Below are 72,089 nucleotides of genomic sequence, written 5' to 3'. Positions count from 1 at the left end.
CACATTGCACTGTGGATTTAAATGTAAAATGTTTTAAAATTATTTAAATTCATGCATCACATCACTTTCATGTAGTTAACGTTTCTGAATTTATCTGGCATTTTAACTTTGTGTAATTTTTGAGGATTGGTCAGCATAATATTAATAATTTGTTTAACAAATAATAATATTCTGACTGGCCAAAGGGCTGCAGACCACATTTCAAAGTGCAACGGGCCATTAAAGTAGGCTACCTTTAACAGAATTTTTTTTTTTTTTTTTTTTTTTAATTTTTCCAACAAATAAAATATTTTTACGATAATTTTTCTCTGTCTCTGTTACTAAGCTTCTTAACCTTGCACTCCTAACTTCTGACCCCAAATCAACATATAAGATGAAAAGTCAAAACCTTACTAAAGTTAAACACTTCAGAAACCAGTAAAATAATACTGAAATCACAACTAGTATTCTTTCAAGACAGATTACACACTATAAAAAAGAAAAACCCGGGATTCACAACTTATAAGGTCTCTTTCAGTCCCGTATACAAATGTAATATGAATCAGTAACACAGTCTCAGACTTAAAGTTCATTGGTGCACATTCACAATTGAGGAGTTCAGATTGATCGCTCACAATCAACAAGTCTTGAAAACGAACTCAACCAAGTCCATTCAGTGATACCGAGGCAATGTAGAAATCACTCATGCCATAACTCGCTGCGCTAAAGTCAGCAACAAAAAAAGAGTGCGAGCCTATTACGATAATTACGGTGATGTCAGGAACAGCACCGAGAGAAGGCACTTTTCATGGTTACGGAGAACCAGAGTAGGGGGCGTCATCTTACTCTCATGCCCAAGAGTGTGAGGACACGTGGGCCCTGCATCACTCGAAAAAGCCCCTGGAGCTCAGCCTTCCAGAACAGAACAGCGAGATAATATAAAACTGTGTCATGTTTCGAGATGGTTTTGTACTTCTAATTTGTTTTCCTTATTATTTATATATGCAGTGTCTTTGAAAGTGCTTTATTACTATAAATCTTTTTTTTAAGGCCACATTTTAAGTTTTATTTAAGTGACAAAATGACAAATAATGACAAAATTATTTGCAAAGAGCACATAAAATAAAGTATATTTCTCAAATAATAGGTACTCTTAAATGAATTTATTACACTTGCTACATTCTGTAAGCAATACCGGATTACTTATTCTTGCATCTAATGTCTTGCATCCCATGTTATGCATAACCTACCTAATATGAAACCAGTTCATTGCACCATTTGGGAGATTTGTGATATTTTTCAACTCCAGAAGCAAACACTAAACTTATTTCTAACGAGTAGAGAAAAAAAAAACCTAATCAGTTTTATACAGGATGTCCCACACAATACAAACAATAATATGAACCAATTTTACTGAGATATATGTCATTTTCCACTTCAGAGGCCTAAAAAATCCATGTTTCTAATAAATAGAAAAAAGAATGATCCGTTCTTGTACAGGACTTCCCATACAGTATACACAGCTCATAAAAAGACATTTTACAGCAGCATTTTGTAGATATGTCACAGTAATCGATTTCTGAGGCCTATAAGTTCAAACAATGTGAATATAAAGACCTCATTTCTAATAAGTAGAAAAAAATAATGGCCGGTTCTTATAAGGGATGGCCCATACAAAAGAACACCTTGTACTAAACCATTTTACCACAGCATCTTTAAGATATGTCACATTATTACACTTCAGAAGCATATAAATACATAGTTTTATATATATTCTTAAAGGGAACATTGTTATAAACATTTTAAGAATAATACTGTGACATACTTAAGAAAAGCTATACTAAAATGATTTCATACGAGCTATGCATATAATACGGGGCATCCCATACAAAAACTCTAAAAAACTTTTTCTACTTATTAGAAATTAAGATTTCATATGCCTCTGAAGTGGAATAATGACACATATCTTCAAAATGCTGCAGTAATACTGGTTCATATCAGGTGTGTTTACTGTATGGGATGAAATTGCAAAAAGAGGTATTGGGAAAAGATACTTTATTTTTGTAGTAAACCAGTTGAATGGTGTATAGGTGTGTTTAAGTGGGCGTGTTCAATAATTGGAGGTGTGTTCTTTGAAGTTGGTCTAAGGGCGGAGTAAATAGAATGGCTGATGTCTGAAATAGCTGTCCTGTGTGTTCTTTAAACTCATTGCAGGAACCCACGACGTAACACTTTTATGTGCTTTTTGCAAATAATTATGTTGTCAATACCCCTGAATAAAATTTTAACGTACCCTTAAAAAAAAATTCATATTAATAAAGCACTTTTAACCCTTTAAAACCGGATAATTAAAAATTTTTTATTTTTAAAAATCGTAGCTTCACCTGAATGGTATGAAACTGGGTGACTTTTATGGCACTTGGTATGTGAACAGAAAAAAAAAATTATTCGAAAAAGCTAAGTGGTCGTAAAAAAGAAAAGTGACACTCATGGTCTTCGGTCAAAAATGACCGACCATAGGAGATCAATGGGAATCGAAAATACAGAACATTTTTATGTGTACAATCTACAAATCCTCCACAATGCAGAAAAAAAATTGCACAGCAATGAAGGGGTGAAACTCTAAAACACCTAGAGTGCAAAATCAACACAACAACACACACACACACACCTATGAACTGGTGTGACTGTAACACTGCAGCTATGTAAAATAAAATCAATAATTCGACTCCAATTCAGTAAAAAAGTGGAGAGCAAGGAAGGGGTTACACTCTAAAACATCAAGAAAGACTGTTAAATGTATACATCCACTCACACACACTTCCTTACACACACTCACAGACACACACATACAGAATTATACATACTCAAATGAATTGGTATGGCTATAACCATATAGCCAAAATGAGTTAAAAGACTGAAATAAGAGGTTAAAATCAGATATAAAAAATATAAACTTTGACAAAAAGTAGTCTTTGAGAATGCCTTAATATACATTTAAATCCACAACCTAATAAAAGTAAACAATTATGTATTAAAAGAAATAGGAGATCCACAAGCCTTTCTATAGAGTCCTATACAGGAACCTAGTGGTTACACCATGAAATTACAGGGTTTTTTTTTTTTTTGCTCTCACCGGGAGGTGCTATGCTGCCTTTAAAAATTGGATTTTAAAGGCCTAGTCTTTATTTTAATCTGAAATACTGCATTAATTGAAAAATAATTTTAAAAAATTAGAATACATTTTTGAACTGTTTTCAATGGGAAAAATGTATCAATTATTGCATAAATATTAATTAGTACCATACAAAATAAAAAATATTATTGAACAAAAATATATTTTACTATAGATTTTACTGAAGAAAATAAAAGTTACATTTCAGGTGTCCTGTAACTTTTGACCGTGAAGACCATGAGTGTGACTCTCAAATGAGGATCGCAAAAGGGTTAAAGACACCACATGTATAAATAATAAGGGTAACACAGTTTTATATTATCTCACAGTTCTGGGCAGTTTGACTTGGCTTGACCGCAGTCACAACACACTGTTTCTAGTCTCGATAAATCCCTGGCACACAACAAGTCCAGTCAATCTGAGTCCAGTGATGAAACACAAGATGAGCTCAGTCCCAAACGAATTCAGCACGAGTCCACCACAAACTTCCTAAAAGCTATGACAAGCCAAAAGGTTCAGAATTACGCCTAGATTAAACGCGTTTACATACAAAACGTCAAATACGCCGTCCTGATAGCAGACGCCATAAAAAAACGCACGTAAACCGTAAAAAACGGCGTTTTAGTGTTTGTAAAAAGCGCCGCTTTTAACGCCGTCTGGCTTGCCACAGGACATCGTAAAAAACGCCGTTCTGATTGCACAAAAGCATGCGTTATTTATGGTGTTTTCCTTGTAGTATAATGAGCCACGCCTGCTGATATCCACAGCAAGTAATATTGAACTGTTCTCACCCAATCAATGATGAACAGAACCAGACCAGACTAATTTACCACCGATCGTTTAAGAGGAAGAAGTGCCTGTGAACTGATAGGAAATATTAAGTAACTTTTTTGTATATTTTTCATCTACTACAAACATTGAATCATAGGCAGATTCCACATCTTTATCCTACTTTAATGTAATTGTTAATTATTTAACAATTATAAACCCTAGTTTATATATCATTTACTACCTTTCATACCATTTATGTATATAAATAAGTGCTGGTTCAAAATATTCAATTAGCTTTGAGTAATTTAATTTCCAATACAAGAAATCATACATGATAACGGAAGTCAGAGAGTGTGTAAAAGCTGTGCAGCTACAGAAGTTGGAGGCAATGGTCCTTAGTCTTTTTTACCCCTATACACCGGTACAACCGCTGGTTCGAGCCCCGCTCCAAACTGATTCTGGTATACGGGGAGTTTATTTGCTGTTTAACAAACAAATATACGGTGAGGCATTGCTTCCACACATATTATTTTTTCTGCTCACGTGATAATAATGAGTTGTGTAGTTAAAACGACATATTTCTCGTAATAACGAGATGTTACATCGTTAAAACAATATTACCTCCTTAAAACGACGTATTTCTTTCTCAACAACATGTCATAAAACAATATGATTTTCCCGTTATAGATTACATAATGTGAGCAAGCTAAGCAATTGTCCGAGCTGCTGTCGCCGCGGTCCTGACATAAAAGAGCATCTGCACGCTGCTGAAATTATAAGAATACACTGTTTTAAAATGTATTGTAATATTTTTACTGTAAACATCATGTTTATTAGGGATTAATCTCCAATCTTACTACAATATTCTATAACTGCATTCAGACCCAGAGGATATGACATGATCAAATCAAACCAGTTATTTTTTTTAACAATACCGACTCTGGGCTAGGAATATTTCTTTATTTGAGTGACTCAGGTTTGATTTAACGACAAATCTAAATGGGAACAAAAAGAAATAAAGAGAAATGACAGTTTGATTTTATTATTATTACATCACTATTATTAATATTTCGTTCTGTCTGAAAAACGGAAAAACGAAAATTAAGCTATATTTTTCGTATTTTTTGGTTGTGGATAAATATAAATATAAATCTAATATAAAGAGCAACACTGCACTTCTCGGGTCGGCGGCGTCTGAGCTTCTTATCTGCATTGTCCTCGCCGCACACCCACGCTCAGCACAGCCTATTCCTTATAAAGCCTGGAATTTATCCCAGGCCCAAAAGAAGATTCGATGCGACGCGCGGCTCGACGCATTTGAAAGAAATATTAAAGAATAGTTTAAGCTTATTTGTTTTTACCCACGGAAAAAGATTTAACTGCAGTCCAAAATTATGAGATGCATTATTTGAATGCTTGGCTAAAGAGGTGAGTTTTTAATCTAGATTTAAACACAGGAAATGTCTGAACCCCGAACATTATCAGGAAGGCTATTCCAGAGTTTGGGTGCCAAATGTGAAAAAGCTCTACCTCCTTTAATGGACTTTGCTATCCTAGGTACTATCAAAAGTCCAGCGTTTTGTGACCTTAGGGAGCGTGATGGGTTGTAGCGTGGGTAGAAGACTAGTTAGGTACGCAGGAGCTAAGCCATTAAGGGCCTTATAAGTAAGTAATAATATCTTGTAATGATACGGAACTTAATAGTTAACCAGTGCAGAGACTGTAAAATTGTGGGTAATATGATCATTGCTCATATCTTCTTGACCTTGGTAAGGACTCTAGCCACTGCATTTTGGCACTACCTGTAGCTTGTTTCTTGAGGATGCAGGACAACCACCTAGAAGTGCATTACAATAGTCCAGTCTAGAGGTCATGAATGCATGAACTAGCTTTTCTGCATCAGAAACCGGTAACGTTTCATAGCTTGGCAATGTTTCTAAGATGGAAGAATGCTGTTTTTGTAACATGGGAAATATGATTTTCAAAAAACAAGTTACTGTCTAATATAACAACCAGATTTTTGACAGTAGAGGAAGTAACATTACAAATTGTAATCTACGAGATTCTGTGTAATGTTTTTTGGTCCAATAAGTAATATCTCTTATCTGAATTTAAAAGGAGAAAATTATTGGTCATTCAATCTTTTACATTTTTAACACACTCTGTTAGCTTAGATAATTTAGAAGTTTCACCTGGTCTTGTTGAGATATATAGTTAAGTATCATCAGCGTAACAGTGGAAACTTATCCCGTATTTTCTAATGATATTACCAAGGGGCAACATGTTTATTGAAAATAGCAGAGGACCTAGGACAGATCCTTGTGGCACTCCATATTTTACTGGTGATAAATGAGATGACTCCCCATTTAAATAAACAAAGTGGTAGCGATCGGACAGGTAGGATCTAAACCATCTTAAAGCCTGTCCTTGAATACCTGTATAGTTTTGTAATCTATTTATGAGTATGTCGTGATCTATGGTGTCAAACGCAGCACTAAGATCAAGTAAAACTAGCAATGAGATGCAGCCTTGATCTGAAGCAAGAAGCAAGTCATTTGTAATTTTAACAATTGCAGTTTCTGTGCTATGATGGGGCCTGAAACCCGACTAAAATTCTTCATAGAGATCATTTTTTTTTGCAGGTAGGAGCACAATTGAGCCGACACAACTTTTTCTAAAATTTTAGACATAAATGAACCATTTTAAGTGGGTCTGTAATTTGCCAGTTCACTAGGATCTAGTTGTGGTTTCTTAATAAGAGGTTTAATAACTGCCAGATTGAATGGTTTTGGGACGTGACCTAAGGATAACGACGAGTTAATAATATTGAGAAGCAGTTTTTCTGCTACAGGTAACAACTCTTTCAGTAATTTAGTGGGAACAGGATCTAATTAACATGTTGTTGGTTTAGATGCAGTGATAAGTTTATTTAGCTCTTCCTGTCCTATAGTTGTAAAGCACTGCAGTTTATCTTTGGGTGTGATAGATAAACCTAAAGTATTAGACGCTGTAGAATCTACATTTGTTATTGTATTTCTGATGTTATCTATTTTATCAGTGAAGAAATTCTTAAAGTCATTACTATTTAACTGTGAGGGAATATTTAGATCTGGTGGTGTCTGGTTATTTGTTAATCTAGCCACTGTGCTAAATAAAAACCTTGGATTGTTTTGGTTGTTTTCTATGAGTTTGTGGATATGCTCGGCCCGGGCAGTTTTAAGAGCCTGTCTATAGCTGGAAATACTGTTTTTCCATGCAATTCTAAAAACTTCCAAGTCAGTTTTTCTCCATTTGTGCTCAAGACTATGAGTTTCTTTCTTGAGAGGGTGGGTATAATGCAATGAGTAATGATAAATGAACGACTAGTAACTAGAAAAATCTTACGTGGGAGGCAGATCTATTAAATACCCTCTAGACATCTCTGTTAAAGTTTATAAAGCATTTATACGCTATTGCATATATTCTTCTTTCAGAACGGTCTGTAATGGAGAGATACCTTAACACTGATTTTTCCTCTGAAACACAAAAACGAAAATTTAAATAAAATCGATATTTTATGTTTTGAGAATGGCCAGCCCTTCTCTGCAGATATTGTGCTTCTGGTTTGTGAATTTTAAATCACATAAAGTCTACAAAATATATAAAAACTCTTGTGTTTTTTGTCATGTCTGTAAAAAAAGCCTATAAAACATGTTCATAAACGGATACTTTACTGATGTCTGGACTCTGTTTGGGATTTAAGAAAACTTCAATATATTGTTCATGAATAGGCTACATTTTGTGAAAATTTATATTTCACACTCTAAAAAATATTGTATGGATGCAACAAAATAAAACGGCCGACGCTCCACTCAGGGCTCGTAGTTCTGATTGGGCTCAACCCTCCCCCGCGCGTCTGAGACACGCTGCCGACCACAGTGCGGTGTTATTCTGACTGGAGCGAGGAGCTTAAAAGTCGGAGCGTCGTGGTTTTCGCTCGCTCCAGCACTGCTCCATCACGAGTACAATTCATGTCAACAGCCTTATTTAGCTATAGCTTGATACACATAATCTCGCCGATCAGAAGACTATAATGATGGCAATAGTTGAGCGTTACAGGCTAGTTCTCAAGGAGTTTGTCTGTTCCTTTTACTGATTATTTTCGGGTTAAAGCATGATTTAAACAGATACAGCACATTCACACGCAATCGCTGTCGCAATAATGCATTCAAACAAATGTAATTTTACAGTACTTCATCTGTTACTGATTTTGAAATCTGTAAGAAATGCATCGATCTGTAGATAAAATAACTGACGAAAATGTACTGTTATTTTCATCACAAACAAAATTTGCACAGCAGAAAGCAGCAATTATACCTTTAAATGCTGACAATGTTATTAGTTTGGCATTTGGTAGGAAAAAAGTTTGCACACAATAGCCTAAGCCACTTTGAAACTCTCCTGTTATTTTATTTATTTATTTTTATTGGCTACATTATGATCACAACATTTCAACTTTAGCGACGAAGTGAAGGCGGAGCGGTGTTTCTGGTATCAGTGAGCGTGAGCGGAGTGTTTGTTGAATTGTTTGTTGAATGGATGGGAGAATTGTTGATGATTTATTGTTGCTTAATTTTCAGATTGTGTGATGTTTGGGAGTTTTTTAGCAATACTGTGAAGGTGTCCGTCCGGTGTAGACACGGTTAGAGTAATTTACAAATAATTGATATAAGAAATAAAATTAAATAGATACATAACATAAAAAATAAATACATAACATAAACCAGTGGCATAACAAGATGAAAATATAGACTAGAAAATCACTAGACCAAAATAATAACAAATTCTCAATTGATCATTAATCAGTATTTTTGAGAAAATCGTAGACGTTTGTGAACGTAGATGTTTGAGGCAGGCTTTAAAACCAAGCGGAATCCTCCGTCAGCTGCTCCCGCTTCACAGCGTGCGCGAGCTCTAACTGACCCAGCTTCACCATCAGCAAGTTTTGATTTTATAAAATCAGTTTGAGGCGAACTTATTGATCATGAGCCCAACATTTAGCAAGGCGGGAAAACATTCAGTCTACCTGAAGAAAGACGTATTTCATTGAGCTAATGCTGTTAAATTGAGTAAAAAAAAAAAAACAACAACTTTTTTCTGGATAATAAAGCTGGATAAAATTATAGCTACACGAAACTTGTAAATAGTTAACAACATAGCCTAGATTAGGCCCATACTCTGTTCCTAAGTATATAATGTAATTTTGTTAACCCACAATAACACATTTTAACTGATTAATCGCCTATTTTCATTTGCTGGATTTTTTTTTAAACGCTAAAAAATAAATTAAATTTGTGAGAGTTGCATTTTATTACATTCAGAAATAATAACGGCAGGCCTAATAATGCTATAGGCTAATGTACCAACAGGACATTTTTAGTTCCCTTCACTTTACAACAAATCCTTTAAATTTAACATATTTATCAGAAAAGAACAAGAATTACAAATATATAATTCTAATGGATAAATATAATTGCATTATATAATATCTCTCTCATTTGGGACAAATCCAAACATGTTGCCCATTTGAAGCTAAACTCTTATTCATGTGGTAAAATAGGTTTTGGATTTCACACGTGTTTCAGTATCTATGCAATAAAAAAAATCATAATGAGCAAAAATATGCCAAAGTGGACCGCTGCTCGCGCGAATGGCTCGGTGAACGACTGCTGTTTCCATTGAATATGTGCGCGTGAGGCACCAGTGTGGTCTATTTTAACATAAGACAACTTTTTTGTCAGTGATAAAAATATGATTTGAAACGGTAGTATAAGAAAGTTTTGTTTGAAATAGTTTAATAGTAAATAAGACTCAGTTAGACAATATTTTAATAAAATAATAATAATAATAAGAAATATTTATTTGCAAAAACTGGTGGAGTGCTGAATGCTGCATGCCAGAGTATGAGAGCAGAGTGACGCTCCATTTCTTTGCTCCGTGTCATAAGTATTTCAGTATGTTTGAAATACCACAGTTTAACTTCTGTTCATAATGTATATTAAAAAATAAAATAGAATAACAGCAGACTTTCAGAGTGGCTTATTGGAACAGTAGTGTGCAAACTTTTTTCTTTTCACATGACAAATAACATGCTGCTTTTTGCGGTGCAAATTTAGTTTGTGATTAAACGTTTTTATCAGTTATTTTATCTACGGATTGATGTATTTCTTACAGATTTCTGTTAATTCGAAATTGGATACAGATGAATTAGCACTGTAAGATTACATTTGTTTTAATCCATTATTGAGAGAGCGAATGCGTGTTGTAGTACTTTAAATCACGCTTTCAGCTGAAAATATTCAGTATCTAGAAGGATCAAACATCCTTGAGAACTAATTTCCAGCTCATGTCCATATAGCCGCCATTGGCATTCTAGGTTTTTCTGTTTTTATTGATTTTAGTGTTTCTAGTCTATCAAGCTAGCTAAATTTGTTTAACATGTGAATTCTTGTTAAATATGCAGTTATATTACAGGCTGTTGGCATGAATTGTACTCGTGATGCAGCGGTGGTGGAGCGCTCTTGGAGCGAGTGAAAACCATGACGCTCCGACTTTTAAAAAATCCACTCCTCACTCCAGTCAAAATCACACCGCTCCGCTCACATACCTTGACAACACTGTGTGCATGCAGCAGAGTATCATTTTATCACTCATTCCCTTCGCCAAGGGAGTTCCAAATGCTTATACGAGACAGTAATGCCCTACACCCTTAAAAGAAGGGCTCTGCCCTTCGAAGGGAGTAGGGCATAGGGATGCTCACTTCTGTTTGGAATTCGCCCTTATTCTCTGCCAGCAGAAGGCACTTTTGAAACAGCAGAAATACAGCAGTTTCCCAGGTAACAGCAGAACTCAAAGCAGCGCAGCAGCTGACTTTGAAATGTGCAGTGCTCATATTCAATGAAATCAGAGGCTTTTGAAGTTTAATAATCATATTAAGCCGTATTGCTCCAAAAAAATTCTTATTAGGACATTCTTGTACCATTTAAGACTTTTAATGCCTTAAATTTAATGCAACTAAACTTAAGACTTTTTAAGGACTTTTCACTCACTGAAAGTTTTATTTGTCTCGCCGCTCTCTGCTCTTTTCACTGCACATCTGACCGTAGGAACAACCCATGGCGCTATAGGACCAGTGACAGCTCTACTGAACTGACCTTGATGTGCTTGATATACATTATATCTTGTTAGAAAATAGTGTTTGGCAGTTATTTCATTATGTCAAAAGACTTTGTGGTCCGAATAGATGCATCTCGCGGTCCAGATTTGAACCGGAGTCCGCCAATTGACGACCACTGCCACAGACTTACATTGATGGAATGTTCAATGAGACAAGACTCCAAATGTCAGTATTCATCTAAACTCCCAGAATCCCTTGAGACTCAATCAAGCCTAGAACATGCTTAATCAATCCAAAACATGCTAGCAATGTGATGTTAATACTAAAAACTGCATAGCAAGACCCTAGCAACCACCCAGTGTGCCCAAGCAACTGCCTAGCAACCACCCAGAATGTTATCAACAGCATAGCAATCACCCCAAGTACCCTAGCAACCATTCATTTAAGCTTCATTACTGCCTAATATTTTTTAAATCTGTCAAACTAAAGCATTTGTTCACTCACTGAATGTGACTCTGTGTGTGTGTTTTCTAGTGTGGATCATGGAGGAGAATCCAGGATTACAGCAGGAGTAAAGAAATGTACGTCTACACCATATACTGTATAAAAACATGGACGTAGTGTCTGTGACGTCACCCTTAGTTTTCTGAAAAGCGTTTTTGAAGCTCAAAGTGGGCGGAGCGAGCCGTTGCCATCTTGGTAGCGCGTCACCGCACATCACTCTCGGATCATCGAAAATGGGCAAAAAGGCGGGAGGTGGTTGCTGTAGCCATGCCCATCTAGCTCGATGGCAGTGTCACCAGCGGCAATCCACCCATCACTCAAGTGCCCACGCCCTTTATTATGCAGAACTTTAAGGCTTAATGTAATTTAAAGGGATAGTTCACCCAAAAATGTACTTCACCCTGTATGAGTTGCTTTGTTATGTTGAACATGAAAGAAGATACTTTGAAGATTGCTGGTCATCAAACAGTTGGTGGTTCCCATTGACTTCCATAGTATTTATTTTCCTACTATGGAAGTCATCACAAGAGAGCAACTCATACAGGTTTGGAACGACATGAGGGTGAGTAAATGATGACAAAACTTTCATTTTTGGGTGAACTATCCATTTAAATGGGTGAGTTATAAAAAAAAATTCACCCCCCTCACAGTTGTCATGAAGGGTTAAATTAGCTATATAGACCAAAATAATTTTTTTGTACCATGCTGTAAACATGTTTTTTTTCTGCTGTAAAATTGGGCGTTTTGATGGGTTGAGTTTGTTGTATTGACTTTTTTTTGTTTTAATACTGGGAGTCTATGGGTTTCAGTTTTTTTTGCTTCCGTGTTGGAGTTGATGAATTGGAGCGGGAGGTTGCCGCTTGTTCTACACACACACACACACACACACACACACACACATGCACACACTCACACACAAACAGCTGTAGTGATTGTTGTTGTTGTTCTAAATGTCTCTGTTCTTGTGTTCAGATGCCTGTTCTTTCACACTGGATCCAAACACAGCTAACACTCCACTCATTCTGTTTGAGGAGAACAGAAAGATGACATGTGAGGGAGAGATACAGCCGTATCCTAATCATCCAGACAGATTTGGTGATGAGTGTCCCCAGGTGTTGTGTAGAGAGAGTGTGTGGACGCTGTTACTGGGAGACTGAGTGGGCTTTGCTTGTTTTGTTTGCTTTGCTTACATTGCTTGTGAACATTGCAACGTAATATACGTTTACCTCAGAATAACCATTCAGTGTTCATAAGCTCACCAGGCAGCTAGAAAAATAACTATTAAGAGGTGCATTTTGCTATATTTATGCATATATTGCAAATTTATATTTTTATTTAACCTGTTGTTGTTGATTCAGTTCTTCCTATAAAATTGTATTGTAATAATTAAGAAAAACACTGAAAGTGTGACAGACATACACTCTTAAAAATAAAGGTGCTCAAAAGGTTGTTCACAGAACCATTTTTGGTTCCACAAAGAAACATTCAGTCAAAGGCTCTTTAAAGAACCATCTCTTTCTCAACTTTTTATAATCTGAAGAACCTTCTTTCACCTGAAAGAACCTTTTGTGAAACATAAAGATTCTTCAGATGTTAAAGGTTCTTTATGTTTAAATGTAAATAATAATAATAATAATAATAATAATAAAATAAAATAAAACATGTTAATTCTGTGGCACCTAAAAAAAAACAATTTGGCACAATTTTTTACTTATAGGAGCCAATGGCTCCTTACTCAATTGTTTGTTGTCTTGAACCCTAATGTGGCCAAATATAAAAATTTAATGGATTTAAACATAATTTAATCATGCTGTAAAGTGAAATGTCAACAGGCCATTGGTGCCCTCTGCAGGGATTTGATATAATACATAATGTACTTAATGTAATATGCCTAAACATAATATGAACATAACCATCTTATGTATTTTAACAGTGTTGTTCAATACAGTCATGTACTTTCTTGGTTTTTATATTTTTTTTTGAGCCAATTATTATTGCCTCATAATTAGTTTATATATAAGTAGTCATACTAAAGCCTGGTTTTCACTTAGGTCTGTTTGTGTTACTAAAAATACCAGATTACTCAGTTGTCAAAATAATCAGTAGATTACTTGATTACCAAAATAATAATTAGTTACAGCCCTAGATTAGTTAAAATATTTCTAAATACATCTGCATTGTTTTACTTTTTGTAATTAAAAGACAAATATTGTAACGTTCTAGTGAACCAAGTATCTGTATTTTTTCTGACATTAAAAAATATGACATTAAACATAGCATGTAATAAAATATATTTAATGTAACTACAGTAAAGCTGTTGTTTTTCTGAGTTTAAAAATTAACAATTTAATGCCAGTATAAGGACAAAAAAATCTTATTTTATAAAAAAAAAAAATTATTTACTAAATCATGTACAAATGTGTTAAGAGTACCTATCATTCCAGTCAGTAAAAGAAATTAAACTGCAAAAAAAGTATTGAGAAAGTTACTTTATTTTTGTAATAAACCAGTTGAATGGTATACTGTATGTGTGTTTAATTAAGAGGGCGTGTTCAATAATTGGAGGGGTATTCTTTGAAGTTGGTCTAATGGCAGAGTAAATGCATGGCTGATGTCTGAAATAGCTCTACTGTGTGTTCTTTAACTCATTACATGAACTCATGACATAACATGGTGTCAGAAGATGCGGGTTGCTTCGTTTTGTGAGAAAAGGTGGAAAGATATTTGCAGCCAGAGCGAGAAATCGGCAGTTGAAGAAGACTAACTCTGTGGCACAATGAGTAATAGGAGACCTTTCAAATTCAGTGCGTCAGGCAAATCTTTGGTGTATCCCGGCTTGACCGGCTCCGAAATAAAACTGTATGTCAACAATGTGGCAACCATTCCACAAATGAAGAGGTGATACGGAAAAGACGCTTACAGTGGTTTGGGCAGGTGTGTCTAAAGGACATTGCTCGACTGCCATACAAACTACTTTGGCGCCAACAACCACCAACAAGGAAAGTACACTGCCATGTGCCAAAGAAAAAACCTGGGTGAAACAAGTAGAAGACAGCCTTAAGAATCGTCATCTCACACTCGTAGATGCCAAGACCCTATCCACAGATCAATTAGCATGGGGTCAACTTGTGGAAGTCGCTGGGAGGCTGTCAGCACCTACAGCAGCATATGAGCTAAGAAGTTGTATTCGGAACAGCGCCAGGTGAGGAAAAAGAGAAGAGAGAGATAAGTGAACAACAGCTAAACATAGCACAAAATAAAAAACAGAGCGGACAAAATGGAGCATTTCAAACCTCCATCATCTCTTTTGCTGATGGGCAATATGAGTGAGAACTGGCACAGGTGTAAACAGTGATTCAATTTGTACATAACGGCAACTGGATCAGATGACAAAGAGGAGAATGTCAAAAGTTGCTATCCTCCTACATAAGGTTGGTGAGGAAGCCTTGGAGGTGTATAATACACTACAGATAACATTTAGAGATCCAGAAAACCTGACAATGGCAGAGATTATTATAGCACTCAGAGAGTAATGTACCCCTATGATAAATGTTGTTTTTGAGCGCTATCAATTCTGGACACATGGCATGTCAGAATCAGTTTGAATTAACAAATTTGTGACAGAAATGTGCCAGAAATGTAAGCATTGTGAATTTGGACTAACTGAAAATGACGTGATCAGAGACAGAATTGTTTTCAGCATACCAGATCCTAGAATGAAAGCGCGGCTACTGAGGGAAACGGATCTGACACTAGATAAAGCCATCGAATTTGGCAAGTCTCACCCAACATGGGGTCCTATCCATCCTACAGCAGGTAATGGAGAGGGGAAAGAGAGTCAAGTCCCCATGGCCAAGGGAAGGCTATGCTGTTACGCAAGCACAACAGTCAAACACATCAATGTTTACACAAAAAAAACAATGGAAAAGCAGCACAATCGAATAAAAAACCTGTAAAGAACTACTATTGTATGTCTGATATTTCATGTTTGCAACATGGTGACAGGCTGAAAGCTGCTGTTGTTTTTAAAGAACATTTATAATTAATAAAAGTCTACTGGTGTTATACTGTCATTTTTTATTTGAATTACCTTGACTTAGATTTTCTAAAATAAGTTTCCTCATAATTTCTGAACACAATATGTATAAGGCAAATTTGTACAATATGTAGTTGTAGTTTTTGCATCTTTTCTGCAAAGATATTTCGTGATTATTTAAGTGATTTGTTTAACATCATGTTGACAACTTCATGTGTGCTGCACTTGAATAAAATTTTCTTTAACTAGAGGGTTAATAAAGAAAAAGTTACTTGAATCATATTGAAGTTATATTTTCAAGTTCACTAGTTAAAAATCATTAAAAATAAAACGATATTCGGTCAAACATTCTGGAAAAATACAGATTTTGATTTTTTTTGCAAAATCGCCCAGCCCTAGACTTCAAAGATTGCTGGGGATGACAAGGTACCTGGCTCAATACATACCTGATGAGGAGACACTGACAGCACCTCTACATATGCTTCTGGATATGGATATGGTCTGGCAGTGGCACCATGAACAAGACAGCTTCTTCAGGGGCTAAAAGAAGCTATCACACATTCACTGGCACTCAAATTTTATGATCATGCTAAGCCTCTTACAATACAGGCTGATGCATCGAAAGATGGTCTGGGTGCCTGTCTGATGCAGGAGGGAGCTCCATTGTTCTATGCATCCAGAGCACTGTCTGGTTCTGAGAGTAACTATGCTCAAATTGAGATAGAGCTGCTGGCAGTGGTGTTTGCAACATCGAAGTTCAGTCAGTATATTTATGGAAAGACTGTAATAGTTCAATCTGACCATAAGCCTTTGGAGACCATATTTACCAAGCCTCTTTGCAAGTCACCAGCAAGACTGCAAAAGGTGCTTGTGCATGCATAATGCATAAGTTGATGTTCTTGGACTCTAGTTTCTGCTTTGCTTTTCACTGTTTTTTGGAGCTCTGCTTCCTTTGTTTTGTTGCTGTTTTCTTCAGTAAAGTTTGCCTTTTGCTGTAGATCGACTTCTTGTTTTTTGCTACCTCTGCTCTTAGATTCTTTAATTGGGGAGTTAGCTCAATCAGTAAACTCAGAGACTTTGAATGTCAGAGACCTGGGTTCGATCCCCACCTAGAGCAAACCATTAGAGGTTTAGACAGTGTATGTAAAGTATCTCCCATCCAACTTCTTTTTGCAAAAGTTGCTGAACTCGCCGTCACTGCTGCTCCATCGTACACTTGACTCAGAATCTTAGAAGTATTTAAGCCTGCCTTGGTCACCTCTGACAGTATTATATTTGTGATGGTTGGTGCATAACCGAATTCGTGGTGGTCATCACCAGCACTCGTTCTATGATGTCCATAGTTTTTCACTGAAGTAGCAAATTACAATTGAAATGTTATTCATTCCAGTAGGGTCCCTGGTTCCGTCTACTTTTACTGTAAACCACGAATCACTGTTTTTCTTACTATTGCGTCAGTCACAATGCTACTCATAACAGCAATGAGTTTATTTTGAATTTCATGGGTTGTGTAAGTGGCTTTTATGGATTTTGTTTTTTTTTCATTTTTTTTTTTTTTTACAATTTGAGCCAGCTGGGGGTGCTTCCTAATGCTGAATTCCAGTAATGACATAAAGTCCACTCCCACCATCATCCATATTATCAGAGGCCTCAATTTTACCCCTCAGAGGTAACTAATTGGTAAAGGTGCTCTTTGAACATTTCATGTCTCAGTAAAGATCTTTGCACACAGAGTTCACTGAAATTGGTGGTTCTTCTTAATATAGTGCTTATTTTTAATACATGGTTCTAGTATCGCAAGCAAAGCATCAAACTGAGCCACTGACAGACACTGAAGTAAACTTTGAATCCGCCGTAATAATTACGCTGCTCCTTAATAAGGAGCGGGAACTCTCTTTCCTCTCTATATCTCAGGATTGGATGGACCCAATATTTTCTTTCTTTTTAAGAAGCCAGAGGACAACAAAGTCATCCTTACTGCTTGAAGACTCCATTTAGTACTGTTTTGTGATTTGTTTCACAAAGGATTAATTAATAAGCATCAGACTCAGTGTGCAAGGTTTCTGTGCATGACACATTTTAAGCAGTACGAATATGAAAAAATGGCAATGAAAATTTCGGACTCAGTGTGCAAGGACCTTAAAAATGATTGATTTCTTGTGCCAAATAGGCACGTGCGATACATACTTAATTTGCATACTTAAGGCTCTGTCACAGCTGTGCTAGTGCTCGTTTTCGCTATCAGAGTGGTAGTGAACCATTTATTAAATGATAATCAAGTTAAACATATTAATTTACAATTAATTTATCTTTTTAAAAATATTCAGTTAATTATTATGTTTCAAGAAGGCTGCAATCATGTTCTGGAGATGGGGTAGTGTGTTTACCAGAAGTGAGGGAGCACAGGCTGTTACGTCCAAGGATGTATTTGTTTTGCTTTCTCCCTGTTTCTTTCTCTACCTCTTTACTTCCCATTAGCAGGAGGTAATGGCTGCCACCTGATTCCAATGATTGGTGATCTGATGAGATTGCAGGAGGGGGGTAAGCCGTGAGGATTTAAGCAGCACCATTGCACAGCGCAAGCTGTGTGTGGAGGGTCTGTCATGAGGATTTTGTTCTCAGCCCAAAAAGCTTTGGTTGATACGTTGTTGTTTAATTCCTTTATGATGTTATTGTGTTAACACTCTTGTGGTAACTAGAGCCTATGATAAGGTATTTGGTTTGTTTTGGAAGTTATTATCTGTTTGTCCGTACTTATGTTATTCTTTGTTACCTATTAAGCTTATATTGTTAATTTTATTGGGAATATGTTAGGTGGGTGCCATTTTCTTTTATCATGTTTTTTTTTTCTCCTGTTTATGCTAGTTAGGGAGTTAGTTTATTTTTATTGTTTATTTTTTTTTATTATTCTTTTCTTTGTAAGCTTGGTTGGTTTCTCCCAAATAGTTAGAGGGATTTTTTTTTTTTTGTTTATGTTGGCCTTTGCCCTCTTCAAGTTTTGACATCCTCCCATATCTGTAAAATAAGAGAACTTGTTTTTAATATTGAGTTGATTGTCGGCCTTCGTTAAAGCTCTGGGGTTGGGAATTGAACCTTGCTGCCTCCACACATATTTTTTTCTTTTTCTTTCTATTTTTTTTTTATTCTGTTACCTGTTCCTATAACCCTAGACTAACTGGGAGCGTAACACAGGCACAGTGACCTAGGTGGCCAGACCACACCCGGGGCCATCTGCTGTCAGAGAGTGAATTTGCGTTCTCATTCAGCCTGTTTAGTGATCCACCAATTCACCAGATACAAGCTCATGGAGGTGAACCATCATGCCAATCTCCTTACACAAAAAGTCCATTCTTCCATGAGGGACTGCAGATTTGTTCTACTGTTTATTGCTTAATGTTGGGAGATTTAGGTGCACTTCATGAGAGACTTTACGTCATCTGAACTGAAGGTTGCCTCTTCACTGAACACCTTTATTTAGTCTTGTTCTTCTGTTGACTTTCCATTTCATGCTCCACTTTATGCTGCCATATGTGTCCTGAATAGCTGCCTTTTGTTCAGCTGGTATTTCATCTGACCCCTGTTTGTGCTTCAATATCCTCGGTACTGAAGATCGTTTTACATTTTCAATTCGGGCTTGTAACTGCTTGACCAAATGAGTCATATCCTGGTCCCACCTTCTATGACATCTTGCAGTGAGTGAGACAAGGAACTGTCCTTTCTTGTACGATGTTCCTTCATACAGTATTTCTACTGCAAACTTTGTGTTAGTCTCAGCAAAGCCATATTATCTGCCTACATCCTGAATAGCTTTAATGCAGTGCGTAGTAAAATGAAGTACCACATGTAGCTTGCAAGACTGAGTTAAATTTCATCGGACTGTGCCATCTAGAGTTTCGTGGCAGAACTTTGAATTCCTTATCTGCATTCTTCCGAAGGTAGATCTGCACTTGCGGTGTTGAATGCTTTGTTGTTAGACCATTAAATGTTTATTACACAATTAAAATGTTTAGAATACTGTCTCTGGAAAAAATAAACAGTGTTTGATTAGCCTATATTTCTTTCATTTATTGTAGACGTTTTTGATGTTATCAAAGTGAAGCAAAATTTGCTGAAATATCCACAAGATACAGTAGCCTAAGAGCACACAGTTTATCTGTCAATCAGATGCACCTCAAAGGGGACATAAAACACTTAACGTGGCTTAATGCTTTAAGAGAGTGTTTTTAAAAGACCAAACTCAGTTAACACATAATTAATGAATCATGTACAGACAAACAGATGAGTACAGGCTGCAAATAATTTTTTTTCCCCTTATAACTGTTTTCTGTGGGTAAAACGCTTAACGTGTTGAACACACTGCATTTTTATTATGGGCTCATCTACTTGTCTAAACATAGTATGATTTAATAATTATGTGTATAATGAGTTTGGTCTTTTAGAAACACTTGCGATTAACGCATTAAGCCACGTTAAGCATTTTAGAATGTCCAGGTCAAAGTTGCGTTCGTTACTTTAGAAACAGTAGACTCACGATGCATTGTATTTTAAAAATCAAATGAACATTGTTAAAAAATGCTTTTGTTATGTTGACCACGAACAAACAGGGGGGTATTCCAAAAAGCAGGTTATGTGACATACCCGTATGTTTAAAAGTGCAGTATGTACGTTTTCGACTCTACTAAAGCATAAAAATACCATAATATGTTTGTAGATATTTAAGAAACATGCTAAGTTAACATACTTGTTTATCTGTAAAACAATGCTACAGTCAGTTATTATCCTTTGAATATGTGTATTCCCGCCGGAATGCCGGTCTTTGTTTTGGTTTGTGAAACTCACCCTCTGCCAGTTTACCCGATTGTATTTCAGCACCCCGGGCTGCCAGTTGTTGTCAAGTGAGCTCGTTCCTGTTGGTGTCATCAATCTGGCAACCGTCAATTCAGAGGAGGAGGGGCCAGGTGAAAAAACCCCTCTCCAATATTTTGAATTTGTACTGCAATACCTAGTTCAACCACTCGGTGTCAATCTTACATACAGCACCTTTAAGGGCAAGTAAGCAAATAAACTTAGCTTTCGGTTCCAAAAATGGTGGTAACTTTCAGGGTATGCAAGTGCCCATAGCAACTTATTCTCTGAACTTTACCTGTTCTGGAGTAGGTTTTGTTTCAGGGTTAATTCAGTTCAGCGCTTAACAGTGCATGCGTTACCTACTGACGAGACTCCAGTAGGTGTGACAGATTGCGCACAATATTATACAGTATATTATAACAATAGTACTATATAAGGTAATATTATATTATACTATACTAACATGTTATTATATTTATTCTATTGTCATATGTAATAGTTAATAATATATTGTAATCGTAAAATACTATTATAACAAGGTAATGTTTATTTTATTGTAATATACTTATTTTATTGTCATGGACCTGCATTTTCTATAATATATTTCTATAATAAAATAAAATACATGTGATATTTCTAATTATATAATTAGCATCAAATTAATAGCATAGTTCTTATTCTCTGTGATTAAAAGATTAAATGGAAAAAATGGCAAATGATTGCACAACCATCAATTAGGGGGCAATATGCACAAAGCATGTAAATGACCATCGAACAAAAGAAGAAGAAATAAGCAGCATTGCACGCTTTTTCTTCGTGTAAGTTTCCATAGTGACTCGTCGATTTGTTGCTCTGTTGAGAATGTCTTGTGTGTTATCCAGGAACATCTGGAACTCAGGGTTGGAACTCAGGATGAACTTACTCCGGATGTGTTTTTGGAACCAGCATACCTCAAATAAACAAGGTTTGGGTTAATCAACTGAGAGTTCAGGGTTTAGCAGATGGTAAGTTAAGCCTGCTTTCTGGAATACCCCCAGGGCCCAGTTAGGGTAATCAGTCTTACTTTTCCAATACAAATAAGACCAATCTACCTTTTCATAACTGAATTTAAAAAGCTATGATTAGATGACTAACTTTTAAAGACTTTTTAAAACGGGCCCCAGATCTGTGGTAAACGCCTAATTTCTTTCTGGGACTTTTTCTCTCTGTAGGACTGAGGTCCTCTATAACCAAACTTGCTCACCCCTGGTCTAAGTGGACATCCATGAATTTTTGCACCACTCTTGTTCAGCCTGTATATGCTTCAATATGCACAGAGCACCTCCCAGTGGTCACAACATAAAATACAAGGAAAAACATACACTAACACTATTAAGACGCTACTTAATAATTCAACAGCTTTTAACAGAAGAGAGAGAGAGAGAGAGAGAGAGGGAGAGAAAACCCACCAAAATGAAACTAACAAAATAACCCCCCTCCCCCCATAAAAACACCTTGGGCATAGACAAGTCCAACAGAAAAACATTATGGTAGGAGTGTTTTCCAACAAGAAGCCCATCACTGTACAGACACCCCCCCCCCCCCGCCCCCCCCGGTATCTGTACAGTGATTGGGGAGTGATATGAAAGAAGAAAAGGTAATATATCAGTATTATCAATAAATGGAATGAAAGCCGGTGATCCAGTATAAGCAGATAATCGATCCAAGAATCAGATTCATGGCAAGCTGTGAAGAACATGTAGTCTTTAACAGCCTCATTCCTCAACTGCCAAATTTCACACACACTGACCTGTTTTATAAAGTCATTACATAACTTTGAAAAGGTGTAGTTTAGAGTGAGATATTTGATATGATTATCAAGTCGGGGATTATGCACAGCATTGAAGTCACCTCCTATGACAAATTGGTAGTCATTTAAACGTAATATCATGCAGATGAGCTGTTGGTAGAACACACATTAATATTCATGAGGAGCGTAAACAGAAACAAAAGTGCATTTAATATTCCATAATACCACATCTGGAGCATTGTATGGAAAAAGGAAGGAGCCAGGCCATCAATATCAAAACCCCTATAGATTAGGGGAACAGCAGCTACGCTAATGATGTCTCGATTTGTTTCTCTGTTTTGCCACAGGATTTACATCCCGTGGTAACTAGGATTTACACAAGCTCCAGTCTGGATCCAGAACACCTGAGAAGAGATGATGCCAACCCCTCAGAGGACCTCAGATGATGCTAACCCAGAGACAACATACAGAACTACCACATTTTGCTATAAGTTTGATTGCATCTGTCACAGATCGGAGCGGACCACAGATGTCGTGAGTCTCGCCCCTCCCTAGTTTCCACCTCGAGGAGGTCCCAAGAACACCCCAATGACCAGACACACGAGAGAGAGGGAGTGTAATTAAAACAGACTTTATTTAAATTATTTAAAAGGTGTGCAGAGAAGGGAAAAGGGAATCTAAAATCCACTCTCGGGGCCAGAGAGTATAGGTCCGAGTTGCTTCTGACTCTGTCACGGGGACTCTCAGGTAAACCTGTAGGTAATTTGCGTCCTTTCCTTCACGTGACTCAACAGGGTTTTTCTCAGTAGTGCCTTTGTGTTTCTCCTGCAGGAGAACCGTCGGTGGGGCCCTTCCAGTCCCTGCACGCAGAGTAAAGAAGGTAAGTAATTCTGATGAATTGGGTGAGGTGCGTACCTGACGCCGTTTGCCACGAGATTCTGGGTCCACGGTTGGAAACGCCTAAAAGGTCGACAGGTAAGTATGCAGGTGAATATATGCAAGGGCGATGCACTGGTATTTCACTCGGGGCGTACAGGTAAGTATGCAGAAGGACAACTGGGTCTTTACTTTGGACGTACAGGTGAGTATACAAGGGCAACTAGAGCTTGACTCTGAGCATACAGGTAAGTATACAAGGGCAATACGCTAGCTCTTAGCTTGAGGCGTACAGAGGGGTATACAGGGGCAACTGGAGCTTGACTTTGGGCATACAGGTAAGTATACAAGGGCAATACGCTGGCTCTTAGCTTTAGGCGTACAGAGGGGTATACAGGGACAACTAGAGCTTGACTTTGGGCATACAGGTAAGTATACAAGAGCAATACGCTGGCTCTTAGCTTGAGGCGTACAGAGGGGTATACAGGGGCAACTGGAGCTTGACTTTGGGCATACAGGTGGATATACAATGACAATACTGAATGGATACAACTCACAGACCCTCGAAGAGGTGGATGTCAGGCTTTAGCCCTTTTCAGCTCGGGAGTCTAGAGAAGGTGTATATGTCACGACAACTGTGGTCTTCTTCACCGGGGCAGACTTCCCAGACCTACACTCAACACGGTCACCTCCAACCGTGGAAACACTCCCACGACGACTCAGAGCCTCAAGCTCAGACCTGTAGGACTGGTAACAGACAGACAGAGTTCCTTCACAAATTTACTTAGCTTCAGTGAATATATGGAGAAAGACACACCACCTCTCAAATTTGACCAAGAGTGGATAGAAGTACAGATTGAAGTTGCTGCACGTTGGGCCTTCCACGGCCTCAGCTGGTGCCACCACGCTGGGTGACTTCAGGTAGGTTTGTGCCACCGGGTATGTACCTCAGGAATGACTCGAATGCTTCCCTCTCCTCTCTTCCAAACAACGGACCAGAGATCTAGCCAGGGGCGAACCTCTGAAAGTACTCCACAAGCAGGTATTCATACACAAGGGCTACACAGCTGGATGTTCATATAGCAGCCAACACTTCTCTCAGTCGTCGTCCCCCACAATATGCACACTGTTCCTTACTTGCTATTGTTGACACGTCGCCACTCGGCGGAGTAGGGGTCCAAAGCCGCGAGCGGGCATGTATATAAAAGACGGTCGTCTCACAACACCGGTGCACGTTCTTCTACACAGGGTTTTCTCCCCCAGCCTAGAGGGTGATTACTGACAACATGACACAGCACGACACTGCAGACTTCAAGTATACACACAGCAAAGAAAAGGACTCGCCCACTGCACTCCACACACTCACAGTGAATTAGGGTCAAAACCACATAGGACCAGGGATTAGTTCCTGGACGTTGGGGGCACCGATGCAGCAGACGGCCAGAGGGAACGTCACAGCCACGACAAGGCACCAGACTCCTTTTTCGCTGGTTCCGGCTCACCCACCAATCCTATTACGGTGGGGCCACTCACACTGGTCACAACTCACAAGGGATATATGGATATTCCACACTTGCAAAATAACTGTTGACTCGATGAATATTTCAGTGTACTCACACTTTCATTAACACTGGATCTCTCCACTTCTCTTCCAGATCCCATCCGACACAACTGGCAGCACGATCTCCTTCCTGCAATCCTAGCAGATCTTCAATGTGTGTTAACTTCACATCACACAATGCATCTGAACACAATGCTCCAATAAAGATATTCGTATACTCAGCCCTGTATGTGTATCTCTCTTTGCCCAAGCTCCGCAGTACACCATACACTCTCTCTCCAACTCTCTCCTCCGCTCCGTTGCACCCACAGTAACTACTGGGAATCACCAGGCACTTCCTGTGTTTCTGATGCCCTATTTATGTGTCTCCTCTTCACCAAATTGCCCAATCAGTGATCGCCACGCTCAACAAGACACCCGTTCCCAATAACACGCCGATTTGTGTTCGCCGGCGTTCCCGGAAGTGGCGGTGTTTGCGATATATGGTCCGGGCGGAACTAATCTTCCTCATTTTTGGTTCCGCCCCATCACAGTCACTCCGCCACACATAATTGTTGTTAATACTGTTAATCGTCTGTTTGTTTACGTCTTTTATTTATTTTTCCGAACATTTCTGCCGTATGCACATAAACTGACAGTCATCACTGATAATTTACTACTAAATATTGTAGAAACTTAATTGGCAGTAAAGTTGCTTTGCAGTGATTTGTATCATAAAAAGTGCTATACAAATAAACTTGATTTGCCTATATGAATGGAATTGAATACGTGGCCAACATAACAGAAGATACACCAGGATCCAGTCCGTATCCAGCCCAGATGGTGGATCAGGACCTAGAGAGGACCTCAACAGTTCTGAACGTCAGTGGAGACCAGTACAACTAGATGAGCCACAGAGACAGATCCCCAGTGAAGACCTTGTCTTCTAGACGGCAGGGGCATGTCTACGTGGTGGCCAGGGTTGCCCCCCCCCCCTGCATCTGGCAGTGGCTGATCCTGGCATGTGCAGCTGCCTAGGTCCACTTTCTTCTCCTCTTTATACTTAATTTTAGTGATATATGACAAATATCCAGTGCGCATAATGTTACGTGATCCATGTAATGCGCAAGCACGATTCTCTCCACTCGCAAGCGGATTTCCTTCACCCACACAAAACTGGATGTCTGCTTTTAAATATACATTGTTCTTTTATTAATTGTCTCTGTTCTCACTCAAGATATTGCGTGTACACACTCACACTGAAAAATCTGTCATTAATTACTCACCCTCGTGTCATTTCAAACCTGTAAGACCTTTGCTCATCTTAGGAACACAGATAAAGATTTTTTTGATGGAATCTGGAGCTGTCTGACCCTGCATAGACAGCAATGCAACTGAAATGTTCCCAAGTCCAGAAACATAGCGAGGAGATCGTTAAAATAATCCATGTGACATCAGTGGTTCATCCGCAACTATACAAAGCTACGAAAATACTTTTTGTGCGCAAAAAAATAAAAAATGACTTTATTCAACAATTTGTCTCCTCCGCATCACCCTGGTGCCATTTTGGAGAATATCTCAGTTGCGTCATGCCGATATGCTGTTTCTGTTCAGATCAAATCATAATAACATAGGAAACAGATTTTTTATTGACACCGAGTCGGAAAGCTTCAGACTAAATTGACCATACGTATATGCATAATAAAAAAAATATTTTAGTAAAATAATTCACTCACTAGAACTAAGTTAGGAATGTTGGCCTCTGTGTTTTTCATGTCTCTTCTCTTTATCCAGCTCATACTGAATGTGCTTACCACAGTCCTAGGACATGTGCTGTGTGATCCTTTTTACTTGCTATGGCCTTTGTGAGATTATGGCCAAAGCAATTTAACCACGGCCAGGCCAGTTTGCCCACTGCAGCCACAACATTAGCACCATTATCAGTGGTTATGCAGGATTTTTTTTTCTCATCTAATGCTCAATCTGATAAAATGCACTTACTTAAGAGTTTCTTAAAGTGTATCAGCAGTAGGGTTTTCCAGGCAAATCATACTGCTTGTAAAAATTTTTGGAGCATTTCTTATAAATGCTGCATTTCTTTAGCGATGTGTAAAACTGTCGTGTTTATATTTTGTTATTCATCTGAAAGCCTGCGCTATTGTCACATGTGCCCTTTTAGTTTGCATTTTACCTTGTTTTGTTTCTGTTTAATGTGATTTTGAGTCCCTTTGTTAAAATGTATTTCACTGCATACTACAAAATACATGCTTGAAGAAATACCCATACTGTATGTGACATACAAAATACGGCAATTATTACCTGATTAAGTGGTTTCTTTCTTAGCTGTCATGTTCTTTTTTTAATAGAAAAAAAAAACAATTAGAGATAATGGATGTTGGGAAACCAAATGTATCACACAAAAGCATCACACACACAGTGGCAGGACCACAACCCTTACGCAAAGAAAATATATTGTCTTATATATTAACAATCAGTATATTAAATTGTTTAATGTATATTGAAAATACACTGAATAATATATTGTTGATTACTTAATACATTGTAATGTATGTTCTCAATAACATTCTTTGCAATATCTAGATATATATGTGATAATATGGTACTCTGTGTACTGTATGTGCGCACACATAATGTTGCCATGAATTTAACCAGACATCTGATCGTCTAAAAGTCCAAAACTTTTATTTATCTTTTCAGTACAGTTTTCTTTTATACGTCACAAATATTTTCATATATGAAATGTGTAACTATACAAACAATAAAGTGGGAGAAAAGTTTGTGTTCAGCTATATGTGAACCTAAGCAATAACTTTTGAAATCGAAATTGAGTGTTTTAATAAAGTTATTACATGTAAAATTGTGGTGCAGTATATATTGCAGTATGCAGAAAAATATAAGATAACAATAACAATATATAAAAATATATTATTTAATATATCGCATTATATTTTCTAATACATTCCCACATATTTTTTGTTTTAACAGCCCACTTATTCATATTTATTTGGATTCACTGTATTGTGGAGGAGTGTCTGCAGGCTGGTGATGAATGGAAGAGCTGCTTGCCACAGGTATCTGAAAAAAAACAACAACACATTTATATATATGTATATATATATATTTATATATATATATATAAATTCTTTTGACTACCATTTTACTCAAAGTCCAGCTAAACTGGGGATCAAGCCTTTCTTACCTCTGAGCTGTTAAGATCATGGAAACGTATGAAATCAGAGGACTGCACAAACTGCACCTATGGTTAAAAAAAAACAAAACACACATGTAGTGTTTAATTCCTTCTTACTGTGAGATGCCATTAATGCAATAACACCAGCAGACAGTTTCAGTATTACAGTTTCAGTAGCTGAATACAAATGCAGGAGGAAGAAGATAAATGTTCCAAAAGACTTTAATCCGACACACAGGTAGAACTAATCCTGATGAGTCTGGACAATCAAACACAAATAACTGAACCAAAGTCCAGGAGATAATGAGACACACACACCTAAACATAATGATGAAATCAAATCAGTAAACATGAAACCGAACTAACTAGTGCAGGAACGCAAACAGAGCCCAAACTGTGAAGGAGTGTGACAGTACCCCTCCTGGAGGTAGACAGATGGACAACCGGGAGGAGGACAACAAACTAAATCCAGGGAGGTCCACGGTGGAGCAGATGACCTGGGTCCTGTTCTTCGTACATCGCTTATTACACACAAGATGAAATGTCACATCCAAAGCCCTTTTCAGGCGGTAATTTATTCTCAGGGGGACCTAAGTGATTTTCACCATTTATTGATCTAATTGCCATCCGAATCCAGGATGTCAGTGTTTTTCTCTCACCACTGTAAAAATCCCCGGCCGAATTACCTAGGCTACTGTTTTTTGACAAACACCAAGATCGTGTGGTAATTTAATTGCCGTCTGAATCCACATCTCTAGTTTACAAGAAGAAATCGATTCAAAATTCAGTGCTTAAACCCTTTTTGAGCACTCCTGAACACCATAAGGTACGTTAACTGTTGTACTTTGGTGTAATTTGCATACATATTTATTTCTGAAATGATGGAAAGTATTTAAAAGAACAATACTTCATAACTGCTCACAGCAACTGGGAGCAGAAAGAGAAGAAAAGCACTTAAACATTCAAAATGGGTCTTTATTATGACAGCAGCAGGTTTGCAATACAGTTTTAAAATGTGTATTATGAACAGATATATAGCCTATATAACTATATTGTGTATAATTATATATAACTATAGCGCGTCTTTTTCAACAGGAGATTTAAATAATCAAATAATAAATAGGATTATATATTATAAAATATGCTTGGATTAACTAGAATACATTTTACATAATAATAAGTATTTTTAAATGTATTTTACTCAATATTTGAAGGGGACACAAATAATACAGCCAAAATTATTACTTGTAAGGATAGATATGTGCAGATAGCATGGAGACCGTATTTAAATATGAGTTTGGCTCATAGGTTCACCATGCAGTCATATTATAATTACTGAATTATTTTGTGTCCTCCACATAGTATTTTAGGTTTCGTCTGGGACCGAGGATATTCAACCAGAGCAAGCCCACTGATCTGCCACTTAACATTATATTAAGCAATACCCAACACATCAGTAGGTCAATATTAGCCTAATATCAGTTCACACACGTGTTAGTTGTAGTGAGTGACAAGCTACGGTATTAACTGGTAACCTTATATGCTCATAGAAAAATACATCAGATATCATATTTTTGTCATGACTAATTTATTATGATCCAGCATCATCTGTATTAAAGAGACAGAACAAAACAGCCTTGACAGCCTAAGTTACTTACACATAACTACTGAGAAACTTTGCTCTCTCATATCGGACTCGTGGACCAAACCACTGTGAGGCAAGGGAGGGGGGACTCAAAATATTTCTGAAATTAAAATGCTTTTTTGCGTTTATATTGTTTTACTACTTACACAATTATTTTAAGTATTTGTCCATTGTATTATTTACAATACAAACAGTCGCTTGTAATGATATTTTTAGGGGGCACTCAAGAGATGTGGTTGCACCAGCTGGACGCACATAAATATTTCACATCTTTAAGTCCATTCACTTTGTTTAAATCCTGTTTTTAGATAATCTGAGTTAGTTTTGTGGATTTTTTGTTTTTTTTAGATTTTAATTATAAGTTTTGTATTTGTTTTAATTTTATGCAAATTTATATTTTATAAATGTTTTCTTTTTTTAGCCACAGAAAAGACGTCAGTAAAACATGTGAACAATGTCACGTAAAGTCACATTTACCTCAGGAAAGACATTCATTGTACATAAACTTGATAGTCAGCTAGAAAAAATATCTCTAGAGAGAAGCATTGTATTACATTCATTATATTTTACTTAACCTGTCGCCTTCATTTTTAATGTTTTCTTTATATATATTAAATATTGTTATGGTCATGTTTACAGAGCTGAACTGACAGCGTGGAAGCTCTTTCATGAGATTTAAATTCTACGCTGTAAGACGACCTCATTCATATCATAGCACAGTGATTGTATCATAAGAGTTCATTCTCATGAATAATACTGAGAAAAGCTCAGAAAACTGATGACATAGACGTGTACTCTCCAGCCACGGCCGCTAATCACTGCTCCAGATTACACATATACACATACTTTTCATGACATTGGTTCAACTTTGACTATACGATTAAAATTCAAACTGCAGATCTGTGCACACTCTAATGGCTAAAATTTTGTTTTGTGCTGAGTTCACTTCATTTATATTTATTTCAAACATTTCTGTGGACAGGAGAATAAAACTCAATAATTTTACAAGTTAAGAACTTGAGGGTTTGAACATTTGAGATTAAAGAACTTAAGAATTAAATATTTGTATTGTAACATAGTGTTTGTTGGTTCTTGTAAAGCGTGAACCCAACTGTCAACAGCCTTAAAAGTAATTATATCCATTTTATATACATATCAGTTCAGTTAACACGCACACACAAACACAAAAAGTTTGTAAAGTCCTGATTTGGCTCATTACTCACCAGAGAAGGAGAACTGTAGGCACTGGCTTTACAGGCAAATGCTGACAGACAGATGGAGACTATAAACTCAAGCACGGCGAATAACATTAATACACCTCTGATTCCCCAGAAGAGAGTCTGAGAGAAAAATCAACATTAACAAATAATCCATGATCATTTCTACTCACACTTGTACAATCAAAGATCAGCAGTTCAGAATCTACCATCATTTAAATAATTTTGTGCCTGAAAGGGAAACTCTTACAAATGCATGCATGCAGTAACATTAGCCCTGAAATAACTGCCCTTTAGTAAATGCTGACAGAAGTTTTTAATGCCAAATGAGGGTTTGCACTGGCACAAGCTGTTAGTAAATCTGGCCCTGATAGGTCAAACTGGACTGAGTTTACAATTAACATATAATGTCAATGACTTCTTGTATTATAAATGATCTATAAACTACTTCTGAAATGCCAGATAAAAACAGTGAACAGAAGAGTGCAGATTAAGGCTTGTGTACTGACCACACAGTGATCTTACAGTAAATATATATATAAAAAAAAAATCAATTTTGACACAATTTGATGTTAAATGTGAATATAAAAGTTGATGACATACCTTATACATTGCCACTGATAAATAACAAGAAGAATCACTGCAGTAATAGTATCGCCATATAGAAAAATCTAGTGAAAGTAAAATAATGGCAATGCCTGCAGTTATCGTACTGAAAATGTTCATTCCCAGTGAAGCATTCATCTATAGGCAGAAAAAAAAAACACAAAACCAATTAATAAATTAGCAATAACTTTAAAACATTGTGTTAGATGAAATGTTTCAAGCACTAAAAACATAAAATTGTAATACAGCTTTAAATGTATTTTTTTCCCCATACATTAGTATGTGTCCTCTTTAACTTTATACTTTGCTGAACAAAAAATAATGACTATCATGCATTTTTTAGTATAATTTACAAAGACACCCACTAAAATGTCATTCAGTGTAACAATATTCTGAACCAAAATTAGGCATATTTTAAACATGAATCATTTGATGAGATTATAAAAGACTATATTTAAGCATCATAGTGCATGCCTCAAATACCAATTAACTTTCATTTTTAAATCTTTATACTTTGCTAATGTTCTTCAAACCACTAGGTTTTACCCATTTGTCAGCAAGAAGTTTTTGTAGGGAAGTGAATGTCATTTAAAATATAATAAAAATTAGTATGATCACATATTCTTTTTAGTACTTTAATAAGTACAGGTCAGAATAAGTATATTGTTTATATATATAAGTATATTGTCATTTTTACATTAATATATATGTTACGCTGAATGCTGGATGACCATGGTTTGTTACTCTGAATGAGGGATTGCCAAAAATAGAGATAATAGTACCATTGCTCCCACAACTAAAATGTTTTTAGTATTAGTTTGTCATTAAATTAGTTTTAATAATATTCCTGAGTAAATGACTGCAGAAGCAGATGTTAATAATAAATAAAAATAATAAACATTTTATTTTACTGTTCTGAATTCTGATGCTGCTTAGCTTGTCACTTTGTTTCTGACTTGCTCTGCCCCAAAATTTGCCGCTTGCAGCCATATTTATTAATACTTTCAATTCTATTCTAAACATAATACTTATATTTGGCAACATAAATGGCATTATCAGGATGAGTATTTGGAGTGATCTCTCTTGAACTCATGACATACTGTAGTGAGGGGAATCTCTCCAGAAATATTGGCAAGTTTTTATTCTGACAATTGCAATCCTCGATACCTTTCTCTTTTCCTTGCTTAAGGCACGGTCACACCAAGTATGGTAACTATAATGATATAGTTCAAAAAAATTATTCTAAATATAAAAGAATAGCAGATTCCACAGCACAACTAACATTAACTGGACAGATAAATTATATTGAATGGAATGAAATCACAGAGCGATTTATTATTATTATTTCTTTTTTTTACAGCTGATGAATGATAAAAGCACTGACATTCAATCAGAATCTATTCCACTTTAAAGAGCTCGAGCATTTAAAGCGACACATGATAAACCTGCAGCACATTCTTAGAACGAACAGTGATATAGTTTATTGGTGTGAAGGCTAGCATAGTTACTGTTGTAGTTATGTTTTTATTGATTGTTGTGAATGTAAATGTTTATTAAGGATGCGAGTAAGGCCGTAGAAGTGTCGTGGCGTTAACTTCAAGTCAGTCAAGTGTTAAAATCCTTCGCGAAACTACCACCAGGTGGCGCAAAGGGACGGATTGCGAACTGAATGTAATTGTAAAACGAGATAAAAGGAGGAGGTAAAACAACAATAACATTATGATATAACATTGTACCATCTTTAAAAAACCACTAAAAAATGTACAGTGAGTTAATTTCAAAATGTAGGATAGTCTTAGGCTACAGTCTACTCATCAAAAATTAAAAGAAGACCTTTACACAAAGGATCTTATGCTTGCTATTGTTATTAAACAGTCATTAAATATAAGGCCTATATATACGGATAAAAAGCTAAATGTTTTCATTTCGGTTCATTCTTTGTTATAAAAAAAAAAAATCCTTCAGGTTCCATTTGCAGATCGAAATGAGAACGGTCCCAGCATTTAGCAATAATTATGATTCATTCTGTTATTATTCTTGATTTTTCAAACTGCTAACACTTTGCATTTTTGAATTATGCCTTTACTGTGTGACCAAAAATTTTGTATTTTCTGTTTCAGCTGTTTGATCGCGCTGGTGCCTCGCGCACATTCATTGGAAACAGTAGCCGTTCACCGTGCCCATTCGGCGCGAGCAGCGGTCCACTTTGGCATATTTTTGTTAATTATGATTTTTAATTTTTTCCCCGTCATACTGAAACACGCGTGAACTACAAAGCCTATTTTTCCTAATGAATAATAGTTAAACTTGAAATAGGCAACATCACGAACATGGAAACGTTTGGATTTCTCCCGAATGAGAGCCCAACCTTACCTTATGGTTCGCTTTATATTATTATTCATTTATTATTTTTTTTTGTTTGTTTATAGCTAAGCCTATTATTATATACTGCAATTTTATTTATCCATTAGAATTATATATTTGTAATTATTGTTCTGTTCTGATAAATTTGTTAAATTTAAAGGATTTGTTGTTAAGTGAAGAGAACTAAAAATATCCTGTTGGCACATTATAACATTATTAGGCCAGCCGTTATTATTTCTGAATGTAATAAAATGGAACTTATACATGACTTATATATTCTTATATATATACTTATATATTTTTTCCTCTCACAAACTTAATTTATTTTTTAGCCTGTTTTAAAAAATAAATAAATAAATAAATAAAATAACATGCAGCAAACGAAAATAGGTGATTAATCGGTTAAAATTTGTTACTGTGGGGTAATTATAATTATTATATACTTAGGAACAGAGCATCTGAAAATGACTTTGTGCAGCACATTCACTTTGCACGCTCAACCTGCCTCGCGCGTTGCTCAGCTGTGGACGATTTAAAAATGTTTGATATAAAGGTTGCTGTCCCATTTTATACAGGAATTGTTCATTTAAAAAAAAAAAATCGAATTATATTGTTAGTTCTAATTATATTGTTAACACAAGTTAATTTAGGCTATTTAACATGCACTGTGACATTTTACCCTTTTTAACTTATAAACTCCTTGAGATTTTAAAGTCAGTTTAATAGTATTGAAGTTCAAGTTTTTTTTTAAAAAAAAAAAAGGTTTTAAATGCTTAAATTATTTCTATGAATTAATAATATGTTATCAGGTTTTAATTGCTTAAATTATTTCTATGAATTAATAATATGTTATCATGTTTATTCTTGTAGAAAATAAGTGTTTATTCTTTAAGAAAATAAGGGAAAAAATAAGGGACGATCCAAATATTATTCATATTTGTTTTGCTTCACCTATTTATGTAAGCTACAATTATTCTAAAAAAAAAAAAAAAAAAAACGTAATGTAATTAAAAGTGCCATCGGCCTGAGTAAATTTGACCATTATAGAATTGTGACTTTAAAGGTTAGTGATTTAGGAGGTGAATATACTGTGAAATTACAAATGTTATGGGATTTTAAAGCATAACAACTGAAGGGCTATGAAACGTTAGCCCAGTGGTTCTCAACCTTTTTTTCCAACGGCAACTCACTATGGTGCAAGTGCAAGTCTCGCGGCCGCACGCATATCATTTACATATTACGTTATCAATACAAACCAAACTGATTTATAATATTATAGCCTAAATATTATGATATTTAATCGATTACATTCATTGAAATAAATTAATAATTCTACTCTCCATAAATAAAACACCTGATGCTGTCGGGAGCTGAACAACTTTGTGAAATTCGGCTAGAAAGGAGTAACAGCATAATGAAGTTGCGATTGGAAGTTGCAGTCTGTAAGACGCGCACGGAAGCATGACTTGACTCGCGACATGTGCGTTCACAAATGTAGCCTATGTTGATCCAAATATGGAAAGCACTTTCGAATTTAATAATATGAGGTTCTCTCCAGAGATGTTTTGCCACATTTCTGCAATTAAGGATGATTGCTGCGTAGTATGGGTGTTTCTATTTGCCTGAACTTCTTCAAGTGAGTTACGGCGCAAAGCGAAAATCCAGCACTCTCCTTCACTGCTGATACTGTGACTATTCTTGTTTGTATGTGTTCATTTGCTGGCCATTTCCACACTTCTTTTTACTCCCTTAAAAACAAATTTGTCAGTTCTGATGCTCAATTTTACCGAACTAATGGCTGTTGATGACTATTTGAATTGAATTCTGCCAAAGTGCGCGCTTGTATGTGTTCATAAAATGCGGAATGTAGGTCTGCTCATGTCTGAAAATAATAGGCTATATGAAAAACAAAATAATTTTACATATAAACATTAGGCTATAGCTTATATTTTTTTAGTACATTTTTAAATGAATGTAAAAACTAAAATGAATTGTAAAACAAAGTTATTTTTTTTAATTGTGTTCAGCATGGTGGGCCGCATTTGAATTCGTGACGGGCCGCATGCGGCCCGCGGGCCGGGCTGAGAACCGCTGCGTTAGCCAATAAAGCATTTTTTTTAAACAATGGCACTTAAAGTTTTGAACTAAAATATTATTTCAACCATATAGCCTGTGAATAAACAAAATGCATACTTTTCAATGAAAGAACACTGAGAGTTTGCTTCTGGTGTTTGGATTTGTACTTCAATAATGAGCTCCAAGTTTAGGAATAGCCAACACGGTTTTTATTTTTTATTTTTCTTTCTCTCTCTCTCTCTCTCTCTCTCTCTCTCTCTTTCTCTCTCTTTAACTCTCTATTTAATTAACAGCATTAACTTACAATGAAATACATCTTCCTTCAGGTAGACTGAATGTTTTTCTGTCTTGCTAAATGTTGGGCTCATGATCAGTAAGTTGTATTCGCTCAAATTGATTTAGTTAAATCAAAACTTGCGGACTTTGAAGCTGGGTCAGTTAGCGCGAGTCACGCGCGCTGTGAAGCGGGAGCAGCTGATGGAGGACTCCGCTTGGTCTTAAAGCCTTCCGCAAACGCTACGTTCACAAATAACAATGATTTTCGTAAAATAATGATTAATTATCAATTGATAATTTGTTATTATTATGGTCTTGTGAAAACAATAATATGGGCTGCGGGAAAATAATGAATAAAAAGAGTAAGGCTGCTGTGAGTCCAGGCATGTTCAAACACAGTAACATGAGAACACAGCGTTCCTCACAGCCAAAAAACAGACCGAATTCAGTTCAGCTGGAGGGGGTTGGGGTAGTTATGTTTAGCTTGTGGGGGTCGAGATAAAGGTGTGAATCTCTTGGTCTTTCATATGGACAGTGTCTTATGAGGATATCAAACTTGCAGAACAGGTTTAGATAGGACTCGTCATTTTGGTTTTAGGGCAACTTTGAAGAAAGGTTTTGATCCACTTCAAATGTTGACTAATGTATAGCAATATAGTTTATTAGTTATTATAACTTCAGAGGAAGTTGCCTTAACTCAATAAAATAAATTAATTAATTCGCAAACGACATCCAGACCAGTCCAGACATCAGTATGATCCGTCTATGATGTTTTATAGGCTTTTTTAGATTTGGGAATACACATGCGTTACAGACATGACAAAAAAACTTTTTGGAGACAATATTATTAATAATAAATAATTAATTTTTTTTTTTTTTTTTTTTTTTTTTAGCCTATTTACAATGCACAAACCAGAAGCAACAATATATGCAGAGAAGGGTTGGCCATTCTCAAAAAAAAATATCAATTTTATTTCAATTTTCGTTTTTGTGTTTCAGAGGAAAAATCAGTTCTAAGGCATCTCTCCATTACAGACCGTTCTGAAAGAAGAATTTATGCAAACGCGTATAAAATGCTTTAAAAACTTTAACAGAGATGTCTAGAGGCTATTTAATAGGTCTGCCTCCCATGTAAGATTTTTCTAGTTACTAGTCCTTCATTTGTCATTATTCAACTAATCGCAGGCTTATATTACATTTACATATATAATCCATAATGAGCCTTAATATATTCGCGCTCAAGCACATGCATTAAGTTTGCCCCAAAGCACAGGCAGAAGTAGCCCAATTATTGTAAAAAAAGGAGACATTTTAATTATTTATTAATAAACAAATGTTTTCTTGTCGGCTGCAAGATGAAATTCACAGTGCTGCCTCTCTCCACATGAACGCGCCTTTAAAGATAAATACAACCTTCACAGATTACATAATGCTTTCGTTCTGAATTGATTCGTTTAGAAGACATTTCAAGCTTTCTGTAGATATATTTCTCATGTATGTGAGACACCACAATTTTAAGTTAATTCATTATCAGGAAAAAAATTCAAAGTGATCTAGAGGGCGCCTCCCTGTCCTGCATGCGCATTAATAATTTTCGCACAAGCACTTAAATATGAATAGTTATTCACATTTTGCATATGCATTACAACGTAAATTATTTTTTACATGCAATTATCCAAAATAAAACCAAACAAGATTTGTAGTGAAGATAAAACAAATAAGAATAAATGCTGCGCATGCACTCAGCATCACTCGCGCCGCTCAAATCTTGCACGCAGACATTTTACACATCTGCATTTAAATGCGGCTGGAATTTATTTTTTTTTTTTTACTTAAATTCTATGTAAGCAAGTAACGGCGGCTCCCTTTTAAAATCACTGAAGTTGTCTATTAATGAAGCTCTTTTTTTTTTACATCATTTGCAGTTTGGTGATTATAATGAGAGAACTTGAGTTTAATCGTGAGGACGTTTTATTAATCCGTCCATTCTTTAGAATTTCAATGATTTAGCTAAATCGTGCAGGTTTAATTTATTCGTTTCTTGTTTTAACTTAGGCCTAAATAATGGGAACGAAATTATACAGTGCCTCACGTTTTACTAAAATAAAGAAAATAATTTATAAAACACGCAACAATTTCTTACAGACAAATATATTTTCCCAAAAAGTTGTCTGTCAAAATAAAGGACAGGTAACGAATAACAAAAATGAATGTTGTTTTATTAAAGGAATTTCAAAATATAAATTAAAATATAGGCCTAATATATGAGAATATTGACATTTTGCATATAAATCCATGTAGCATAGCTCACTAAAATAGGCTACCACTTTTAATGCTCTGATGCAAAGTAAACCACAATTTCTTTTGAATAATATAACACATAATTCATATTATATAAATAATACTGTACACCTATTAAAGGTGTCAAATCTAAAATATGGTGTAATACTGTGTAACTTAGAACGAATTCAAGCAGGATAAATGTCAAGCCTGTGCCTGAGCCTGTGCTTATATTTTCTCTAAGAAATGCACATAACTTCATAATTACCAAACTTTCATCTGTGAACATTAAATATTTTAAACTATAGTGTTTTTCTTTCATTTTCCCTGACTGCAGCCGTCAAATGTTACACATCAGAGAGGCAAAACTGTCGTCTATTTGCGAAAATGTGCTTTGATGCGCTTGTTTGAAAACTTGTGATTAAAGCGCCACTCAGCGGTCAAAAGCTGCAAATGCACTTTGCAGATGCCGCGGCGGCGGTACGAGCGGCGGTTAGAAGTAACGTTTTGGATGTCCACCTACTGTATATACTAGTTTATTTATATATATATATATATATATATATATATATATATATATATATATATATATACACAAACCCGATTCCAAAAAAGTTGGGACACTGTACAAATTTTGAGTAAAAAAGCAATTGAATAATTTACAAATCTCATAAAATTATATTTTATTCACAATAGAATATAGATAACATATCAAATGTTGAAAGTGAGACATTTTGAAATGTCATGCCAAATATTGGCTCATTTTGGATTTCATGAGAGCTACACATTCCAAAAAAGTTGGGACAGGTAGCAATAAGAGGCCGGAAAAGTTAAATGTACATATAAGGAACAGCTGGAGGACCAATTTGCGTTGCCCGAGTCTGATCCCGAGTTGACGGCCGTGCTTTCCTGGGCAGCTGAGAGCATCGGGCTAGAGTGGAATCCTCCACCCTGTCCCGGGCGCTCGAGGCTGGATGATTGGTTCCTGGGGGCTGCTCATGCTGATCGCCAGCACACCCCGCTGGTTCCTTTCTTCCCGGAAGTGCACCAGGAAGTGACCAGTTCATTGAAGACACCTTTAACTGCCCGAAACCGTTCTGGTGCTTCCTCTGCCTTCACTGCCCTCAATGGCGGAGCGGCCAAGGGGTATGCTGGGATTCCCCCAGTGGAGCGCTCTGTTGCGATGCAACTGTGTCCTCAGAGCATCTCTGCATGGCGTGGTGGTCCCAAGCTTCCCTCCAAGGCCTGTAAGTTCTCATCCACGCTTGTGGCCAAGGCTTACAGAGCCACCCTTCAGTTCTTCCAGGCCAAGGTGCTCATAGAGCTGCACGGGGGCAGTGCTGACACAGGGGTTTTGCAAGAGGCGCGCACTGCTACTGACCTCGCTCTCCAGGCGACGAAGGTTACTGCACACTCCTTGGGTCAGGTGATGTCCACCTTGGTGGTCCAGGAGCGCCACCTATGGCTAAACCTGGCAGACATGAGGGAGTCTGATTGGACTCAGCTCCTGAACTCCCCGGTCTCCCAGGCTGGCCTCTTCGGCGACGCGGTGGAGAATTTTGCCCAGCAGTTCTCTGCTGCCCAGAAGCAGTCTGAGGCCATCAAACACATCCTGCCCCGGCGGCCCGCTGCTGCTTCCACACTGCCGCTGGTGCAGCCACCTCAGCCTACTCGTCGTCGAGGGCACCCCCCTGTGGTCTCCTTCACTCCTGCTCGGCCACAGCAGGAGCCTTCACCCCAGCTGCAGCAAGGAGATGGCCGCAGAAGGGCAGCGCAGCCCGTCTCTGCCCCTAAACCTGCCAAGCATCAGACCAAGAGGCGTTCCTGAGATGGGCGTCCCAGAGTTGGGGATGTCAGCTCATCAGGAGATGGTAGCAGGACCACTTCTTCCCCCGGAGGAGGGCCGGGGGAGAATCCTTTGTTCGCGTTTTGTTTTTGTTCCGCCAAACCTTCATTAAAAGAACTGTTTCCTCTATCTGCGGGTCCCAAGAGGCTGCAGACAACAGTTGGCGACGTGCTTCCTCGCCGCTCTCGTTCCCCTCTTCCCTTGCCAGTTTCCATGCAGAGCCGGCTCGAGAACGCATTGCCTTCTCATGCCCTCTTTGCCACTTGTAATCAGACGAGTGCTCACACTCCGCCCCCACTAAGGGATGCTATGCCTCCCATGCTGGGGCTGTCTGTTCCACCTCGCTGCTCCAATGTGGGTACACCTGTAGTTCCCTTGACCCCGCTGGATCAGTTTCTGGGAGGCTGGCTAGAGCTCCCAAGGCCATCCTTCTGGCTCATCTGAACGATCAGGCTCGGCTACGCAATTCAGTTTGCCCAGCGTCCCCCCAGTTTTCGGGGTGTTGCGCGACGATGGTGGGCAAGGATGCTCCTGTCATGCATGCGGAGTTTGCGACCCTGCTGTCAAAGTGTGCGATAGAGCCGGTCCCTCCAGCCGACATGAAGTCCGGCTTTTAAAGCCCCTACTTCATAGTACCCAAAAAAACAGGTGGGTTACGGACAATCCTGGACTTGCGTGCCTTGAACCGAGCTCTTCACAGACTTCCGTTTAAGATGCTAACGCCCAAGCGCATTTTTTAATGCATTTGTCCATTGGATTGGATTGGAGATCTGGTGCTCAGACACCTCGTCCGTCTGGGTCTTCGGGTCAACTGGGAAAAGAGCAAACTCTCCCCTGTGCAGAGGATCTCTTTTCTCGGTATGGAAATAGATTCAGTCGCCATGTTCACGCAGCTTACGAATGAGCATGTGCAGTCACTGCTGAATTGCCTGAGTCAATTCGAGGGCAAGAGCAGGCCCTGCTAAAGGACAAGCACGTTCTGGTCTGAACGGACAACACTGCGACCGTAGTGTACATCAACTGTCAGGGCGGGCTACGCTCCCGCCGCATGTCGCAACTCGCTCGCCATCTCCTCTTGTGGAGTCAGAAGCATCTGAGGTCACTTCATGCCATTCACATTCCGGGCAGGCTCAATCGTGCAGCTGACGAGCTTTCATGTCATCAGTCTCGCCCCGGGGAATGGAGACTCCACCCCCAGTTGGTTCAGCTGATTTGGGAACGCTTCGGATAGCTTCCGGCTTCGCTACCGCTCGGACGTTCTAGCTTACTGCTCTGCGTTTTGCTTGTTATTTCTGTACTATTCTCAGATTTTTCTAAGATTTTTACTTCAGCAGATCAGCACAGTGCTCAAACAACAGATTTTTGGCACAAACACTAAAAACTCTCTGGGACTGGAATAATACTACAAAAAGAAGACTTTGTCTCCCACTGCCAGCAGCTTACATTACGGAGACGGGAAAACAACTGCCTACATTCAAACAGAAGAGAGAGAAACTACCTCCTGTTGGATCTACTTGTTGCATGAACTGCTGCAAACTTCTACAAAGGATTGTGGTTCTTGAAACAAAGTTACTTGCTGGACTTCCAAAACAGGCGGAACACTCAGTAGACCATTGTCATGGACCCTCTCAGCATACAGCCGGTGAGTCCCATGAATCTTCTGAATCTCAACAGTTTATACCAAGTGTAGAGGAACAAGCCAAAACTGATCGCCACACTATTCGATAGCACAAACAAGGAGCAAGACCCAAAGGAACACGAGACATCAGATTGTCACGAGTTTCTCGTATTGCTGCCTCAGCATCCTCTACCCCAGATTTGACTATGACAAGGCTTGTGAATACTGGTATTCTACCACCCCCTATACATCTTGAGAACAGATTTGAAGCATTAATGAATGCGGGTGAGGAATCCCCAAATGTGATTAAACATGTATCGGATCAACCAGCAGCTAACACCGCTACTAACAGGCGCTCGAGGTCGAGCAGACAACGACATTCAGCTCAGAGCGCAGTCGAGCCCAGGACTCTGATAGTGGGTGACTCTATTATCAGAAACATTAGTAGCAGAAATACAACAACATGCTGCCTTACCCAAGCAACGGTCTCTGATGTGAACAAGGAACTTCAGAACATTCTGATGAAGCACAAGACTGCAAATCGAATCATCATCCATGTGGGGAAGAATGATATTCGGAAAGAGCAGTCAGAACTCCTTAAGAAGGACTTCAGTGAACTCTTTGAAACACTTCAAAGACTCAAAGTTCAATCGTTCATCAGTGGACTACTCCCAGCAAGGGGAACAAATATGTTTTCACGGTTGCTTTGGCTGAACACATGGCTACAAAGATCTTGCAATATAAAAGGAGTAAATTTCATTGACAACTTCAATCTTTTCTGGGGCCATAGACAACTGTTTAAACTGGATGGCCTCCACCCACACAAACTTTGTGCTGGTTTGGTTAAGGTGAGTTTTTAGTTCTATCTAAACATTGATTGGGTTGTCGTGTTTAAATCCATTCAGCACACACACACCAGGTCCGAGTCATCATGTGGTTGACATATCCCACAAGGACACTGATAACACCATGCAGCCACAACAAGCACTGCTGATGGACACTATCCCAGCTGAGCCCTGTCCACAGAGCTCCTCACAGACAGACTGTGATGTATCAAAACAGCTACAAGATTCAGCACCCAAGGACGACTTTCTGGAAAACAGCCCGGGAAGCTAGGACAACATATCACAGTCACCGGAAACACCAGAGACACAGCCCCGCTCACCGGACACATCATGCAAGTCAGCCGCGTGTTAAATTCATTCGTGAAACTACCGCCAGGTGGCGCAAAGGGACAGATTGCGAACTGAATGTAATTGTAAAATGAGATAAAAGGAGGAGGTAAAACAACAATAACATTATGATATAACATTGTACCATCTTTAAAAACCATTAAAAAATGTACAGTGAGTTAATTTCAAAATGTAGGATAGTCTTAGGCTACAGTCTACTCATCAAAAATTAAAAGAAGACCTTTACACAAAGGATCTTATGCTTGCTATTGTTATTAAACAGTCATTAAATATAAGGCCTATATATACGGATAAATATTCATTTCGGTTCATTCTTGGTTTAAAAAAAATCCTTCAGGTTCCATTTGCAGATCGAAATGAGAACGATCCAGCATTTAGCAATAATTATTATTAATTCTGTTATTATTCGTGATTTTTCAAACTGCTGACACTTTGCATTTTTGAATTATGCCTTTACTGTGTGGCCAAACATTTTGTGTTTTCTGTTTCAGCTGTTTGATCGCGCTGGTGCCTCACGCACATTCATTGGAAACAGTAGCCGTTCACCGTGCCATCCGGCGCGAGCAGCGGTCCACTTAGGCATATTTTTGTTAGTTATGATTTTTAATTTTTTTTCCGTAGATACTGAAACACGCGTGAACTACAAAGCCTATGTTTCCTAATTAATAATAGTTAAGCTTGAAATAGGCAACATCACGAATGTGGAAACGTTTGGATTTCTCCCGAATGAGAGCCTAGCCTTACCTTATGGTTCGCTTTATTGTTCATTTTTTTATTTATTTTTTTGTTTATAGTTAAGCCTATATTATTATATACTGCAATTTTATTTATCCATTAGAATTATATATTTGTAATTATTGTTCTGTTCTGATAAATTTGTTAAATTTAAAGGATTTGTTGTAAAGTGAAGAGAACTAAAAATATCTTGTTGGCACATTATAACATTATTAGGCCAGCCGTTATTATTTCTGAATGTAATAAAATTATACATTACTTATATATTTTTTTTTTTCCTCTCAGAAACTTAATTTATTTTTTAGCCTGTTTTAAAAAAAATAAATAAAAATAAATAAAATAACATGCAGCAAACGAAAATAGGCGATTAATTGGTTAAAATTTGTTACTGTGGGGTAATTATAATTATTATATACTTAGGAACAGAGTCTGGGCCTAATCTAGGCTATCCAGGGTTTTTTATTTTTTTTTATTTTCATTGCATCTGAAAATGACTTTGTGCAGCACATTCACTTCGCACGCTCAACCTGCCTCGCGCGTTGCTCAGCTGTGGACGATTTAAAAATGTTTGCTATAATGTTTGGTATAAGGTTGCTGTCCCATTTTATACAGGAATTGTTCATTATTTTTTTCAATGAAAGAACACTGAGAGTTTGCTTCTGGTGTTTGGATTTGTACTTCAATATAATGAGCTCCAAGTTTAGGAATAGCCAACACGGGTTTTTTTTTTTTCTCTCTCTCTCTCTCTCTCTCTCTGTCTCTCTCTATTTAACTCTCTATTTAATTAACAGCATTAACTTACAAAGAAATACATCTTCCTTCAGGTAGACTGAATGTTTTTCTGTCTTGCTAAATGTTGGGCTCATGATCAGTAAGTTGTATTCGCTCAAACTGATTTAGTTAAATCAAAACTTGCGGACTTTGAAGCTGGGTGCAGTTAGCGCGAGTCCCGCACGCTGTGAAGCGGGAGCAGCTGATGGAGGACTCCGCTTGGTCTTAAAGCCTTCCGCAAACGCTACGTTCACAAATAACAATGATTTTCGTAAAATAATGATTAATTATCAATTGATAATTTGTTATTATAATGTGCTTGTGAAAACAATAATATGGGCTGCGGGAAAATAATGAATAAAAAGAGTAGGGCTGCTGTGAGTGCAGGCATGTTTCACCCCAGTAACATGACAACACCCCGTTCCTCACAGCCAAAAAACAGACGAATTCAGTTCAGCTGGAGGGGGCTGGGGGGTAGTTATGTATAGCTTGTGGGGGTTGATATAAAGGTGTGAATCTCCTGGTCTTTCATATGGACAGTGTCTTCTGAGGGTATCAAATTTGCAGAACAGGTTTAGATAGGACTCGTCATTTTGGTTTTAGGGCAACTTTGAAGAAAGGTTTTGATCCACTTCAAATGTTGACTACTGTATAGCGCAATATAGTTTATTAGTTATTATAACTTCAGAGGAAGTTGCCTTAACTCAAAAAAAAAAAAAAAAATTTGCTGCATTAATTTTATTTTGTTTCGTCTAAACAATATTTTTTTTTAGACTATGAAATATAAATTCTCACAGAATGTAACCTTTTCATAACCATATATGGAACCATCTCTTTGTGTTTTTCTAAATCCCAAACAGAGTCCAGACATCAGTATGATCCGTCTATGATGTTTTATAGCCTAGGCTTTTTTAGATTTGGGAATATATGCGTTACAGACATGACAAAAAAAAAAAAAAAAAAAACATTTTGGAGTTTTTGGAGACATTATTGTTGTTGTTGGAGTTATTATTATTATTTTTTTTTTTTTTTTTTTTTTTTTTTTTTTTTATTATTTTTAGAATGCACAAACCAGAAGCAACAATATCTGCAGAGAAGGGTTGGCCATTCTCAAAAAAAAAAAAAAAAAAAAATCAATTTTATTTCAATTTTCAGAGGAAAAAACACAAAAATGAAAAAAAAAAAAAGGTTAAAGCATCTCTCCATTACAGACCATTCTGAAAGAAGAATTTATGCAAACGCGTATAAAATGCTTTAAAAACTTTAACAGAGATGTCTAGGGGGTATTTAATAGGTCTGCCTCCCATGTAAGATTTTTCTAGTTACTAGTCGTTCATTTGTCATTATTCAACTAATCGCAGGTTTATATTACATTTACATCTATAATCCATAATGAGCCTTATATTCCGCGCTCAAGCACATGCATTAAGTTTGCCCCAAAGCACAGGCAGAAGTAGCCGAATAATTGTAAAAAAGGAGACATTTAAATTATTTATTAATAAACAAATGTTTTTCTTGTCGGCTGCAAGATGAAATTCACAGTGCTGACTCTCTCAACATGAACGCGGCTTTAAAGAGAAATACAACCTTCACAGATTACATAATGCTTTTGTTCTGAATTGATTCGTTTAAAAGACATTTCAAGCTTTCTGTAGATATATTTATCATGTATGTGAGACACCACAATTTTAAGTTAATTCATTATCAGGAAAAAAATCAAGTGATCTAGAGGGCGCCTCCCTGTCCTGCATGCGCGTTAATAATTTTCGCACAAACACTTAAATATGAATAATTATTCACATTTTGCATATGCATTACAATGTAAATTATTTTTTACATGCAATTATCCAAAATAAAACCAAACAAGATTTGTAATGAAGATAAAACAAATGAGAATAAATGCTGCGCGTGAACTCAGCATCACTCGCGCAGCGCAAATCTTGCACGCAGAGATTTTACACACCTGCATTTAAATGCGGCTGCAATTTATTTTTATTTTTTTTACTTAAATTCTATGTAAGCAAGTAACGGCGGCTCCCTTTACAATCATTGAAGTTGTCTATTAATGAAGCTCTTTTTTACATCATTTGAACTTTGGTGATTATAATGAGAGAACTTGAGTTTGATCGTGAGGACGTTTTATTAATCAGTCCATTCTTTAGAATTTCAATGATTTAGCTAAATCGTGCAGGTTTAATTTATTCGTTTCTTATTTTAATTAGGCCTAAATAATGGGAACGAAATTATACAGTGCCTCACGTTTTACTAAAATAAAGAAAATAATTTATAAAACACGCAACAATTTCTTAATCAGTCTACAGACAAATATATTTTCCCAAGAAGTTGTCTGTCAAAATAAAGGACTGGTAACAAATAACAAAAATGCATGTTGTTTTATTAAAGGCATTTTAAAATATAAATTAAAATATAGGCCTAATATATGAGAATATTGACATTTTGCATATAAATCCATGTAGCCTAGCTCACTAAAATAGGCTACCACTTTTAATGCTACGGTGCAAAGTAAAACACAATTTATTTTGAATAATATAACACATAATTCATATTATATAAATAATACTGCACACCTATTAAATGTGTCAAATCTAAAATATGGTGTAATACTTTGTAGTTTAGAGAAAATATAAGCACAGGCAGAGGCTTGACATTTATCTTGCTTGAATTCGTTCTAAGAAATGCACATAACTTCATAATTACCAAACTTTTATCTGTGAATATTAAATAGTTTAACTATAGTGTTTTTCTTTCATTTTCCCTGTCTGCAGCCGTCAAATGTAACACATCAGCGAGGCAAAACTGACGTCTATTTGCGAAAATGTGCATTGATGCGCTTGTTTGAAAACTTGTGATTAAAGCGCCACTCAGCGGTCAAAAGCTGCAAATGCACTTTGCAGACGCCGCGGCGGCGGTACGAGCGGCGGTAGAAGTAACGTTTTGGATGTCCACCTACTGTATGCTTGAAGTGTTTTATATATATGGATTTTATTGTAGCCAAGTAAAGTATTAGCGTTGATTTGAGAGGCTAAATTGATCAAACATGTTTTACTCGCTGTCGGCTCGGCTGCTTAATCGTCATTTAAATAAAAATGCTCCAAACATTTGTCTAAATTAACTTAATAAAGAAATTAAAAGAAACACAACTAACAAAACTTACCTATTTTAATGGCTGCAAATAGGGCAGGCTGCCGCTGTTTAATAAAAAAAATAACAAAAACCGGCCTCATCTCAGACTCGGGCTGATAATTCTGATGAGCTGTTGGACACGGGTCGGGCTAGGGCCTGAGCGTCTCGGGCCAGGGCCGGGCTCGGGCCTAGATTTGAGGCCCGTGCAGGGCTCTATTAAGAATGTTATTGATGATATTGCTCCAATAATAGTCAGTAAGAAAACAAACAGACAGAAATCAGTTTGGAGAAGATCAATAGCAGTTCAGACTATTAAAAGACAATGCAGAAAAGCCGAGTGGATGTGGCAGAAGACGAAACTTGAAATTCACTATAGCATCTATAAAGACAGCCTTCATGCTTTTAATGTGAAACTAGCCACAGCTAGACAGAATTTCTTCTCAAACCTTATAAACAGTAACTTAAACAACACTCGTACTCTTTTTGCCACTGTTGAGAGACTGACAAACCCCCCCATGTCAGATTCCCAGTGAAATGCTCTCAAACAGCAAATGCAATGAGTTTGCTTCCTTCTTTTCTGAGAAGATCATCAATATCAGGAAGGAGATTAGCACATCAAGTAATGCAGAGGTCAGACAGATTTGGCTGCAATATCAAAAAGATACTATGTCTATTTTTGAAGCAACTGATAGCAAAATTTTGGAAGAAATAGTGCAGCACCTAAAATCGTCAACCTGCTATCTTGACACACTTCCCACATCTTTTTTTTTAAGTGTGCTTAACTGTTTAGAAGCAGATCTCTTAGAAGTAGTGAACGCCTCACTTCTTTCTGGGACACATAGATCTCAGTGCTGCGTTTGACACTGTCGATCATAACATACTACTAGAGAGACTGGAAAACTGGGTCGGGGTTTCTGGGATGGTACTCAAATGGTTCAGGTCATACTTAGAAGGGAGAGGCTATTATGTGAGTCTAGGAGAGCATAAGTCTAAGTTGACGTCCATGACATGAGGAGTCCCACAAGGCTCAATTCTTGCACTGCTCTTTTTTTGTTTGTATTTGATCAGGTGAAGTCAAATAATGAAAAAGAACCAAACTGCCTATCACAGCTATGTTGATGATACCCAGATTTACCTAGCCTTATCGCCAAATGACTACAGCCCCATTTGACTCCCTCTGCCAAGTCATTGATGAAATTAACAGTTGCCAGAACTTTCTTCAGTTAAACAAGGAAAAAAAAAAAAGTCATTGCATTTGGAAAAAAAGATGAAGTTTTTCAAAGTGAATGCATACCTTGCCTCTAGGGGTCAAACAACTAAAAATCAAGTAAGGAATCTTGGGTGTGATTCTGGAGACAGACCTTAGTTTCAGGTGTCATGTCAAAGCAGTAACTAAATCAGCATACTATCATTTTAAAAACATTGCAAGAATTAGATGTTTTGTTTCCAGTCAAGACTTGGAGAAACTTGTTCATGCCTTTATCACCAGCAGGGTGGACTATTTTAATGGTCTCTTCACCGGCCTTCCCAAGAAGACCATTAGACAGCTGCAGCTGATACGGAATGCTGCTGCCAGGATTCTGACTAGAACCAGAAAATCTGAGCATATCACACCAGTTCTCAGGTCCTTACACTGGCATCCAGTTCTATTAAGGATTGATTTTAAAGTACTTTTACTCGTTTATAAATCACTCAATGATCTAGGACCAAAATATATTGGAGATATGTTCACTGAATATAAACCTAACAGAGCACTCAGATCATTAGGCTCGAGTCAGTTAGAAATACCAAGGGTTCACACAAAACAATGGGAATCTGCTTTTAGTTATTATGCTGCCAGCAGTTGGAATCAGCTTCCAGAAGAGATCAGTTGTGCTAAAACATTAGTCACATTTTAAATGCAGACTCAAAACTCATCTGTTTAGCTGTGCATTTATTGAATGAGCACTGTGCAATGTCAGAAATGATTGCACTGTATCTTACATATTCACTGTATTTTATGTAAAATCACTTTCTATTTTAACTGTTTTAAATTCATTTTAAATAGTCAATTTTTAAATCATTTTCAGAGTTTTAAAATTGCTTGTTTTTATTTATTTTATTTTTTTTCTTCATGATTATTTTACTTTTTTTATGTAAAGCACTTTGAATTACCATCATGTACGAAATGTGCTATATAAATAAACTTGCCTTGCCTTGCCTTGCCTTCGGAGACGCTCAGGTAGACCTGTTTGCCTCTCCAAAAAATTCCCACTGCCCAGACATTGTGCAAGATCAGGGAGGATGAGGAGCAGGTCCTCATGGTTGTGCCTTTTTGGCCTGGCCAGACCTGGTTCCCCAAACTTGGACTCCTCGCGACAGCCCCTCCCTGGCCAATTCCTCTGAGGAAAGACCTTCTTTCTCAGAGACGGGGCACCCTCTGGCACCAGCGTCCCGATCTTTGGAACCTACATGTGTGGGTTCTGGACGGGTCACAGAAGGTTTAGGTAACTTGCCACTTCAGGTGGTAGCTACCATCACCTCGGCTAGAGCCTTGTCTACCAGACACGCCTATGGTTTGAAGTGGAACCTCTTCGTTACCTGGTGTTTTTCATGTCGTGAAGACCCCTGGAGATGCCCGATCGGGTCAGTGCTTTCCTTTCTTCAGGAAGGGTTGGAACGAAGGCTGTCTCCTTCCACCCTGAAGGTTTATGTGGCCGCCATTTCGGCTCACCATGACCCTGTTGATGGTAAGTCTCTTGGGAAGCATGATCTGGTCATCAGGTTCCTGAGAAGGACCAGGAGGCTCAATCACCTCGCCCTCATCAAGTTCGCTCTTGGGACCTCGCAGTTATTCTATCGGCACTGCAGGGGCTCCCTTCGAGCCAGTAAGGACCTGAATGGTGTCAATCCGCTTGCTGCGCCATTCCACTTCACGGACTGGATGCGTGCGCGATTCCCCTCAGGTGAGTTCCTCAGTTCAGAACCCTGGGTTCCTCCAGCACTGTTGATGTCCAGCACTTGCGTGCATGCCCTATCGGTCAGCCCTGTGTGGGACTAGGTGCCTCCATGTGTTGTGATTCCCCTTTTTTGGGCAATCCCACGTGTGTATTTCCACAGTAAGTCTCTTCATGTGTCTTCCCCTTCGCAAGCACCTTGCCAAGCTCTGTCGTTGAAACTTCCACCCTGTGGGCTGGGTACCTCAGATGTGTATCACCACCTCTCGGTTGATACATGCCTTTGTAAGTCCTCCTATGAGCAGGCAGCCTGCTAGCATATGTCCAGCTGGAATATGCTACCCAGTGCATTCTGTGTCAGGTATAGGCCCTCACTCGTGCTGGCCTCACGACAGGGTTCTATCACTCACATGGGTCACTGGAAGACAGCCATGTGGCGTTTTGTAAGGGACCCCATTCGTCAGTCTCTTTCTGACGTAACGTAGAACGTGACTGAAAGGGAACATCTAGGTTTTGTATGTAACCCTCGTTAGAAGGAGGGAATGGAGACGTTACGTCCCTTTGCCACATCGCTGTTCCGCTGAACGGCCGGGTCACTGGGCTCGGCTCCTCAGCAAAACTTGGATGCGAGTTGCTTGCGCTGCTCCTTATATACCCACACAGCGGGGCGGAGCTCGCGATGCAAATCCAGCAGACCAAGGTACACTGTGTACCATTGGCTCGTTTTGTTACCACTCGAAGGTGATTGGGCTCTCGGGCTCTTAACCATCAATCCCCGTGTGCTACATGCATGTTCCCCATGTATTTGTAAGTAAAGTCGGATTGTTCTGGATTCTCCCACATCTCCTCACAGTAGGTGCACCATGACAAAAGACTAGACCTACAAAAGTAAACGGCGCCCCTTCTTCCCATTTTGTTTCCGTGTTTTGAAAGTGTTTTTTGTTGTTGCTGCAGTGTGTAATTTTGGTATACGTAGAAAGTTTTTTTTTTAGGGTTGTCAAATGATTAATCACGATTAATCACAATCCATTTTTGATGTTTTTTTTAATACACACACATGCATGTATATATTTAAGAAGAATATGTTATGTTTATATATTAAATATGTTTATATATAATATAAAATATAAGAATATAAATATATAAATGTATATACATGTAAATATTTTCTAAATATATAATTTATGTGTGTGTATTTATATATACATAATAAATATACCCTGTACACATACATATATTATGTAAACAAAACTTTTATTTTGGATGTGATTAATCGTGATTAATCATTTGACAGCCCTAGTTTTTTTGTTTTCCCTGTTTTCTCCACATGGCCATGGAAGTAGCCACTCGGTTCTCCGCCCCAGCCCACAGAGATCTCCCTTTCGTCGAGTACGCGCGGGAATTCTGTGGCTCACCGCGGTGACGGCGTTGGACGATGCCACCATCAACTGTTCTGGATCGGGGGAAATTACTACCATCCCGTTGACCTCCCAGATACCACAGGGCTAAGCTAGAGGGAAGGGATCCTCCGGTGTCTGGAGAGCATCCGGCCCCGATCTGGAACCAGCCCGCCGGGTGCTCTTCTGTCACGTCCGCCAGCTGCTTCAAAGCCAAGCCCACCGGCCACCCTACTCTCAGGCCCGTCGTCCGCTCCAGTGTCGGCTCCAGTCCCTGAGCCCGCTCCAGTGTAGGGATGTGCTGGTATCAAATTTTCATGTTGCGATTAATTGCTAATACTTTTATCACGGTATTGAAATTTAGGTTCAAAAAAAATGTTGTCATAATACAATATAACAGGTTTAAAGGAACACTATTTCTATAACCACTATTTTTGAAAATGGGCTCATTTTCCAACTCCCCTAGAGTTAAACAGTTTTACCATTTTCGAATCCATTCAGCTGATCTCCGGGTCTGGCAGTAGCACTTTTAGCTTAGCTTAGCATTGATCATTGAATCTGATTAGACCGTTGGCATCTCGCTCAAAAATGACCAAAGAGTTTTGAAATTTTCCTATTTAAAACTTGACTCTTCTGTAGTTACATTGTGTACTAAGACTGACGGAAAATGAAAAGTTGTGTTTTTCTAGGCTGAAATTGCTAGGAACTATATTCTCATTCCGGCGTAATAATCAAGGAACTTTGCTGCCATACATGCCATACTGGGGATTATTTTCAGGCGCTGCGTAATATCATTGCGCCTGCTGCATCCATGGTATGGCATGTACGGCAGCAAAGGCCTCCAGAGTGGTCATTAAGTGTGGGTGGTGCATTCAGGACGTAAAGATCAAATTGTGAATTATGGTCATTGATGCCCAAAAGACGGGAAGAAGAAATCAGTATAAACCAGTCTAGGAAAACAGTAAAAACACAACAGAACACTATTTCTGTACTTCCAGCTGGTGCTTAGACCCCAAAAATAAGTGTTGTGTACATACCAAACAAAATCCGGAGGGAGAATTAATTTTGTTTTCTGCAGCAATGCAGAGTGAACCTGCGGTAATGTACTGAGAAGAGAGAGAAAATACAAAATTGAGGCTTGCACTGGAAAATGTAGCTTGTATTATAATAGACAGAAAACGTAATTGTATAATTGTTTCTTACGATGAGAGATCCCCAGTAAGGAATACCAGTATAGACAAAGATGGGTTCAGCATAAACTGTAGACACAATGCCAAACAGCAGAGTAATCAGACCGATCATTATCTGGACCGTCTGTGAGGGACAAAAAGAACACAGAAAGTGTGAGTGGCATGAGAGTCTTTCATAAAGCGGAACAATATAAAATATACAATATGGCAGCTGTAGTTATGGACTTACGATTGTACTAGAAAACTATCCCCCAAAATATATTTTGCAAGTTTGGAATTAGCATTGTATGAATGTCATTGTATTTGCAGATGTGCAAGATTGGATTACTTTAAATTTTTTGATAGTTTGCAACTCCTTTATGTTCTCTGTGACTGATCCACTGTAAACTTTACTATTTTACTCTGTAATTGATAAACCTAATCTTATACTGGTGTCTTTCCTGCACTGCCACCAAGACAATAAGTCACATTCTTCAATAAATATTGTGTATATTTTGTTAAAGGAATAGTTCACCAAAAATGAAAATTTGATGTTTATCTTTACCGTTGCAGTCTGTCAGTCCTATAATGTAAGTGGATGGGAATCACTGCTTTGAGAGTCATAAAACATACACAAATTAAACCCTGCAGCTTGTGACGATACACTAATTTGTAAAGACACAAAATGATCGGTCTGTGCAAGAAACTGAACAGTATGTATATAGTTTTTTTACCTCTGATTTTCATCTCAATATCTGAACTGTCCTGAGCGTGTTCGCGTCCTCTTCTTCAACCGGCGCATGATGCGTCTTCTTGCTTTACTGCAGATCGTAGACTTATAAGTGCATTATCGCCACCTATCTCTTAAATGGACCATTGACATTCCTAATTCAGATTGTAGATAGAGTGTCAATGGTCCATTTGAGAGATAGGTGGTGGGGATGCACTTATAAGTCTGCGATCTGCAGTAAACCAAGAAGAAGACGCCTCATGCACAATGTATCGTCACGAGCTGAAGGGTTTAATTTGGTTTTGTTTGTTCATATCTTCTGACTCTCAAAGCCGTGATTCCCATCCACTTACATTACAGGAATGACAGACTGCAACAGTTTGAGTTAAAAGTCTCTGTTTGTGTTCAACTGTAGAAACAAAGTCACGTACATCTTGGATGCCCTGGGGGTAAGCAGATAAACATCATATTTTCATTTTTGGGTGAACTATTACTTAAATGTGTGCACCGCTCCTCGTTTAGAATTTATTCATAATGACATACACAAATAAAAAATCTGTATATGTGACCCTGGACCACAAAATTAGTGTTAAATTTTTTGAAATTGAGATGTATACATCACCTGAAAGCTGAATAAATAAGCTTTACATTGATGTATGGTTTGTTAGAATATGACAATATTTGGCTGAGAAAATCTGGAATCTGAGAGTACAAAAATAATTAAAAAGATTGAGAAAATCACATTTAAAAATATCCAAATGAAGTTCTTAGCAATGCATGTTACTAATCAAAAATGAAGTTTTTATATATTTACGGTAGAAAATTTACTAAAATATCTTCATGGAACATGATCTTTACTTAATATCCTAATGATTTTTGGCGTAAAAGAAAAATCGATAATTTTGACCCATACAAAGTATTTTTGGCTATTGCTACAAATATAGCCCATCGACTTAAGACTGGTTTTGTGGTCCAGGGGGCGTATTACAGAAAGTGTCTTATCTTAGGTCTTAACATAAGATGTGATAGGTTAAATTAGGATTTTTCAGAAATTCATATTACATAAGCAAATCTTAACTTGTTTTGGGATTCTTATCCTATCTCACAAAACTGTATCTTATCTCTAATTAGGAAATCTTAAATTGCATTATCAAGCTCGACAATGCACTCGCAGGTCTGTTACCAAGCAACCAACACTGCGCTAGCTGCAGATGAGGTAAACAAAATAATAGAAGCTACTTCACTTTGAAAATTGCCTTTTGCAAAAAAATGTAAGGCATTAGTCACTTGCACTATAACCGGTAAGGCTCCGTGACGCTTTGTTGGTCTCTGTAATGCTGGTTGCAGTTCCTGTGCCAACTGTAATAAATTGCGTGGCAGTCTGTAATTACTTATAAGTGTTTTGTCATCAAAATGTAACACATCTTCAGGGTCCTCCAAGAGTCTTTCTACCAGTATATCTCTGTTCTTCATTTTCAATTATTAATAAATGCAATACCATTGGTGGACAGTGCAATTGTAAGCAGTTTTTCCATTAGCTTTCAAATAATTTTGAAGTTAGGACAGCTGTGGGTTTGTCCTAAATTTAAGACAGGATTAGGATTTAGGATTTTTTGTCAAGTTAAGAGGTTTCTGTAATACCCCCTTTCCAATCTGTAGTTAAGATAAGATAATACACTTAGGAAATGCTGTTCTGTAATAGCTTTTGTTCTAAATGTGGTCCTAACTGAAATTACCATGGTTACCAAACAGATAAGATAAGATTTTAAAGTTAGGTTCTTTCTGTAATATGCCCCCAGGGTCATATATTTGAGTTTATTACATGGCTCTGTGGAATACTTGATTCCGATTGGTCAGTCGCAACATTCCAAGGAATGTTATCCCTGGATAACAACCGGTAAAAGCTAATAACACAGGCTTATCCGGGTAACAGCAGTCGGCGCTTTACTCTTGCTTGAACTATTTTTTTTCTTGGTGGAAGCTTTACGTTTGTTTAGCTAATAAAGTATTAAAACTTGATTCAAAATAGTGTACAATTGTTTAATTATGTCATCCTGGTATCGCAGTACTCGCTCTCGTTTCATACTAACGCAGCAGCTGGCATTTTGCTACGATTGTTTTGGACGCTGTAATGGATTATAGGAGAACTAACAAACTGGTAAGGTTTTAAAACATTTTCACCTTAATTCTTTTATTGCCTTAATTATTTTGTGGTGAAATGTTGTGTAATACGTGGTTTGACTGCACCGTTTCCCTTAAATGTCCGTCTAGTTTGAACTTGCCGCTTGCTCGCAACTGCTGTCTTCACGGAAGCTTTGCATTCAAATATTTCAACTCAAATCAATATTTTGCATCTAATTATTTACTTATGTGGCAAGTAGCCGTGTAATAAGCGGGATAATGTACATCCATCCTCCACTTCGCGTCGGGGTCCTGATCACCCTGTCGGGGTTTATTCTGCTAGAACAACCGGCTGGATGTACATTATTCCTTACTTATGAGACATTTCTCACCCCAAGGGCTTTCGGTTGGCCTTTCAGAAATGCCTGAAGTCCATGAAGAGGTGCGGCTCCCGTCATCTGTTGTACATAAACAGGTCCAGGAGCATTTGTCTCCATCGTATCATGAGCTGTTTGTGTTGCTGGTTGCAGCTGGATGACGAGCGTTGAAGAGTTCATGGGTATGACAGTGTGAGACATTCTGGTTTCTCAATCTCAAACTGACCTGTTCAAAATCATAGTAAATCAAAACGTGAACAATATGATTATAAAACAGCCCAACAGCTCATGTTTAATTTAATCTACATCATTTACTGTAAGGCATTTAGCAGATGCTCTTTTCAAAGACATTTATAAAATACATTCATAAAATACATTCATAAATACCATTTGACTTATATATGTGTGTGTGTGTGTTTATTTATATATATATATATATATATATATATATATATATATATATATATATTTATTTATTTATATATACACACACAGAGCTGCTTAAAAGTTAGTGAACCCATTAGAATTTTCTATATTTCTGCATAAATATGACCCAAAACATCAGAAGTCCTGAAAGTAGACAAAAAGAATCCAATAAAAACAAATAAGACAAAAATATTTTCTTTGTCGTTTATTTATTGAGAAAAAAAATGATCCAGTGTTACATATCTGTGCGGTGCAAAAGTATGTGGATCTTTGATTTCAGTATCTGGTGTGACCCCCTTTTGCATCAATAACTGCATTTCTTGTAACTGCTGATCAGTCCTGCACAATGACTTGTAGTAGTTTTATCCCATTCCTCAGTACAAAACCACTTCAGCTCTGTGATGTTGCTGGGTTTTCTCCTATAAACGGCTTGCTTCAGCTCCTTTTTACAACATTTCAATTGGATTAAGATCTGGACTTTGACTCAGCCATTCAAAAACATTAGCTTTAAAGGCTTTCGCATCATGTTGGAACTAGCCAGCAGGGTGGTTCCTGGAGAACCAATTTCCCCCTCGGGCTGTTTTCCTGGTTGCATTCACACTGGCAGCAGGAACTCTGAAGCAGTCAATAACAACGTCTTTATTCGCTGCTTTTACAAACATCAACAACCAATTAATTAAGGAGGCCGTGATCAGAGCTGTGTTTTTGTTGTGTTTCATGGGTTTCATGATAACGGAGATGGAATGTATACGCACAATTTATGCGACAGAAAATTTTGTCCCTTAGCCCAACTTTTTGCTCTTTCAATGACAACTTGCAGTGTTACAGATAATCAAAGCTGAGAAAAAGAACACAATGCTACAGACAACTGGTAAATGCTGGTATCGCTGTTTTCCATGTTCGTGGAGTAAATATGTTTACATGGCTTTTTAAAAATGCTGTTTAGCCAGTGTTTCATATGCATTTAGCCATTCAGCACACACTTACGTAAACTTAGTTTCTATTGAACTGTTTTAGACACTACTCTGAAGTAGGAGCTTAATTAGTTCCCCCAAATGGAATTCCTACTAAAACCATTCCTAGTTCTGTAGAAGATTTTTATTAATAAGATTTTCTATTAATCAAGTATAATCAAGGTGAATTTAGCCACATATGTCTATAGTTATTATTCCATTATAATCCTATGGTTGTAGTATAGGAAGAAAGATGCCTACGTGACCAGAATGTCCAGACACAGATGAGAAACATCTGTGAAAAGGGTCTTTCTCCTTACCAGACAAAATAGGGGCCCCTTCTCTCTGGGGATTGAATTGTAAGCATAAGGAAAATTATGGAATATTGAGAACGCCATGTATATGGTATATAAGGAGATACCACATAACATTCGAGAGATCTCCTTGCAAGGAACTCTCGGCTTTATTCTCCTTGAAATAAAGTCTTTTCTTCTGAAAGCAAAACCCCAGACTGAGTGTGATTCTTCGGAGCTGAGGCAGACGACACTACAGTTCCTGTGGTGCGAAGGTGCCAAAAAGTGGGAACTTCCACCAATAGTTCTAGGACTATGAAAAAGTTCCTCTAGTGTGAAAGCTTCTTTTGTTCTTCTTTAACAACTTTTTGGTAGAATGACTTTGTATGCTTGGGGTCGTTGTCTTGCTGAATGGCCCACTTTCTCTTGAGATTCATTCCTCGGACATATGTCCTGAAATTTTCCTTTAGAGTTTGCTGGTATAATTCATAATTCATTGTTCCATCAATGATGGCAAGCTGTCCTGGCCCAGATGCAGAAAAACAGGGCCAAACTAGAGTCCTGCAACGGGTTGGGTACCCGCAGGTACCCGCATAAAAGTGGCTAAAACAATTGGATTGTGACATTCCTAAAATTCACGGGCGGGGGTGCGGGAGGATAATTAACTCCTTGCGGGCGAGTAGTAGTGTGGATGAAGATATGTGCAATATTTGTATGTCTAAATTACCACTACACATATGCAACAACGATATGACATTTGACCCATCACGTCACCACCACCAGTGCGACTTTTGTTGATGCTTCTCTAGCCTAGTAAGGGTATTGTTTGTGAGCGACAGGCTCAGGTTGTATTTTTTCTTGTTCTTTTTTTATCATTAATAGGTCTATTTGTGTATAGTTTTCAGGTTCCACAGCCTATTTAGGTGCCGATGGTAGGCTACTTGAATGGCGCAAAATAAAGCGCACCTTAGCCTGTTTCATTAGCCCATCATGACACTATTGTGATATTGAGAGAAGTGCGAGATAAAAAATAAAGCACTGTAATTGGAGTGTTCTACTTGGAGAGCAGTGGCTTTCTCCTTGCACTCTGCCATGCATACTGACTATTACTATTATTACTGATAGCTCTCATTTATTTCATAGAAACATCAGTTGTATCAGTGATACTCACCTTTAGTCATAAAAAAGATGCCACTAAACAAATATTTAAATATATACTGTCTTTGTTTTGTTTGCACAGTAATTTGAATATTGCATGTGAAATTATTGCAATATAATACTTAAAAAAACTTCAGTGTTAGGTGAAATTAAGCGTGAATTATTTCAGAAAAAAATGATTAATTAGTGTTTTATATGTGTGTGTGTGTGTGTGTGTGTGTATGTATATGTATATCAGTGGTGGGCCATCAGGGCCAGCAAAGCCTCTTCTGCTGGCCAAACACTATCAGAATCACTGACTTAGTTTTAATATATTTTTCCATGACTATGTATTAAATTATTTCCGATAGTCTGTTCTCTTCATTTCACAGCTTTTCTCTTGGTTGCACTGCTTCAAGTAGTGTATGTATATATTAGAGCTTTTATCCAATCATATTTCAGCAATTGTGTTGCCAGGGTCAAAGAATTCTGTCTAGGGCCTTCAACAGTGGATCCGTCTGTAGTTTAAAATCAGTGGCAATGAAACCGTTGCTTTAACCAATAAGATTTCGAGTTGGCAGCACCAGGGCCATCTAGTAGGTGTACGATAATGTCAGCTTTTTCTCGTTCTTTGATTGGATGGTCAGAGAGCGTATTAGTCAGGGCAAGCAAACTGCATCACTTTAAACCATTTTTTATTTCAGTATTATTACTGTTTTATCAGGTTTCTTACTGTATACATCATGTACAGTATGTTATTGTAGATTTTCTGTGAATTCTGGAAAAATATTCGCCTACTGTAAATCTAAATACAATAGTACTAAATGACAGAGAAAAACCATCACACATCTCCTCGGCACCGGCTCTGTGAAAGACTCGTAAAGATGAAAAACCATTAGAGTATGGTATGTTAAGTTTCATTTTTGACTTTATTTTATTGCTTTATGCATTGTATTCTGATGGTATCTGCAAGATTTAAAGCTACGTTTAAGTTTGCGTAAGAATATGTAAGGAGCGCTCAGTTTCCGAGTCAAGCTGTAGCTATTAACTGGTCTTTTCCTTGCGGCCACAGCGCAGACCGGCGGGAGACTCTTCGTGAAGATGAGAGTCCTAGGGGCTATTTGGGCGCTTGCGCACGCTGCGACTGGCAGTGGGAGTGAGAGTGTGTGAAAGTTTGGCGTGGAAGTTTTAGAGCATTCGTGTTTGTGTTTTCCTTCTTTATTTTATTGGAAAAGTTCTTACGGGTCCGGTTTATAGCGTCGTTTATGTATGGGCGTATACACAATGGACATTAGAACTCTTTCTGTCCTTTGGACGCTCTTCCTTGGATTAATTATCTCCGACTTCGTCAAAGGAGCTGTTAGCCATGGAAAGCTACAGTACACCAGAACCACACTGCTGCAATTGAACTGTGGGAGAATGTGTGGGACAGACATCATGCTACAACTGCCTGATTGTATCCTAAAAAACCCAGGGGGGAAAATAGCGGCAACAAAGAGAAAGCGAGGTAAGCGGGGAGGCGTCAGGCAATGCTTCCGAAAACAGTGGCTTTCTCGCATTCCTCTACCCACCATGATCCTAGGGAACATCCAGTCCCTGAGGAATAAAATGGATGAGCTCCAGGGGAACGTCAGTTTTCTGAAGGACTTCAGGGAGTGTTGTGTCCTGGCTTTCACAGAGACCTGGTTGACGGAGAATGATCAGGACACCGACGTGTCAATTGATGGATTTGGGGCACCTTATCATCGTGATCGGGAGAGAGAGGTAACGGGGAAATCTCAAGGTGGCAGGGTATGTTTATATTTTAACAAACGATACTGCACTTCTGTGACTGTAAGAGAGCGTATCTGTACATCAGATGTTGAACTTTTATCAGTATCACTACAACCTTTCTACCTACCCCGTGAAGTTCCACAAGTTTTTATTAAGACAGTCTATATTCACCCAAGGGCGAATGATGCGTCGACCTCTAACACCATCTTCGAAACCGTGCAGAAATTACAATCACTCTCACCTGAGGCACCAAACTTTATACTGGGTGATTTTAACCATGTATGTCTTAAGAAAACACTTACAAACTTTTACCAGTATGTTTCCTGTCCTACTAGACAGGATAAAACCCTGGACCTTTGCTATGGATCTATAAAAGACGCTTACAAATCACTGCCTTTACCGCCGCTGGGTTCAGCGGACCACAACTGTGTGCATTTGCTGCCAACATATAAAACTGTCCTAAAAAGACATAAAGCTCAAGTTAGAGTAATTAAAGACTGGACTGATGAATCAATACTATGCTTACAAGACTGTTTTGATTGTACAGACTGGGAAATGTTTAAAAAGTCTTGTGGGGATGACCTAAATGAATGGACTGATGTGACATGCTCATATATTGCCTTTTGTAGAGACATGATTGTCCCATGTTAACAGGTGAAAATTTATCCTAATAACAAACCATGGATAACTAAAACTGTTAAAGATAGTTTACAGAAAAAACAATCATGTTTTAAGGGGGGTGACATTGCTGAACTACAAATAGCAAAAAAGGATTTAAAAATAGGAATTCTCAAAGCAAAACGAGACTATAAATATAAACTGGAGAACCAGATGGCAACAAACAATCTTGGATCAGCCTGGGACAGTATGAAAACCATAGCAGGCCTCCAGAATCTTAAAAAGCAGCAGCCCAGTCACCTTGGATGGCTTCAGCTCAGATACTGAGCTGGCCAGTGCTCTTATTCAATTTTACAATCGGTTTAATATTTTTGATTTTAGAGATGAGATCGACAATTTGAGTAAACAGCTTGTAGACATTCAACATTTTAATATAACACAAACCGAAGTGCACAAAGCATTCCTCTCTATAAGAGTTAATAAAAGTCATGGTCCAGATAACATCTGTGGGCGCACACTCAAAACCTGTGCAAAGCAATTGAGTACTCCTTTCCACTACATTTTTAACAAATCTTTAGAGGCACAATTCCTGTCCCCAAATCTAACAACACCAAAAATCTTAATGATTTCAGACCAGTGGCACTCACATCAATAGTAATGAAAGTTTTTGAAAAATTAGTGAGGTCTGAAATATTGAGGAAAACGGAGCATTCACTTGACCCCCGTAGGGGGGTGGAAGATGCCACAGTCACCTTACTTAATTTACTCTTTAAGCATTTAGATAACAATGTCTCTCATGCCAGACTTTTATTTATTGATTTCTCATCGGCTTTTAATACAATTCAACCTCATATTTTAACCACAAGGCTGCTGGAACAGTTTGATCTAAGTAATAACCTGGTCGGTTGGATCCTTAACTTTTTAACGGACAGGACACAAAGAGTGAGAGTGAATGGCGGTCTCTCAGAAAAAGTCTGTTCATCAACAGGCTCCCCACAGGGATGCATACTCTCACGTCTTCTTTTCATCCTGTACACAAATATGTGCCAGAGCAGGTGGGAAAACAGGACTATAATTAAATATGCAGATGACTCAGTAATTGTTAGCCTGCTCCAAGATAGTGAAACAGGTCACGGTCCAGTCATCAATGACTTTGTTGAATGGTGTGAGGCGTCTCACCTTCAACTAAATGTAGTTAAAACAAATGACATGCTTATTGATTTTAGGAAAAAAACAATCCAAACACAAGAAATTACATCAATCAAAGGTCAAACTGTTGAATGTGTCGAATCATATAAATACCTGGGGATGGTGATAGACTCTAAACTTACATTTGGAATGAACTGTGAACAAGTCTGTAAAAAAGGGCATCAGCGTTTGTTTTGTTTGAGGAAACTGAATCAATTTCACATTGATAAATCCATCATGACCCTTTTTTATCACGCATTCATTGAGTCAATTTTATCATTTGCGCTAGCAGCCTGGTTTGGGAACCTCACTTTGAAAAATAAAAACTTGCTCAATAAAATAGTAAAGTGGTCCAGCAGGCTGATAGGTGACCCACAGCTTAATGTGGAGACCTTGTACACAAAACAGTTACAGCGCATAACTAGTTTGATTTTAAATGACAGTTCACATCCTTTGCGCACAGAATTCCAGCTTCTACCCTCTGGGCGTAGGTTTATAATCCCCAGGTGTAGAACAAAAAGACACAAAAACAGTTTTGTACCTGCAGCCATTACTTTGAGGAATGAGTTATTTGTTTTATTTGAAGGGTATAAATACATTTGAGTTAATAAAGATGTGGAAGAACATCAGGATGATGTGCATTGCGCAGGTGTGGGCCACTGTTGTGTTAATTTGATTTCTTTCTTTAGTTTTGGCATTCATTCTCACTACATGAAATAACTGTCTGTGATGCAATGCCCTGTTATACTGCCTTTCTGTATAATATTTATGGTTTCTATAACCGTGGTGTCATTATGAAGGTATTAAGAGGTGGACATATACACACAAACGCACACACACAAAAACAGATATATATATAGTTAGATGTATTGTAAGTATATTTATAATAGGTCTCTTAACTCTTAACTTAATGTCCTATTTATATTTGATTTGATCCTTCATGTAACTAAATGATTTTCAAGGGGTCATCTGATGCTGCTAAAAAGAACATTATTTTGTGTATTTGGTGTAATGAAATGTGTTTTTTAACCTTAAATCGCATAAACACGTTATTTTCTACATACTGTACATTATTGTTTCTCCTCTATGCCCCGCCTTCTGAAATGCGGCGTTTTTCACAAAGCTTCTGTTCTGTAAAAGCGAGGTGTGCTGTGATTGGCCAGATATCAGTGCATTGTGATTGGCTGAACGCCTCAAGCGTGTGACGGGCGGCTTGAGTGACATATTGTGATGCCTTGTCTTAACCAAGACTTAATCAAGGCTCTCTGATTTAAAACACGATGGTGATTTATTTCACGTGTCATTGTTGTGATGCAACTCAACTGTTAACCACATTCACCGTCTCTAACTCTATATCGACACCAACTCCCGAGCAGTTCGTTATTTCTCCATCAAATGGCTTTCCCAACTCATTTTTACGTGTCATGGCGCAACTTTCCTGTGAGGAACATTGTTCAGAGGAAAACCCGAGATTGAGCAAGACTTCTTTCCGCTGTAGAGAGATAACTGGAAACTGTACAGCTGTTTGTGCTGCCAACAAGTGTAATTAAGACAATACATGTTATTAATATGATAAGAAACAACAGTTTGCAATATTAAGGAGCAAAACAAGCTGTTTCTGTAAAGTTATAAATAGCAGAAAGACCTACATTAGCCTACATTTACAAACGACCCGCCCAGTCTAACAGAAAAAAGAAGGTGAATAGCGAAATCTCTCTCCATTACTTCATTTACTGTCTACTATATTGACTTCGATGTGAATCATGAATTCAAATTCACAGAAATGTATAATAAATACATCTTATGATAAACGTTAGCCATTCATTAATAAAACCTCACAATAAACTCGACTTAAATAGCAAACACACAACACACATATAATATAGTTATTAATATGACAGCATCATATTATTAGAAGGACATTCTGGACTCACCGATAAATAAGACAGAAGTTGTAAGCTTTGGTTCAGAGTTCAGAAATGGGTCTTTTTCAGTGGCGTAGTTAACTTTGAAGAAGTGGGTGGGACAGGATTTGAGTGCGTGTGTGTGTGTATGCTTTAATAAAATGTATTATTAGGTCCGAAATTATTAATGCCAGTTAAATACATAGATAAGCCATAAACATTCGTGTTCTCAAACAGTCTCGTGTGTAAAGTGCTCGTGTGCTGAGGAGTGGGACATGTCCCACCCGTTAATTACAACATGATCTTATCACAGGACAGACTCAAACGTTCAGTTTCGATTTACAAGACTGAGATTGGTTATTATTGGTTGAGATCTTTATATATATTATGTACCAAAATAAATCTTGTTATGCATATTTAAAGCATGAATCATTTAATGACATTTAAAAAGAATTTAAGCATCACAGTGAAGCCCTCAAATAATTAATTGTAATTTTTAAATCTTTATACTATGCTTATATCCTTTAAACGACTAGGTTATTTGTAAGTAAGTGAAAGTCATTTAAAATACAATTTTATTAATTGTGATTTTTTTTATTTTATAATTTATATATTTATTTGTATTTCAATAAGTACAGGTCAGAAAAAGTATACCATTTAATTTGTACATAAATATATTATAATTTATATATTTATTTGTATTTCAATAAGTACAGGTCAACCCCTCAGGGACCACTCTTGAACTTCTGACACACTGTAGTGAGGAGGAATACTTCTGCACAGAAATATTGGCATGCTATTATTATCCAGATAATACTGTTGTATACTGATACTGTCAAACAATACTGTTGGAATCTCAGAGCAATTTTTTTTTTATTCCAACTGATGAATGACGTTGACAGCCAATCAGAATCCATTCCACTTTAAAGAGCTCCAGCATTTAAAATAGCAGACAACCTGCAGCACATGCTTAGAACAAACAGTGCTATCGTTCATTGGTGTGGACACTAATAGTTATCATTATAGTTTCATTCTTGGTGCAAGATTGATACTTGGTACTTGATTAGCTTTTAACAGTGCCTATTCATGGGTGTCTATAGTAATCAATAACACAAATGAATCAATAAAAACAAGCATTTAAATATTAATATTTAATGTTACGTAGCACATATTTGTCATTGTTAAACGTTCCTCATTTATCTGTAATATAAATTAGATGCTGAAACAGTTATTTATACAGTGATACTGTCATTCAGTGTAATTGACAACACTGTGGAGTAACAGAGAACTTGCATTACACTGAATGACAAAAACATTACCCTGAATGATGAATCTTCTACTTCAGCTAATATTGCAGGCAATGAACTGGCCACCTATCAAACTCTGAGCTTGACCAGTAAAGTTGCAATTATTTACAGCATCTCCTTATTTTAAAAAAAAAATGTCACAATATCGCCCAGGTGTTTTTTTGCCATTTCACTGAATGACGTGTTTCTGTATCTCAGGTTACCACACCATGAAATGGTGGAATTATCAAGTATTTAAGAGCAATAAACTCACTTTTCTGCAGCACCACACAGTCTTCCAGGTGCCATTTGATGATGTCACAGACTGCTGAATGACTATCAGTTTTTTATATGATTTCATAATGGCTTCTTGTTCCTGTTACACTGAATGAGCTGAATATTCTGCTCTCGATGGCGCCGCACACGGCTGTTTCAGTGCTTGGCTCTCCAGTGTTTGTACTGTTTTTGTTAGTTTTTCCTGTTTTTTGTTTGTCAAACACGATCAGTTTCACCAGGGATGAACTGCTGAACATTCGGCAGAACACACCACAAAATCTTTTACCGGATTTCAATTATTCGGACATTTTACTAAACGTTGTTGTCGGTGGAGCAGCGGCGCTGATCAAACACTTCAAGGACACGCAGACAGGGGAAGCGAGCCGGTGCACTCGTCAGACTCAGGAAACGCGGATTTCGAACGCCGTTGCCTAGTGTCCATCTGGCAAATCTCCGCTCTCTACCCAACAAAATGGACTAAATCCTTCTGCTCTCCCAGACAAATAAGGATTTCTCACACTCTGCTGCTCTGGCTGAATGACGCCATACCGGACAGCACGCTCCATCTGCCGGACTTTCAGCTGTTTAGAGCAGATCGCGATGCAGAATCAACAGGGAAATGGCGCAGCGGTGGGACATGCTTTTACATCAGTGAACGGTGGTGTACTGTGTAGATGTAACTCAGATGTAACTGTGTTAAAGAAGATGTGCTGTTCAGATCTAGAAGTGCTCTTTGTTAACTGCAAGCCATTCTATTCGCCGCGGGAGTTTCACTCGTTCATTCTGGTGGGTGTTTACATCCCTCCGCAAGTGCACGTAAGCCTCACTTTACAGAAACTCGCTGATCAGATCACGGAGACAGAACAACAACACCCGGACTCTGTTTCATTCTTGGGGACTTTAATTAAGCAAATCTCTCCTGTGAACTGCCAAAATAAAGACAGCATGTTACATGTCCCACCAGAGACAGTAATATATTGGATCACTGTTACACCACAATAAAGAATGCATATCCCTCTGTTCCACGAGCAGCTCTGGGGCTGTCTGATCACTGCTTGGTTCATCTTATACCAACCTACAGGCAGAAACTTAAATCTGCTAAACCTGTGTTAAAGACTGTAAAGAGATGGACCAACGAAACAGAGCAGGATTTACAAGCTTGTTTTGACCTCACTGATTGGAGTGTTTTTGAAGCTGCTACCACTGATCTGGACGAACTCACAAAGACTGTAACATCCTATATTAGTTTTTGTGAGGATATACAGTGGGTACGGAAAGTATTCAGACTACTAGAAAGTATTTAAATTTTTCACTCTTTGTTATATTGCAGCCATTTGCTAAAATCATTTAAGTTAATTTTTTTCCTCATTAATGTACACACATCACTCCATATTGACTGAAAAACACAGAATTGTTGACATTTTTGCAGATTTATTAAAAAAGAAAAAACTGAAATATCACATGGTCCTAAGTATTCAGACACCTTTGCTGTGACACTCATATACAGTATTTAACTCAGGTGCTGTCCATTTCTTCTGATCATCCTTGAGATGTTTCTACACCTTCATTTTAGTCCAGCTGTGTTTGATTATACTGATTGGACTTGATTAGGAAAGCCACACACCTGTCTATATAAGACCTTACAGCTCACAGTGCATGTCAGAGCAAATGAGAATCATAAGGTCAAAGGAACTGCCTGAAGAGCTCAGAGACAGAATTGTGGCAAGGCACAGATCTGGCCATGGTTACAAAAAAAATTCTGCTGCACTTAAAGTTCCTAAGAGCACAGTGGCCTCCATAATCCTTAAATTGAAGATGTTTGGGATGACCAGAACCCTTCCTAGAGCTGGCCGTCCGGCCAAACTGAGCTATCGGGGGAGAAGAGCCTTGGTGAGAGAGGTAAAGAAGAGCCCAAAGATCACTGTGGCTGAGCTCCAGAGATGCAGTCGGGAGATGGGAGAAAGCTGTAGAAAGTCAACCATCACTGCAGCCCTTCACCAGTCGGGGCTTTATGGCAGAGTGGCCCGACGGAAGCCTCTCCTCATTGCAAGACACATGAAAGCCTGCATGGAGTTTTCTAAAATACACCTGAAGGACTCCAAGATGGTGAGAAATAAGATTCTCTGGTCTGATGAGACCAAGATAGAACTTTTTGGCCTTAATTCTAAGCAGTATGTGTGGAGGAAATCCAGGCACTGCTCATCACCTGTCCAATACAGTCCCAACAGTGAAGCATGGTGGTGGCAGCATCATGCTGTGGGGGTGTTTTTCAGCTGCAGGGACAGGACGACTGGTTTCAATCGAGGGAAAGATGAATGCGGCCAAGTACAGGGATATCCTGGAGGAAAACCTTCTCCAGAGTGCTCAGGACCTTAGACTGGGCCGAAGGTTCACCTTCCAACAAGACAATGACCCTAAGCACACAGCTAAAATAATGAAGGAGTGGCTTCACAACAACTCCTTGACTGTTCTTGAATGGCCCAGCCAGGGCCCTGACTTAAACCCAATTGAGCATCTCTGGAGAGACCTGAAAATGGCTGTCCACCAACGTTTACCATCCAACCTGACAGAATTGGAAAGGATCTGCAAGGAGGAATGGCAGAGGATCCCCAAATCCAGGTGTGGAAAAACTTGTTGCATCTTTCCTAAAAAGACTCATGGCTGTATTAGATCAAAAGGGTGCTTCTACTAAATACTGAGCAAAGGGTCTGAATACTTAGGACCATGTGATATTTCAGTTTTTCTTTTTTAATAAATCTGCAAAAATGTCAACAATTATGTGTTTTTCTGTCAGTATGGGGTGCTGTGTGTACATTAATGAGGAAAAAAATGAACTTAAATGATTTTAGCAAATGGCTGCAATATAACAAAGAGTGAAAAATTTAAGGGGGTCTGAATACTTTCCGTACCCACTGTGTGTATTCCTACCAGGACTTATTTAACATTCAACAATGATAAGCCATGGTTTACAGCAAAACTCAGACATCTTCGTCAGGCCAAAGAGGATGCCTACAGAAATGGGGACAGAGTCTTGTATAATCAGGCCAGGAACACACTGAACAAAGAGATTAGAGCGGCTAAAAGGACCTATGCTAAAAAGATGGAAGACCAGTTTACTTCCAACGACTCAACTTCAGTGTGGAAAGGACTGAGAGCCATCACTAACTACAAGACACCATCCTCCTGCACTGAGGCAAATCAACGACTTGCTAACGACATGAATGAGTTTTATTGGAGATTTGAAACACCCCACACCCATTCTGACCATCTCTCTACACAACCGTTAACACCTCCTGCAGTCCCCCTCTCCCCTACTCTTGCACTTCAAATCAGTGAAAACGATGTGCGCCAGGTCTTCAGGAAGAAGAAAAGCACCAGGCCCAGATGGCGTTACGCCAGCCTGTCTGTAAACCTGTGCTGACCAGCTGGCCCCCATCTTTTCACAGATCTTTAACAGATCTCTGGAGTTGTGTGAAGTGCCTTCCTGCTTCAAACGCTCCACCATCATCCCCGTTCCAAAGAAACCCAAGATAACAGGACTTAACGACTACAGACCTGTGGCTCTAACGTCTGTCGTCATGAAGTCATTTGAAAAACAGGTTCTGGCTTATCTGAAGGACATCACTGGACCCTTACTGGACCCCCTGCAGTTTGCTTACCGAGCAAACAGGTCCGTGGATGATGCAATCAACATCTGGACAAACCAGGGACTTATGTGAGGATCCTGTTGTGTGGACTTTAGTTCGGCTTTCAACACCATCATCCCAACAGCCCTCCAGACCAAACTGACCCAGCTCTCTGTTCCTAGCTCTATCTGTCAGTGGATCACCAGCTTTCTGACAGACAGGTAGCAGCTAGTGAGACTGGGGAAATTCATGTCCAACAGCTGCTCCACCAACAGTGGTGCCCCTAATGGTTGCGTTCTGTGTTGAGTTCTCTTCTCACTGTTCTTCTACGTGTGCTGCTCTTATGAAGACTCTTTTGAGAAGCTGAAGTTTGGAGATGACACTACAGTCATCTGCCTCATCCAGGACGGTGACGAGTCTGCTTACAGACAAGAGGTTGAGCAGCTGGCTGTCTGGTGCAGTCTTAACAACCTGGAGCTGAACACTCTGAAAACAGTGGAGATGATCGTGAACTTCAGAAGAAACCCCCCTGCACTCCCCCCACTCACCATCATGAACAGCACTGTGGCTGCACTGGAGTGATTCAGATTCCTGGGAACCACCATCTCTCAGGACCTGAAGTGGGACAATCACACTGACTTGTTGTACTTCCTTCGCCAGCTGAGGAAGTTTAACCTGCCACAGGAGCTGCTGAAACAGTTCTACTCAGCCGTCATTGAGTCTGTCCTGTGCACTTCAATAACTGTCTGGTTTGGTTCAGCTACAAAATCAGACATCAGAAGACTACAGAGAACGGTTCGGACTGCTGAAAGGATTATTGATGCTCCCCTGCCCACCCTTCAAGGACTGAATACATCCAGAGTGAGGAAAAGGGCTTAGAAAATTACTCTGGATCCCTCACATCCAAGTTACCCCCTTTTTGAACTTTTGCCATCTGGCCGGCGCTTCAGAGCCGCAAATACCAGGACAGCCAGGCACAAGAACATTTTCTTCCCCCAGGCAATCTACCTCATGAACAGTTAAATGTTCCCCACTTATGCAACAAAAATGTGCAATATCCTTATATTTATTTGTTAGCCCTCCATCCAAGTACATCTCTGCATCTTACTCTATTATATTCCATTATCATCTATAGCACAACTGCTCATACAATTTTTTTATTTGCATTTTTTTTTTCTCTGTGTGTTGTTGTTGTCTCTGTGTACTGGAAGCTTATGTCACTAAAACAAATTCCTTGTATGCGCAAGCATACTTGGCATTAAAGCTCTTTCTGATTCTTTTTTTCTGACATGCTGCATTTTCGGGACAAAATTCGCCTGGTTATTTAAATACTTGAAAAAAGAAAACTTTAAGACATAGTCCTTTTAATATAACACGTGACGTTTTGTCTTTGACCCATATATATCATTGTGACACTGGCATTTAACAGTAGTTATGAACATGCACAGTTGATATTGAAGTAAACATTTATTTGAATCCTACTTGCTGAAAACAGCAATCACATTGATTTTTGGTGTATGTTTCTTTTGAATAATAGATTCCTTCTCACCCAAAATCCAAACTGATGACTGTTTGAATGTAAGACTAATGATGCTTTAATACATTGCTATAGCAATCCAGTGATATTATGCATGTTTGCATGCTAACTGTTCATTTACCCTTTATATCCAATTATGCTTTTTGAACTTGAATTTATAATATTTCATTTCAATAATTCAAGGGAATGGGACATTTTTGTTTGCAAATATTTTATGTACTGGTACTTTTCTGAACAGCAGTCTCAGATAAGACTTTAAAGTATAGTATTATTTTGACAGACAGTGTTTTAAAATGTTTCAGCTAAACATGTGCCGGTATTCAGTAATGCGTTATATCACAATAATGAATATGCAAGATATTGTTAATTCATTAGTTGGGGTGGGGGGGGGGGGTGTTCATGCATTCAGAGTTGTTCACACTTTTAAAGAGTTGGATTCTCATGCTAAGCATGGACCAAAAAAATAAATAAAAAAATTAGTAACGTATGATGGAGTATTTCTGTGCTAAAAATCTTACTTCCGGGTTCGTACAAGTTTCGGAGAGTATTTTTCGATCATGGCTCTTCATGATGTAGACGAGGGTGGAACTCCTTATATGGGCATTTCTCCCGGAAGAGCACGTCTGCACACACATCGACCAGAGTGAGAGCACGAGCGTGCAGTGTTGCCAAATTAGCAATTTTGT

The 72,089-nt window shown here is 38.0% G+C and overlaps 1 protein-coding gene across 1 annotated transcript; it reads right to left on the bottom strand.

The window, feature by feature from the left end:
* Positions 1 to 27,355: 27,355 nt before the first annotated feature.
* Positions 27,356 to 64,832, bottom strand: LOC109089715 (membrane-spanning 4-domains subfamily A member 4A-like). The gene is made up of 8 exons (XM_042722883.1): positions 64,709 to 64,832; positions 56,402 to 56,612; positions 53,193 to 53,303; positions 53,027 to 53,095; positions 31,351 to 31,491; positions 30,754 to 30,870; positions 27,895 to 27,951; positions 27,356 to 27,770 (listed from the first exon to the last, which is right to left on the bottom strand). The coding sequence occupies exons 2-8, from the start codon at positions 56,585 to 56,587 to the stop codon at positions 27,696 to 27,698; spliced, it is 756 nt and encodes a 251-aa protein (XP_042578817.1). The 5' UTR covers positions 56,588 to 56,612; positions 64,709 to 64,832; the 3' UTR covers positions 27,356 to 27,695.
* Between the last annotated feature and the right edge of the window lie 7,257 nt (positions 64,833 to 72,089).

Source organism: Cyprinus carpio, chromosome B4 (assembly GCF_018340385.1).
Source record: "Cyprinus carpio isolate SPL01 chromosome B4, ASM1834038v1, whole genome shotgun sequence".
Lineage (NCBI taxonomy): Eukaryota > Metazoa > Chordata > Actinopteri > Cypriniformes > Cyprinidae > Cyprinus > Cyprinus carpio.
Note: the sequence above shows the minus strand (reverse complement) of the source record. Positions and strands in the feature narration are given on the sequence as shown.

What these genes read in the sequence shown, in the direction of transcription:
- LOC109089715 (XM_042722883.1), bottom strand. Translation starts at nt 56,587, where the DNA reads ATGTCTCACACTGTCATACCCATGAACTCTTCAACGCTCGTCATCCAG. An exon ending in GCCAACCGAAAGCCCTTGGG is followed by an intron (nt 53,304 to 56,401) that starts GTGAGAAATGTC and finishes TGTCCCTCACAG; the next exon opens with ACGGTCCAGATAATGATCGG. An exon ending in CTCCCTCCGGATTTTGTTTG is followed by an intron (nt 31,492 to 53,026) that starts GTATGTACACAA and finishes TTCTGCCTATAG; the next exon opens with ATGAATGCTTCACTGGGAAT.